The sequence below is a fragment of the Diplotaxodon limnothrissa genome, linkage group LG11 (assembly GCF_057381915.1).
Source record: "Diplotaxodon limnothrissa isolate DT_005_m linkage group LG11, D_limnothrissa_male_GT1.1, whole genome shotgun sequence".
NCBI classification, from domain to species: domain Eukaryota; kingdom Metazoa; phylum Chordata; class Actinopteri; order Cichliformes; family Cichlidae; genus Diplotaxodon; species Diplotaxodon limnothrissa.
Genome location: NC_140606.1, coordinates 39070757 through 39142845, shown reverse-complemented (window position 1 = coordinate 39142845; position 72089 = coordinate 39070757). Strand labels below are relative to the sequence as shown.

General features: G+C 46.3%; 1 protein-coding gene across 1 annotated transcript; it reads left to right on the top strand.

Moving 5' to 3' along the window:
• The first annotated feature begins 16046 nt into the window (after positions 1-16046).
• On the top strand, positions 16047-67263 carry nek11 (NIMA-related kinase 11). The gene is given in 12 exon segments (XM_085364956.1): positions 16047-16204; positions 31664-31829; positions 33766-33884; positions 34140-34204; positions 35367-35493; positions 39048-39167; positions 40721-40814; positions 40937-41057; positions 48061-48179; positions 58008-58068; positions 66298-66351; positions 67127-67263. Coding segments are annotated over 12 exon segments (1341 nt in total).
• The last annotated feature ends 4826 nt before the right edge of the window (positions 67264-72089 follow it).

The following is a 72089-nucleotide window of genomic DNA, read 5'->3' as shown; positions in this document are numbered from 1 at the left end:
TGTGCGATGCTTCTGACTGTGCACTGAATGTGTCTGAAATTTCCTCTGAAGTAGCTCAGAGCACCAAATGAAGGCCTGACCTCTAATTGGATTCAAACTGAATGTTAAACTGTGGAAGGTTTACACAGTACTTTGTAGTACATTTAAATACCCGTTAGTGTCTGATCCTGGAGCCTCTACACACTGTGTGACATCGTAACGGGTTCCTGCTCGACTGGTCTGTGGGAACCGTCAGGATGTTCTAGTTGGTGTAGGAACTTGATGAAAGCATGTGAGCTTTTTGTACGAATGCTTTCAGCTTCAGACAACTTCATAAACTAACTTTAAAAAGCATAATTAGGTTGTGGTGGCTTAGCGGTGCAGCGGTTGGAGCTTCATGTTCTCCCTGTCTGGGTTTCCTCTCACAGTCCAAAGACGTAGGTGGGGTGACCTGTCCAGGGTACAAGCCCCGCCCACAGGGTTTCAGTAGTAAAACGTGCCACTGACTGAGACACTGAATAAGAGCGGTCACTCAGCTCTTCGTTATCTGAAGCTGGTCATGAAGTCATGTGACCCTGCAGGTAGAGACTGCGAGTTCCTCATACAGTCACGGTCCTGTTTGATAGGCTGCAGGGACTGACTTCACAACAGTGACATCACATCCTGCCTGCTCCCAGTGAGTCCGGTACGTCAGGGCCTGAACCCCTGAGGGTCGCACAGTGTGGAGGGGTTCCCGTCCCATTAACGTCACGTGTCTCATAAGCTTTATTTCACGCTGTGATGCTGTTCGTAATGGTGCACCATGCTCACTTGCTGTGCTCGCTGCCTCTTTGGTTTCCTGTCTGCACCAGCTTCATTTGTAAGAGTTTGGTTTCTTATGCACTGATAAGCTTACTGCAGCAGGCCGTTACATCATCGTGTTAAATCACAACACGTGAAAAGATTTACATTTGAGTTTTGTATGTATTTACTATTTCTATGGTTGAACTTTTACTATGCTGTTTTTCCAGTTTGGGATAAAATTCAAACTTTTCTTGTTTCTGTTTCCTTGGACTTATTTTTTTTACCCTAAAGCTGGGCTTTAATTTTCCGTCTGGATGTTTTGCGTGAATCCAAAACGAAGGTGTTTGTCAGTCAGAGTGGGACAGCGATGTGGTTTTCCTGAAGGCTATTTGAAGGCGTTGCTGTGAGCGTTTACAGTTATTTCCATGCCTCGAGTACTCTGATGGATCCGGGCTCCACCATAGACAAACCACACTGTTTACATTATTTATTTTGGCTCCAGCTTGATGATGATATTCTCACTGATGCAAAGTGACCTGATGTATGGCTGCGTGTCCACTGGGGGACAGAAACATTCATTAGACTGGCTATGAATCTGGACCGCTGATAATACATTACTGCTCATTACATTTTTCACTGTCGGAGGGAAACGACTCGGTCTCCAGGTGAGATTTGTTTGTACAAATGTTCCAGTTTAGTGGAAAGCAGCCAAAGCTCGTATGCAATTGGGCAAGACTTGGAAGTCTTCTAGTTGTACAAGTCTTGACCCTGTTTTCTACACATGCCACAGATTCATTTACAGCAGCACCAGGCTCAGGGAGGGGCGGGGCCAATCACTGTGATTGGTTGGTGAGAGAAGGAAGACAGGATGAAGACATGCTGTGGAGGAGAGACAGAGATTAATAACAGATATGATTCGATGCAGAGAGTCTGTGAACACATAGTGAGTGAGAAACGTGACTTTCTTTAATCTCGAGTCTGTTTGTTTCATTTGAGACCAACAAAGCTTCACACATGGAAACATTTTACTCAACAGCAACTTTTAGTCTCAGGTCTATTCTTTCATTTTTAATGCCACTGATTGTGTTTCTACTACAGACTAAAGTCCTGCATACATTTGGTCGATTATTCAGCTCATATTAAATCTTTTTGTTTGAGCTGAATCCCGTCACTGCTGTTTCCTGTGATGACACACGGGGCGGCGCCAGGAAAAGCTGTAACAGCAGGTCGTGGAGCAGCCGTCCTAACAGCTGTTTCAAAGGTTTTCTTTCTCCAACGTTAAATTCTGATTGGACGTTTGCTTCTTAAAGTTCCCGAATCTGTGAATCGAATGTTTGAGATCGAGACTAGGATAAATGTATACACATGAGAGCGAGGAGCCCAGTGGACACGGTCACCTGGTAGTTCATTTAGTGTTTTCTCCAAAGTGCCTTAATGTTCTGTGGGTGTGGATTGGTCACTTGACTTCTGTGAGGAGCCACGATCAGGCTGGACTTGTGATTTTATTATATTACAATAAAAGATGTGTACAGTGTTTGAGTGACATCACAAACACGAGTTGTTTTTCTACATTTTTAAAATGTGTTCAAACTACAAGTTGTGATTTATTGCATGTTGTGAATTAAAGGCTCATTGCACCAGTTCTGTCTCTGCTAGTTTCATAGAACACGAGGAACAAACACATGAAAAATGGAAACAAAGTATTATTAAAGTTAACAAAATGATGCATTTATCTGTTTAGTAACGTCTTTGTGTAAAACAGTCATCAGTGTGTGTAGAGGTTTAGCATTTTGCTGTGGGTGGAAAAATCTGTGTGTAAAATAAATGCTTTCAGTTTTCGCTAATCTGATGTTTGAGGCACATTTTGAAAACACATGAAAGCGTTAGCGGCATGTAGAGAACCGTGTGGATTATTAGCAAACATTAGAAAGATAAAGAGTCCTAAAAGTTGTCCCTGTGGAAAACCCACAGCACTGTATCCATCCATCCATTCGCTTCCGTTTATCCTTTTCAGGGTCGCGGGGGGCGCTGGAGCCTATCCCAGCTGTCATAGGGCGAGAGGCGGGGTCCACCCTGGACAGGTCGCCAGTCTGTCGCAGGGCCAACACACAGGGACAGACAACCATTCGTGCTCACTTTCATTCACACATTCACACCTAGTGACAATTTGGATTATCCAATCAACCTGTCCCCACAAGCTGCATGTCTTTGGACACTTTATCCAATCCAACTTTATTTATAAAGTACTTTAACACAGCCAGCACAGGACCAAAGTGCTGTACAGCAGATATGTTAAGAAAAAAAATAAAATTTCAAACAGCCCTGTATTAAAAAACAACATAGAACCAACTAAAAACAGTTTGGGAGCTGCTACAGCAAAAGCACGATCTCCTCTAAGTTTACGCCCTGTCCGGGGTACATGCAGGAGCAGCTGATCAGCTGGCCTGAGAGAGCAGGTGGGTGTATGAGGCTGTAGCAGCTCAGAGAGATGAGATGGGGCGAGGCCGTGGAGAGCTTTAAAAGCAAATAAAAGAATTCTAAAATGAATCCTAAAAGTATTGGCAGCCAGTGAAGTGAAGCTGAAACGGGAAATGTGCTCAAACTGTCGAGTGCCAGTTAAAAGACGAGCTGCGGCATTTTGCCTCCTCTGTAGACGAGTAATATATGATGCGCTGACCCCAGTATAGAGTGCATTACAGTAATGCAGCCGAGTGCTAACAAAGGCGTGGATAGCTGTGAAAAACCTGCTTTAGCCAGCTGCCTCAATCTGACTGCCAAACGTCAGATCACAGTCACTTTGACCCCCAGGTTTGTGACAGCTGGTTTAACATGCTGGGCAAAGGAATCTAAATATTGGGGGTCTCAGTGGGGCTACCAAAAACCATCACCTCGGTCTTTTTGTCATTGAATTTTAAAAAGTTAAGAGACATGCAAGCCTTAATTTCAAGACACTGAAGTAGTGGCTGTGTGGAGTATGTGTTCAGTCATCAGCATAAAAGGGGAATACAATGCAACTGAGTTAACTCAGTACAGAACCAAGAGGGGGCCGAGAACTGAGCCCTGTGGGACACCACACCACAGAGGACAGCACGGCAGAAAAAGTTCACCCTGCCAAGCAGGACCTGAACCACTCCAGGGCCCCTCGTGCCCACCCAGTGCTCCAAACCAGAGAGTAATATGGCGTGATGCACTGTATCAAGCCAGCTGTCAAATCTAAAAGCACCAGAACAACACAGTCCCGAGCGTCAGGAGCTAAAAATATGTCCTTAAAACTTTGAACAGGGCTGATTCAGTGAAAGGGTTTAAAATCTGACTGGAAAACATCTAAAACATTTTGCTTTCCCAGGAAGGCCATTCATTGGCTGTGAGCTCTTTTCAAGACATTTGGAAAGAAAAGGTAGTTTGGAGATAGACCTGTAATTTACAAGAGTCATAGGATCAAGAGCAGGTTTTTTAATCAGGGGTTTGACTACAGCATGTTTAACATCTTTAGGGACAACACCTGACATCAAACTGTGGTTTGCTCAAAAAGCAAAGGTCCAACTGCAGTTAACACGTGTTTTAAGAGTCGAGGAGGGGCAGCATCGTTTGGAGACCCTGCAGGCTTAAAATGACCAACAGTCTCCTTTAAAGCGGACAGAGTCACCGGCTCAAAGACAGCAGAGCAGGAAGCAGAGACTGAGAGGTCATGAGCAGAAAGATCTGAGCCCTGGTGGAGGAGACCTTCTCAATAAAACAGCGTACAAACCGTTCACAGGCTGCAGACGAGGCCTCGATACAGTCGGAGCAGAGTTAATGGTCCTAAATAAAACACGTGTTGTGACAGTTTGACGGAATAATGTCAGATACGTGTTTTTTACAGTTGTGTTTAAAGCAGATGTGTAGACTGATGCTCAGTTTGATGGTACAAACGTATCAGGAGTGACATCATTGATATTTACTAGATACAGAACACAGTGAGCCTACACTGTTCACTGCATCACTCCATGCTTGCACTGAGCACCACCTGCTATCATGTATATATCTACTGAGCACTTTTCAGTTTTGCTTTCTTTCAGCGTTGTCTGACAGTATGTTTTGCACTAAGCAGCAATTTGCTAATGTTGTAAAGCTGCTCAACATTTGGAAATAAAACCCATTCTGATTCTGCACAAAGAAAGCTCAGTGGTGGAATCAAATATGACATTTCAGTCAAAATTCAAGGTATTTATTTCTATTTCATATCATTTATGAGCCCTGTGTGAAAGCTTTAGTTACATTTAAGGGCAATATCCCAAAAATAAAGTCAGAGATTTGATCCGTGTGTGTTTCAGATGAAATGAAGACAAACTGCTGCAGTAAATCTTCTCTTATTGATGACAAAACTGTGCAGCATAATTTACTTCAGATGTTGCAGATGTGAGAGCATAAGCAGGCTGATGTTTGGAGGCTCTAACAGCAGAGAGATGATACAGAAACATCTTTAGAAAATACTGACACACTTTACAAATTTCCCACGTGTGGGACTAATAAAGGTTATCTTATCTTATCTTATGAAGGGACAACTTTGTGTCTAAATGAGCTGCACACTTTCCCCACTGAAACCAGCACAATCCCACTGATGAAAACAACATTTGAACTACATATATTCTGGATAAATCAAAGCATTATCAAAGTTGTCTGTGGTTCCCTTATTTTTCCTTGGTTCCCTCTCAGATCCTGCAGGACGAACAGCAGTGAGTGGTTCCTGTATGCAGCTGTTACAGGTTGTGTTGGAGATGCTTCTGCAGATACAGGAAGCAAATATAAAAGTGTTTTCAGTGTTTTTAGCAGTCCCTCAACTACAGAGAGCTGTCTGCTCTCCTCTGCATCTCTCAGCTGCTGCTGGCTCCTCTTCCTCCTCCTCACACTGTCCTGGATCTGTCCTGGTGTCTCATCAGGGGTGGAGAGCCTCCGTCTCCTCTCACCTTCTCAGGCTCTTCTGACTCTGGACACTTGCAGAAGGAAATCAACCACAGCAGTCAGCAACAAAAGCAGCAGAAGTTTATCAAATCTGTGTGAACTTGCAGGATGAAAACACCGTTTCCTCTTATCGTCACAAAGACACACTTTATGTGTTTGAATCAGAGAGAAACAGGATCCTGCAGAGTGTTGGTCTTTATAACAAAGGTGACAGACTCGGGTTGTTTGATATAAGCCTGACAACAACAGCAGGAAACAGCAGGAGGACTTCTCCATCTACTGTCTGTCTCATTGTTAGCGCTTTAAACAGGATGAGAGCTCTTTAAGGACAAACTGCAGCACAGCATGCTTGAGTCTGCGTCCTCACCGCAGTTCGCGGGCCACATATTTGCTCAACCGTCTGCTCGGTGTTTCCTGAACCGTTTAAGTACGTTTGGCTTCACGGCGACAAACAGACGGAGCTTCGGCAGAAACCTGAACGAACTAACGGAGAAAGAGCGCGTTAAACGCGACCTCACTAACGTCACGTAACTTAGCCGAAGGGTCGCTAAATGCGACTTTAAGACTTTTCATTATGCTAACATTTGTTCCGCGGTATATTTGCAGTGGGACAAAAGCGCCGCGCTCACTTTGAAGACGGTATTTCTGCGCTTCACTTCGGCCGTCCGCCATTTTTCTTCAACCGCTGACTCGCAGTGAATCCTGGGATATGGTGAGGGCGCGGCTTCTATCCGTGCGCTCGTGCGTTCTGTGTGGCGTCACTGGCAGATCAAAGGAATCAGCTTCTGCTTTGATCGTCACAGCCACGTCACAGGCAGGGAAAGCTTTAAATAGGAGCGCTCACACAGAAACATCACTGCTCACCTGTTTGCAAATGTTCAACAGTCGGCGTTCTCCCAACAAGGAAATTATCCAGCTGTTCTCTCAAACCCAGAAAATCTAATGTGCGATACAACCATGTCAACACGCAGCGAAAACGAAAATACAGTCGTGGTCACACCAGACCAGATTATGCCACCTTTCAACAGGTGCTTCCAAAGGCTCTCTGCAGCTGAGTGGAGCATGATAGAAAGTGGCACATGCGACTCAGGCGTCCGAGCGGTGCTCGCTGATATGATTTGTGAAATCATTCAGACCGCCTCTAGCAGAATCCTCAAAAATGCCCTTCCTGTTATTCAGGATCGCATGATGAAGGAAGATCCGGAGCCTTTAGGTGCGGGGAAAATAAGCCCGTCCCTCGGAGACTCCATCTCAGCTGCCATCGCCGGCGCTCTTAACGTCCTGGAACAGCGACCTGAGAGCACTGACGAGCTGACACGGATGGTTGAGGAAGAGATCTCCGAAAAGGTCAGCTCAACGGTCAAACTCGTTAGAGAAAGCCCCGATCTCCCGCAAGACCCCGCCGTTTATGTCAGCGGCAAATGTAGTGATATTAAAAAGCTGCACCGCATGGTTTGCCACGCTGCCTCGTGCCTTAAAAGGCACGCGCGTGAGCTGTCGAGCGGCTCTGATTCCGGTACAGAAAGTACGGATTCAAAGATGTCCGTGCAATCAGCAATCAAAGAGATTTCTGTGATTCTGTCATCAAGGAGCTCAGATGGAGAGATGACAGATGAAGATGAGGAAGAAACTCTAACAGAAAAGGACGAAACAAAACGAGCCGCAGGAAGCCAAAGTTTCCGGGCTGCAACCCCAGTAGAAGTGGTTGCAGCTGACATCGTAAATGAGATCATTGGCGACATGGATGTAAGCAGCGAAGAGCCCTGTGAGAGGAGTCCTGCCTTTAATGCAGGATTAATTACCAACAAGCTGAGAGACTTCTTCTCCAGATGTTTGCAATCCACCTCTCACTCCCGGCTCAAAGCACGCAAACAGCGCTTTTCCATGTTTGCCAGAAAACAATTTGAAACAACGAAAAAAGACCTGAGAAAAGTAATAAAGGCAAACAGAAAATTTCTTGTTTGTCTGAAAAACATTTGCAAGGACCCCAAAGGTGACACGGTGCCCTCTGATAACAGTACGGTTTCCAGCCGAAACACACTGCTCCGTTACATACGCTCCTCTCCCGTCGACTTCGACGCGATTAGATCAGACGTTAATCAGTTGTATGAGAAATTAACAAAGGAAGAAAAACTCTTCAGCATCCACAAAACAGTGGAAAACTTTAGAACTGGTGGAGCAACCAGAGATTTCACTGTGGAGTTAACGGCAAAAATGTTTGATCTACTTATGACGGATCGACTGTATCAAGTCCCCGAACCTGTAATGGGTAGATCCCTGTCTGACACCGTCATCTGCAGGACTCCACAACCAGCACATGGATCCAAGCCTCCCTTTTCTGCTGAAGTCCTCTATGTGCTCGTAGAAGACGCAGTAGAAAAGTTTGTACAAAAACTTTTACTCTGGGTGGAGAACGAAGACGAAGATCACCTGATTGAGGACAAAATTTCTGTGGCTGTGGAAGAAATCCAGAACATTATTAAAAGAACGAAGATCCCAACAAAGGAAACCAGCACAGATTCAGATGGAAGTGGAAGAGAATCTGTTCCGACACCTGTAACACCAAAGTCTGGGAGCAGTACCCCAGAAAAATGCTCTCTGGTACCTTTTCAGTCACCTGATCAGTCACCTGATCAGTCACCAAAGTCTGGGAGCAGTACCCCAGAAACATGCTTTGTGGTACCTTATCAGTCACCTGATCAGACACCAAAGTCTGGGAGCAGTACCCCAGAAACATGCTTTGTGGTACCTTTTCAGTCACCTGATCAGTCACCTGATCAGACACCTGATCAGTCACCAAAGTCTGGGAGCAGTACCCCAGAAAAATGCTTTGTGGTACCTTTTCAGTCACCTGATCAGTCACCTGATCAGGTGACTGATCAGACACCAAAGTCTGGGAGCATTTCCCCACAAAAACGCTCTGCCAGTGTTTCAGGCTCACCCAAGGATTCCTCTGACATGTCAGAGATGAGGTCTGTATCAGCGTCATCTTCTGATGCTGAGAAAATTTCCAGTGACCTCGCCGTTCTCCTCATGATGAGAGTCATCAGAAAATCCAAACCTGAAACTCAGCACTTTTTTGCCAGTGCAGCATGTACTACAAAAGAACCTGACGCGATCCTCAAGCGTCTGAGAGATCTGATGCAGCCTGAACTCAGCAGCACAGAGTCCGTCACAAGTCTGATGAAGGACAAGAAAAAGTTCATCAAGAAAATGACCAAATGCCTCATCAAGGAGTTTGGCTCCCCAGACACTGTGTTAAAGGCTGCGATGGCAAAGGATGCGTCTTTTGATGAGGTTCTGACAAAGCATCTAAAAATGCGCCTCGGAGTCATCCCCGGTCCTCCCAAAAAGTCCAAAATTTCCAGGTTTTTTTCAGCGTTGGGAAAAACTCTGCGAAAACCCTTCAGGTGGTTCACTAAAGCCAGAGATGATTGAAATGACCATCCTGGCTTTTCCCCGCCGCCCTGCTTCTTTTAACATCTTGAAGCAGAATTTTAGCACCAAATCCAAATTCTAACAACTGTAGTTCACGCCATCTCGTCTCCTTTTTGATTTCCATCCCCCCCAACCGGTCGCAGCGGATGGCCGTCCCTTCTGAGCCCGGTTCCGTTGGAAGTTTCTTCCTGTTAAAAGGGAGTTTTTCTTCCCCACAGTCGCCTCGTGCTTGCTCAGAGGGGGATCGTTTGATTGTTGGGGTTCTCTGTAGTACTGTAGGGTTTTGACCTTACAGTACAAACAGGGAGGAGACTTTGTGATTTGGTGCTTGATTATGCAAAATATCTAATTTGGCATAAAATAAAAATTTAAAATAATTAAAAATACATTCCAACTTTGTTTGTGTTCTTCTTCTGTTGTCAAATATGTAGAAAGTGTTGCACGTGTGATTTTAGTCATTTAGCATCAACATGTAGCCAACATGTGTCTGTTTGTGATCCTGCTGCATCTGTTTTTGTCTGATTTGTGTCTTACTTTAGTCAATTTACATCTATTTTGTGGCCCAAATGTGTGGATCCTGTGTGACATTGCTCTGTTTTGTCTTAATGCTTCACTTTGGTTGTTGATGTTTGTGCTCATTTTGATTCTAGATGTAGACCTGCCATCTGAAAATTAGCACCTCGCCCACTTGGAGCATCTGTTCTTTAGTCCAGGGGTTACACATTTTTTCTTTCAAAAAGGGGAAATACCTCGGTTACTTTACTACTGACCACAGAAACGATGACATATACAGACAAAGATGTAAGCTCTATGTGCAGGCAAATACTGTTTGACACAAATTCAGCTTTTGTTTAAGTGATTTTGTTGATTTATGTTTGTTGCATACCGTTATATACTGCCCCCTTGTGGTCAGGAGACCTAGAGGAGGTAGTGCCAGCCAGATGTTTGTAGCTGTGGGTGTTTGGACTTTTAAAGCACTTTGAAGAAAGTTAATGTTCACTTTTAGAGAACGACTGGATGGCTCTAGTAACAGAGTCATTTTAGCGCTCACAGATCCGACAGTGAGTGGTTCCTGTTACTCATGCAGTCTGAGGAAGCAGCGGTTGAAGTGTTTGTGTATTTATTGATTTCTTTTAAGTCACTGTGTATTTGATGTACATTATGGTTTATAAGTCCTGTGCTGAGAGGGCTGTGCTCATCCATCCGTCCTGTTCTAATAAAGCCAAATTTCAGGAACACCTTCTTTAGATCTGTTCAGTTTCATTTAGAGATGGACCGATCCGACATGACGTATGGGAATCGGTCCGATACTGACCTAAATTACTGGATCGGACATCGGAGAGAAATAAAAAAATGTAATCCGATCCATTAAATATAATGAAAGTACCTCACAAAACTTGCGACGTGGCGTAACTCGGAGCACGTCGGAGCAGTATGTGTCACGTGATAGAGCGGCTGTAGCGTGCGAGACCTGACGGCGGTCTGGTTGAGCATTTGGAGTTAGGGCGATTTTAGCCCATTTTTGGGGGTGCTGAAGCATTAATGATATATTTTTATGTGGTTCAGCCACAGCTCTGCTAAAACCTCAGCCAGTAACAGGTCGGCCAACGTTTGGACCGTCCAGTTGTCTGCATGACTGCTGCAGTACGTGCATCACATGTGTTCACTATCAGAAAGAGCCAAACAGCCCTGGTGGAGAGCTGTAAAGAGAAGCAGATGCTCTGTTTCTAAAAGTGTTTTAAGCTTGTTTCAAAGATTCTGTACAGCAGCTTTAAATGTTTTCCAAAAGCACACAGACACTTATCAGTGTTTCTCACACTTGTTACAGTGTGGACCACCTGATAAAAGGTCAAGCTCTCCTAAGTACCACCATGAAAGCATGAAAGTCATAATTCTTACAACACAAAATTAGTTTTACTAAATGAGTAAAATTAGCATCTGCAGTAAAGATGTTTTCATACATTTTATTCATTCTACCACAGCAAAGTTGCCTCTATTTTTATAGTTTTTATTAATATTTTGAAATAATTTATTTGTAAAAATTTATTCTGTTTTTTTATGTATCTGTATTATACTGTTTACTTCTTACTCACTATGAGCATCGTTCATTATTCTCCCAGTAACTAAGGTTAGCACATGTATGTTTTCTATTCCAATCCATTCTTCTTTAGCAGCATTTAAATAACCTTTATCAGATTTGATGGTTTTGTTACAGACTTTTCAAAAAAGTGTTTTTCTTTTCTTTCACAAATGTGGATTAAATTGTGTTCAAATGTGCAAAACAGTGATGTCATGTTTTGTGACGAGGACCCAGGCACAGAGAGACTTGATGAATTTAAGAATCTTATGATTTAATAAAGAAATTTGCAGACTTGCACAGAGATGGTAAAATTATGATGACTGATAATGGAGACGAAGACAACAGACGATGAGGACAGGGAGGAGCAGGGGTTTAAATGCACCAAGGAGACATTCAGAGACAACTCTGGACAACTGGAGACATTTAAGGATGCAGGGACTGACAGAGACGGGGAAGACGTCTCATCGTGACAAGTAAAGTTGATCTTGCCTGGCTGGGCAGCTGTCTGGGTGCTCAGCACCCCCAAAGCTCTGATCCTAGAATCGCCCCTGATTTGGAGCCTCACTACCAACCCGGCATTTCATCTCCGACAAAGTTATCGCAGAGAGAAGTAAAGCAAGTGTGTAAGTTCATCTCTGAATGTTTGTAAAGCATTCCCACGTTAAGCTTAACTGATATACGGAGCGACTGCCTCCCCCTCCCTCTCCTGTTGCTGCTTCAATCATGATCAATGATCAGCTGATCGTCTCTCTTGTTTGTTTTTGGCCCACTTTGCACCAGAAAGAGGAAACCAGCGGCTGAACAACAGCAGCACGTTTAAGCTTGATAAGCTGCTGTTAGAATTTATTTAATATTACTTTCTACACCAGGATCCTTTTCTACGCAGCTGACGTAACTGTGCAGGGGCGGGTCTAGCATGGTTTAGCCAGGGGGGCCGATAGGGCAGTAACAGGGAAAAGGGGGCACAAAGACATACTTTTCTTTCTTATTCTCATTTAAAATGTCGAGCTTTTAATAAATAATTATCTGAATCTGACACCCAAAGTAAAATGTATAGTATATATATATAATGTATAGTGGGGATCGGTGTTCTTACGCCCATTTGCTGGGAGTAAGGGCGCCCTCCGTTTGCAAGGTGCGCCTGCTGCTTGCGGCACAGGGAGGAGAGGGCGGGGCGACAGGGGATTCTCTGGTGGCTGGAGCAGCATCTAATAACCAACTCACAAAATAAAACAAAATAAAAACAAAACAACAAACATGAAAACACCAGACATCATGATGCAGACTTATAATTTGCACCGATGTTTTTTCAAAATTCTTTGAAGTGAGCGCGAGAGCCCTCGGTGCGCGTGCTCGCTGCTGAAGTCAAAGTAAACTTTATTGTCATCTCCGCTACAGACAGTCCAGCATATAGAGACAAGATGACGAGGCTCCAACTACAGTAGTGCAAGGAAACAAACAATAAACATAAGAACAGTAAGAAAATAAATATACACTTTAGGACTCGGGGTAAAGGATCAATGACAATTTATAATTTATAGTTTGATGATTTAAAGTCTCACACACAACCTGTCAAAAGGGGAGGGGCCAGCTGCTTCCAAGTAGAGCACATTTCATTCATAATGATGTAAATCCAAATCCATTATGTATTCATGATTTGAATCCTGGGTTGTGTGAAATCCCAGAAATGCGTCTTAGACAAAGTGAATCTGTGAACTAAGGTGTAGGTGTGTTAGATCATGTTGTGGTGATCCTCGGGTTGAGGGATGGGTGTTCATACTGGAGTGCAAAATTAAAACCAATGGAAGATGGACAAGAAAAGTTCAAAGCCATCAGGTGCTCAGTTTAGAAAAAGAGAAAAGAAGAGGAGGAGAAACGAGCAAAAGATGCAGGTAAGCAGATGTGTGATTGGATGATGGCAGCTCATCCTGAAACAATCAGAATCAGAATACTTTATTAATCCCTGAGGAAATGATGTGCGTTACAGTTGCTCCAAGAAGAAATGGTAAAAATAGTAACAGTAACAAACTAAACTCCAAACAACACATTATGTTACAGATTTTAATATTAATTAGTGATTGTCAGTTGTTGATTTGTCCTGTTCTCATACAATGCATACTCTCTCTCTCTTCATGTGTGTGTGTGTTTGTGTTTCTCTGGTGAATTTCGACAACAGTTTTATGTTAATGTACAATCCTTAATATGTTTTATGTGTCTGTGTGTGTGTGTGTGTGTGTGTGTGTGGGGGGGGGGGGTTCGCCCGGGGCGCCAAACAGGCTAGGACCGCCACTGGAGAGAACAAGCAGGTGTCACAATAAGATGCCGCACGAATCATTGGTGTCAGTGAAGAAAATGAGTTTGTGGCCACGAGACAGAGAACAGCACAGGGACAAAGCTGCAGGCCTGACAGCAGGACGCGCATCACTGCTCCTGTTTCCACCTGGAGACAGTGTTTGCCCTGCAGCCTTTGTCACATTCATTAGTGCCCTCACTGACACACAACACACACACAACACACTCCCAACACACTAAACATCACAAATCCCGCCCTCTCTCTCTCTTCCTAAACAACCACGTGTTGTCGGGGTTTTTTTTTCAATTGGTCGACATGGTACATTTTTCAACCAATAGGAAAGAGGCAGCATTTTTCTTTCTTTACTGTTTTTCATGCTGTCCTTAGAAAATGCTTCATTTTTTAACAATTTCTTGCAGCACAAACGTATCGATAGAATTCAGAGAAAAGCATCGCTTATATATTTTTTTATTCTAATAAAATAAAATGTGAAAACTGACGTATAGTTTGAAGGTCTTTCAACACAGCTTGTTGCTTTGTCAGCTTAAATGCTACTGACAGCAAGAAGTAACAGTATGCAATATATTCAGTTTGTGTCGCCTCAGCTTCATGTGACCACAGAGGAAGCAGCAGATTGGTCGCAGGAAGTAAACAAGGTGAGAACACCTGGTGAGAGCTCCTGACGTAAGCTCCTCCCCTGCATTTGTCAGTGCGCCTGCGCGTTCGTTGTTTTTAGTTTCCATGGAAACACGGAAGTCCGCCATCCAGAGTTGCTGCAGGTAAACAACACAACAAATCAAATCAAATCAAATCAAATCAAATCACTTTTATTGTCACATCACATGTGCAGGCACACTGGCACAGCACATGCGAGTGAAATTCTTGTGTGCGAGCCCCACAAGCAACAGAGATGTGCAAACACAACAACACAAACGAGCAACAAATCATCGCTCCAGTTTATTTACCTGGTTAAATGGTTCATTTAAAAACCCAAATATCGCGAGATGACGCGGCAGCTTTTCCGCTACTCGAGATCCTCAGAACTTCACTATCGGACACTTTTAGCTCTTTTTCTCCTTTTTTCGTCTCCGCCGTCGGTTTTACGGGAACAAACGAGCTGATTAAAGCAGCGGATACAAACAGCTGATAAGCTTCCGGTTGTCGTATCCTCCACCCGCGCATGCTCTAAGCTCGAGAAAACAGTTGTTTAAAAAGACATGATACTGGTACCCGAGTTCCATTAACGGACAAAGCGATTGAGTGTGTGCATTTATGGGTCCGGTCACATTTTCAAAATAAAACCAATTTCCTGAAATGTTTTCAAAATAAAATAACTCCTCTGATGAAAGCCTTAACAGTTTTCTGCTTCACTTCTCTCACTCTGGGATGGATTTGATTGTTTCTTAGACTTTTTTGGTTTCTTCTTCTTTTCAGAATGAAAGAAATACCACATCTGTGATTTTATTTTACTCTGTCTTTAGAAATTAATCTATGATCCCCTCTGTGAATCGCTACCTTATCATGGTGGAGGGTTTTGTGTATCCCAGGAATCCCAGGGGCTATGTTGTCAAATGACAAATTGGTCCTGGGTGAAGGACCAGACAAAGAGCTATTCAGAAACCCTCATGAGTGAAAAGCCTAGGAAACAGTTCAACGTGTCTGAGATAGGGTTGCCGGGGTCCCGCCCTGGAGCCAGGCAGGAAAGGACTTGGGCTCACAATCCTGTAGGCCCACCACCCTCAGAAGGTGGCTTAGGGGTTGCATGCAGTGTGCTGGGTGGCGACCAAGGGTGGAGATCCTGGTAGACCAATGCCCGGCTATCGAGACATGAAACGTCACCTGTCTGGTGTGGAAGGAGCGTGAGCTTATGCGTGAGGTTGAGAGGTTTCAACCAGATGCAGTGGGTTGGATCAGGTGGCCAAGGAGGATGTTGGATAGACCCAATGTGCCTAAATGTATACTGAGGGTACACTGGAAATGCCTAGCAGAGCCCACAGTCCGGGAGACTCCCATCCCTGGCAGAGAGTTGACAGCATTCCAAGGGAAACACTGAGTTTGAATGCACCATGTTCAGCCCCGCCATTGCTGAAGCTGCTGCACTGAGCTGGGGCTGCAAGGTGGTTGGTGCCTGTCATGGTGCTAACCACAGAAGATGGTGGACATCAGAGGTAAAAGGAACCATCGTGCTAAAGAAGGAGTCTTATCAGGCTTGGTTAGGCTGTGGGACTTTGGATGCAGCTGATAACCATCAGGCGACTCGGGAGGGGAAAGCGGTGCTCTACCTGTACTGTGTATATTGCGGCTGTAGCGTTACTGATTACGACTGAGGATATTGTCGGGCGGTGGAAGGAACATGACACGTATTTCGTCCTGGTCGTGGAACACTGGACCAGTGAATTACTGTGGAGGGCCAGTGTGAACACACAGACGTAATACATGGATATCATTTTCCCATTCGGGGAAGTCGAACTGCGCTTTTAGTGACTCTGAGCTCTCCGTCGCCTCTTCTTATTCCACAGGTGAGCTGACAGGATGCCTCGGTTCCAGGAGGTGGCAGCCGGCCAACCTTTGACCCCCGGAGGCGGTGGTCTGGTCGCTAAGCGATACAGCATCCTGCAGAATCTGGGCTGAGGAAGTTTTGGTTCGGTTTTTCTGGTTCAGGATGCCAAAGCTGCAGATGGAGAGAAGCTGTGAGTAGCTTTGAATCATCTTGTTGGCATCTGGATGTTTTTGCTGCTTTTTAATCCCAATTAGATTTGATTGTTGGATAAAAAAAATTACATTTATTTAACACGTTTCAATAAATACATACATATATATGCTTTAGTGTAGAAAATAGGTTACATAGAGAACATATTTAGAGTAATAAGTAAAATTAGTGATAAAGGCACATTAAGACAAACAAAATGAATTTAAAAATGAGTAAAAACATAAAAACTGTGAAAGTGTTTACGATCTATTTATAAACGTTTGCTTCCTCTTGAGTGGATTTGTAAATGTTTGATGGTAATATTTGGAACGTTTGGACTTTTGCTGATGGAGGCCTCGCACTCGAGCTCAGAGGACACAGAGCAGTGCTGAAGCTGCAGGACAGAAACAGTTCTGCAGACGGACACTAGATGGCGATATTGGCTTGTACATGCTTGCACTGTAGCTCCTTCAGCAGATGTGCTACAGTCTTTGAGCAGTAAAATCAATCAGGCTGATTAGTGATCAGAGATCACCCACCTGTTCAGCTCCTGCCACCGAGCAGCTTTAACTGAACTTCGTCTAAGCTCACTCAGACTGTTGTCTTCAGACGCTGTGCTGTGGCTCGAGTGGCAGTGCAAGGTGGAGGATTTGGAGGTCTGTTTCCAGGCTCGTGGGACGTAGAGCATCCGCTCTGTGGGGAAGGAGGCTCAGAGGTCAGACTGGTCTGAGGCAGAAAAAGGAAGAGCATTTTTTTACTTCATCAATTTGCAACAAATATTTAAAACATGAAACTTTGATGCTGATAAACTGAAAATATTTCCATAAAACTGAATAACAGAAGAATTACAACAATAGGAAACACGAGTCATTTTTACATTATTACTCTGTCAAATTTCAGCTTTTACTGAAAATCACCTTTAGTTACTGACAGTGTTGGCTTCACGTAATGAAGCCGTTTGTGTGATTACAGACAGAGTCAAACAAAAGGTAGGTGTTTTATTTTTGGAGAATTATGAACTGGATCTTTGGACCTTGTTTGTGCTGTTTGAGCCTTTTGGAGCATTTTTAATTTGATTATATCGTACTGGCAGAACTCAGAGGCCCTGACTCTCTGAGGGTTCAGTGCCTACGCTGGATTCCTGGTTTGAGACTGGGAGAAGATGCAAACCCACCCTCGGTATTTGACAAGCTGATGTACAGCTAGTGCTGGTTCCAAACTGGGATAATTGCATCAGAAACAGCATCTGGGGGAAAATCTATGCCAAATCAAACACGTGGATCAATCTGCTGTGGCGACCGCGGGGAAATAAGGGCGCTGATGAAAGTTCTTCCATGAGGGACCATGAAACTGCTCAGGTGTATGCTCTGTATCACCAAAGCTTAGTTTTATGTACTGGCTATTAAAAAAGAGCAAAAAAGAATTGTGCACATCATGAGTTTTGCGCTGTCGTCCTCACCCTTGGGATTTTATCTCTTCTTCGCTGCTTTCAGCTCTTCTTCCTGCTCTCATGCTTTGTTTCCTCCTGTTTGTGCGAGGAACCTGTCTGTGGATGTTAGCAGAGACGGTGAGTCAGCTGACGGTACACTCATTCACGTCTGTGTGGAGCGAGCTCGGCGAACAGAGCCGCCTCCTTCCCGTCACACAGAGCTCAGTGGGATTGCACTGCGGCTCGTTGCTTTGAGGCTGCGAAATAGTTCCAGCAGAAGAAGATGTGAGAACATGAACTGGTCTCACTGGTTTCCTTCAGCTGCTTGTCGTCATCACAAAGATTTTCTTTGTGTGCGAGTTCAACAGCGGTGAGCTGTCAGTCGTAAATGTGACTTTGAACAAACGCATAATTAAATACATCACAGATAAGAAGAGACACCAAACCTGTGCTCGGGATGCATTCAGCAGCTGGTGACTGCGAGCCTTTCATGAGCTGAACGTAGCATCTCTGTCCTTTCTGTCCGAGCTGAAGCGGCTCTGATTCACAGAGTCAATCTGACGTCTTCTTCTTTCATGTGCACTTAACGTGGCCGGACTCTTTAATAAAAAACACACTTATGCGTGTCAGACATTCATTTATGAAATGATCAAAATCGAGTAACATCTGTTATTAAAGCGTACCTTATCCATGGACCAGCTTTGGATGATTGAGCGTTTAAAACAGTTCCTATCCTTGTTATAGTGCACGATTCATCTCGAAACAAGTCATTTTAGCTCCTGTTGTTCGCTCCCCTCCCTAAAAATATGCTTTACTGTGACTGGTCAATTACTGGAAGCCTGCTGAGGGGCAGCACCCAGTTCTTCTGAGCTCTAACAAAGAAAAAACTTCCATTCCAAAGACTTCCTGCTTCATGATGTTGATAATGAGTGGAGCCCAAAAATGTCATTTTCACGTGACAAACATTGTTAACATTTGGCTCCCTCGTTTTATTATTAGAAAGAACTGATCAAATAAGGATGAGAGCACGGAGTAACGAACTTGCTAATACTAGCAGACTTTGTTAGTGACTTCTAGCCGTCAGCCTTGTGCATGTGTGCGTGCAGATACTTGCAAACTTGTGCTAACTCAATAAAATGGGAGAATTTCTATCAGAAAGCTGGAGCATGGACGTCTTTGGTAGCGTGTTTGTACAGTTAACCACACAGCAGGGATTTCATTGGACAATTATATTAAATACTTTCAATTGCAGAACAAGGAGAAGCCCAGCAGGCAGGTAGGAGCTGCCTGCCCTCCATCCATCTGTCAGTCAAAGAGACCTCGCCCTTTTTGAGATGGCCACGCCTCCCCGAGTCTGGTTCTGCTGGAGCTTTCTTCCTGTTGAAAGGGAGTTTATCCTTTCCATTGTCACCAAGTGTTTGCTCAGAAGGGGGTGTCTGAATTTTGGGGTTTTCTCTATATTATTGTAGGCTGCTTATCTTACAATATAAATCAGCCTGAGGTGATTACTGTTGTGATTTGGTGCTATGGAAATAAAACTGGGTCGACTGTTGGCCTGAAGTGTCCCAGGACAGGAGGACCAGGGGGGATGAATGCTGTGTTAGCCTGCATGGATCGCTTGCAGCTGCAGTATTAGAGGAAGTTTAGGATTCAGAGATGTAATCAAGAGTAAAGTTTTTCTGACTATGCTGAAATACTTCTAATCACACCTTATTATTTGTGCTGTGCTGATGTAGAGATCTGAGGTCCTTATTAATCAGCTCAGATGGAGACACTCACAGGAAATACCTGACACAAGTACTGATAACATATCTCTTCTATCTCTGTCCTATCTGCGTCTACCTCCATCTCATCACTCCTCTCGTTTTCCATCGGTCACGCTCTGTCGCTTCCTCGCCAACCCTGACACACACACACACACACACACACACACACACAGTCACGCCTTCATCATCAAGTTGATGTTACAGTCGTGTACATTCATCATCAGGAGGATAACCTTAAACCCAGTCTTCATCCCAAGATGCACCTGCACTTATACAGATTCGCTCTTTGTCCCCAAAACGAGACGTGCTCCCACAATGTGTCCAACAGATTTAAGTCCCCACAGACTCTGTGATACAAGTACAAACAAACACGCGCACTCTTCAGTCCAGCCAGGGAGGATGACAGCATGCTCAGGCAGTTTTACAGCAGGACGAGGACCTGAGAAATCCTCACCGCCTTCATGTTTATCACGTCTCTGACTCCTCACCTCAGTGACTGAACACATGAATGGTCGAGTGGGCGACACACACAGGGATGCAGCATGTTGTCCTTCCAGCACATCTTTCTGTCATCTCCAAACCAGAATCCAACGGCCAAAACTCAGCAGCAGAGTGCGTTTTGTGTCTGTGGTCAAATGTCCATGTTTGTGAGGACGGGTCATCGTGTTAGACCTTCTAAGGACTTTATCTCTGGTCACTTTGGGACTCAAAGGACTGTTTGTGGGTTTGGATCAGATCAGGTTAGAATCAGATTTACATTAAAGTGACAGGAAAGACTTTTTTAGAAAATTGTTTCTTTTCAGGAAGAGAAACTTCCTGTGAGAAAGTGGACAAACGCTGAGACTGGTCACATGTTTACATCCACTCGTAATGGGCATGAATGTCATGGTAAATTTACGCTTTTAATGATTTCTTTGAACATTTATTTTCCTTTGCTGGAATCTTTACAAGAATTGATTTTTAAAAAATAAATGTTTCATTATTTTGGATTTTCTCTGAAGCAAACGGGGTCAGAGTGAACGTACAGCCAATATTTGTTTAAACGTTCATTAGGAAGCTGCACCTTGACCAGACTTCTGTCGGGGTTTTGTCCACCTTCTCAGCAGAATTATCACGGTCTGTGTGCGGCAGGCAGGACCCAAGTGCAGGACTCAAGACGGCCAACGTAAACTCAGCTTTATTTGCCGGACGGCAAACAAACAGAAAACTAACTAGACTGGAATCATAACAAGGCGTCTCCAGCAGCCAGAACACAGACAGATATGAGGGTACAACATGACAGAGGGCGAGCAAAACACAGGGTTAAATAGACACCAGAGTAATCAGGGAACGGGAGACAGGAGGGGCACACAGCTGGGAGAACTTAGACCGAACGAGACAAGGGAAGCAAAAGCAGACACACTGCAAACAGGACAGGAAGTATCAAAATAAAACAGGAAACACAACAGGAAGAGGCATGGACTTGACACCGATCAAAGGGAACACAGAAACAAAACGTAAGAACTAAAATCCCAGAACAAAGAACTACTAGAGCTAGAAACACAGAACCATAAACCAAAAGACTAAACACTGTCACTGACCAGGACCGTGACACGAATTGGTCAGGTTCATTTAAAGATGATTGTTCCCTGGTACAGATTCGGCTTTTAAGTGTAGTTGTAACAGCGTGGAGGTCGGGGAGGACCATGTATTGTTAGCCTGATTCCAAAACCTCTTCTGATGTGTGTTTGAATACGGCTGAATTAAGATTTGTGGCCTACACTCAAAACTCAGGTCTGTGCCGAGAAACCAGCTCAGTGTGCTTTTGTATGCAGACACAATTATGCTTGTTGTTGTTGTTAGTGGGGCTGTATGTACATGTTGATGCTGTGTGGAGAAGAGAAATCTAAACGAATTTCATATTTGTGTACCAAATTCCTGCTTTTTAAAATCGTGTAAGCTGTACAGTCATTCCAGTCCAGGAAAAGAACAGATTAAAGAAAATGATTAAAAAGCCAAAATGACCACGACATTCGTGCCCATGAAGATGATTCGTTCCTGTTAGAAGGGAGTTTTTCCTTCCCGCCGTCACCACCAACACTGGGTTCTCTCTGTGTTATTAAAGGGTCCGTACCTTCCACCATAAAGAGCTTTGAGGCGAGTGTTGTTGTGATTTGGTGCTATATGAATAAAATTGAATTATTGCTGTGATGAGTGTGGAGCTGTTAATATTTGTGCCCTCAGATGTCCATAGACCTTTGGTGCTGTTGCATGTTTACTCTCACACATTTGAGCTCATAGCTCTCAGCTGTTTTTGGATCAATCTGGAGTGTGCTGCTCAATCTCAGGTGCCGCCCCCCACGCCGCCTCCTGCTTATGCTCCTCTTTGTCCTTGTTATCTCCTGAAAGTCCTTCTAATAAAGGCTAGCTGCAGCCCCCAATCCATCTTCTGCCCTCAGCTGTTGTCAGCGGTTCACGGTGTTTAGCTGGAGGTGTTGTCCAGGGACATGCTCACAATGAAGGGCTCTGTGGTTTACTCGGACAGGGCGAGCACCGAGGAGGGATTTTGAGGATTCGTAAAGAAGATAAATTAATCCTCTGTTTGTTTAACGGGAAGATTGAGTCTACGGAGCCCCGCAGGGGACATGGAAGAAAAAAAAAATTAAGACGGACTTTTGCGAGATCTCGCAAAACAAACGTATTCTTCGGCCTTCGACCTCCCGTTAGCTCGAAGCTAACGGGAGGTCGAGACCTACTACAGCCGGGAGGAACACCGCTTTCCCGGCACATCGTGCCTCGACCTCCCGGTCGGCTTCGAGCCGGCGCCCGAAGAATGCGGCTAAAACTGTTGCGAGATCTCGCAAAACTCGCAAAAGTCCGTCTTAATTTTTTTTTCTCCCATGTCCCCTGCGGGGCTCCGTATGAGTCTCATAACTAAGTGATAAATAAATAAAGCTTCAGAGCTCAGGAGGCAGGAAAGGTTTTTCTTTGGAACGCCAACAAACTTGAGTGTGGTGCAGATCAAAGTGTCCATGAAGCCAGGCTTGTGCGACTCGCCATCATCCCTCCGTCTGTTACGTCTGTGTTTTATGTCAGCGTACAGCCGACACGGGCGAGGTGAAGTATTCTAGTGGCTACCAGTGTTTTGAATCCAGAAGGGCCAGATGGATGCTGGTAACATTTGACTCTAAGGGGACCATAATAAATAGTATCATAGAGCCACAGATCAAGCGAGCAGCAGCGTTATCTCTTCTTTTTGGGAGGAGTCTCCCCCTGGTGGCAGTGAATATAACAGCTCTTATTTTATGAAATCGTGTTTGTTTTGTAAATTATGGTCCAGTTGGAGCCAAAGGGACGATTAAAAAAGAAGATTTTTGTTTCTCAGTCATATCTGTCGTGGTTGTGCTGTGTGGCAGGCAGGGCGAGGACCCATGTGCACGACGCAAGACGAAGGAAAAAACTCAAAACGGCAGCTTGCTGGAAAACTCACATCGAATACAAAGCTAAACTAGAAAACAAACTGAGAACTAGTAACACAGAGGGACAAACACAGCATCGTGAGGGTACGACACGATGACAGACAGAGGAAAACACGAGCAGGATGGGGAACAGGTGGGAACACAGCGGGGACTAATCAGACCCAACGAGACAGGGGAGGCAAAACTAGATACGCTGATGTAGGACAAGGACTATCAAAATAAAACAGGAAACACACAGACCGAACTCAGACTCAAGACACGCAACATGAGACAACATGACATGAAACGTGGGACACGGGAGCAGAGATTAAACACAGGCTGAATCCCTAACCAAAACCAAAACCATGAACAAAAATATTTCTCATCATGTTTGGTCTCAAAACACTGTCGAGGATTCAAGAAGGTTCCATGAGTGGGCGACGTCACAGCCAGTGTCAGGTTAAGATTACGGCTGAAAATAATTTTAAAAGCCTTCGTTTGCTCCTTTTCTAAGCTGGCTTCACCCTTCGTTGTAGTAAACAGTTCAGTAAAAAGAATCTAGTCTCTGCGCTGAACTTCCTGCGCTGTCTGACTGAAAACAAACTTTTCTAATGGCGGTGCATGTGGCACGTCGAGTGCTGCGTGGCTGCGAGGCGTTGGCTCAGGAAGCGGCGCTGCTGAAGGACGGTTTTCTGACTCTTTCTGCAGGGCGTCATTCAGAAAGAAGCCGACCGTGAGAAGTCTTTGTGTTGTCAGAAAGCAGATGGCGAGCCGTTGTTTAGAGTTGTCATCTCTGCCCTTTTCACCATCTGACAGGTCTCACCCCCCTCTCCTCACCTCCTCCCCCCTCTCGCCTCTCCCTCTCTGATAAATTTGGACTGGGTGGCCTGATCGACGTGTCAGCGTTTGCTCATAAATCTCTGACATCTCCGTGTGCCAGAGACGGACTCGGCCTCACGCCTTCGTGGTTTTCACCGTGTGTCGCACGTCGGGAGTGAGGAAGAGCGCTCCGCTCGATTACGGTGGAAAAAATGAGACTTTAGAGGACAAAATGAAAACGCTAAGCGTTTGGATGCGGTTTCCATGGCAACAGAAGTGCAGCACGTGTCACGGCTGAGCGTTGTTATCAAGATGGAGGAAACTCTGAAAAGAAGCTGTCAGTACACTGAAAACAAAGCAGAGAGCAGGATTCATCAGAGAAACCGATGATGGTTTACAGTCCGTGTAGAAGTTTATTAGTTTATTGTGAGCTAACAGAGTGAATTTCAGTTCAATATTTAGTCTGAATAGTTGACAAGTTAAATCAAAGTCCTTGTAGAAGTAAAATTGCTACATGTTTAAATTAACGAGGGATGCACATCTCTAATTTTTACCATGAGTTAAAAGCTGGACATAAAGCCTCACCAGTGAAATCTGAGTACAGATCCTTGTGGAAAGCAGGTCGTACAAAGTGTGACCAAAAAATTGTGAGAACACGTCCATAAAAATCGAAACTACTTCTGTAACGCTGGATCTACTGAAAAGTGATCTTTTACATTTATTTTCATCTTCAGGAAGCAGACAAAGTCACTCTGAGGACGGAGCAAAGATCCAGAAACTCTCTCCCCAAACCTAATGTGCAACCATCAGATGTTACATTTAAACTTTGCCTAAAAATGTATATTTTGACAGGATAATGTCCACAGAAGATAATGTCCACCGAAGAAGGCCTCATGGACAAAGATGCAAATCATGCACAGGAAGCTTCTGGTAGCAGAGATGAACTATTGGACATGTTTTTGTTGAATAAAACTGTATGTAGGTTTAAAGGGAATGAAATACATAAAAAATGAATAGTCCCATGGGATAAGATTATTTTCTGCTTACTGAAAGTTAAAGATTGATTAAAGATGCTTCGTTCTGCGTTTTTTATTTTTATCTTTAGCGTTTTCTCCAGAGACAAAGAACAGAAGAAGAAACACCTCCAAACAACCAGAAAACCTAAAAGTGGGACACAAATTCTCCAAACTCTCTTACAAAATGCTTGCTTTTAAAATTCATGTGTCTCAGATGCTGGTTTTTACATTTTCATCTGCAGACACTCACAGGATGCAGTGGTTCATTGTTGGATGGCATTCCCGGGAATCTCACAGTGATATCTGCACTGTGGATTTACTGCATGAGGTGAAGTTTGGGTAAAATCCAAAAGTCCCATCTGTTTGTCAGCTGAAACACCGAACACCACATGCGGTGAAACATTTCTGTTCAGTGCAGCAGGTGCTGGAGATTTTAATCACCCTAAATGAGACATTACAGACCGGTCTCACATATGTCGGCAGATGTTTTCCTTTGGTACTTAGTCTGGAAATGTCTGCAGTAACCTAGAAAATTAGAAAGTGGAGCTTTTGCAGATGTGGTTAATGTTGCTGAGAAAGTAAACATTAGAATACGTGTAAAATATGGAGAACATAACAGTTAAAAACGCACACATTTTACTGGTACTAAAATAATTGGATAAGCAGAAGAAGATGGATGGATGGACGGTTGGATGGATCGATGATGGATGGATGGACGGTTGGATGGTCAGATGGTCGGATGGACTGACGGATGGATGGACGGTTGGATGGATCGATGATGGATGGATGGACGGTTGGATGGTTGGATGGTCAGATGGACGGATGGACGGATGGACTGACGGATGGATGGACGGTTGGATGGATCGATGATGGATGGATGGACGGTTGGATGGTCAGATGGTCGGATGGACGGATGGACTGACGGATGGATGGACGGTTGGATGGATCGATGATGGATGGATGGACGGTTGGATGGTCAGATGGACGGATGGACTGACGGATGGATGGACGGTTGGATGGATCGATGATGGATGGATGGACGGTTGGATGGTCAGATGGTCGGATGGATGGACGGTTGGATGGATCGATGATGGATGGATGGACGGTTGGATGGTTGGATGGTCAGATGGTCGGATGGACGGATGGATGGACGGTTGGATGGATCGATGATGGATGGATGGACGGTTGGATGGTTGGATGGTCAGATGGACGGATGGACGGATGGACTGACGGATGGATGGACGGTTGGATGGTCAGATGGATGAATGAGTGGATGGATGCACACCTGCTGTATAACAGACACCTTTGTGAAAAGCGTACCAGGCTCTGGGGCGTGGACCCTTTTGGTGTTTGATGCGTAGAGTTGTATATGTCATGCTGTTGTGCGTGTTTAATATCAGGAAGCTGTTTTGTAAATGATTTTCTCAAGCAGCTTGCTGCTGACCCATTTAAGCTACAGGCCGGCTCTATTTAAAGCATCGAAAAAGAATCTCATTTGTCTTCTGCTCCTGAAAGCCGGGAAGAACTTTTCAAATGCAGCCAACAGGAGCATGGATGTCATGTGTGAATGCTGTTTACCCAGAATACAATCGTGTCCACATACTTCTGGCTGTACAGTGACGCTCTCACACAGACAACATGATGCAAGCAGTGACTCACCTGAGCTCGTCTCCTCTGAGGTTTTAGGAGCAGCTGTGTGACCTCCATCGTCTCTGCCACACCTGGAGTTTCTGTTTTCAGTCTCTGACAGAACACGCTCAGGTTCGTTCAGCACAAACTTCCTGAATTCACCTGAGATCTGCTCCAAAGGTTCGTACACACCTGCTTCGGGTCCTCGGAGTCTTATTCTTGATCTCCCCCAGTCGCGGTTTCTTTGCAGCAGCTCCTCAAAGCCGAAGGCTCTGCCTCCTGTTCTACTTTTAGAAACTCTCGAAACCACAAATAAATCAGCAGTCTGAGAAAGAAGTCCTTTATTAGGTTGATGAGGAACTGTGAGGTCTTTAATGTTATGATCCTGATTATTCAGGACTACATGTGGAAAAAATCTGCAGTTAACAGGAAGCCAATGAGAAGAAAAACGCCTGCTGTGGCATTTTGGTTCAACTGAAGACGTTTCAGGGAGCTTTTAGAGCAGCCCGATAATACTCCCATCATTTCTCTCGTGTCCTGTGAACTCATAATCTGTCTGAGTGATTGATCAGTGTGCTCAAATGTCTCAAACTGCTGCCTGTGCTCGTCCAGCCTGCTGAGGCTCTAAAATCTTACTTCCTGTTGTGCTGATTTATCCACTTCCTGTTAAGCTTTCCCTTCAGCAGGAAGTTGTAGGAGCCAGCTGGGCGGCCTCTCGGAGAGGCTCAGACGCTGGAGGATGCATTGAGATAAAACGATCACCTGAGGGACAGGTGGAACGTCGCAGCAGGCCAGAGGAAGCTTCACCTGGCGACGTGTTTGAATCATTTATGTCTGAAAAGTCAATCAAAACGATTTGTTCTCTTATACCAACAATTTATTATGCTCAACAGCAACTGTGCAGGAGTGAAATAGACATATTAGACGACAGGAATAAATAAAAAAGCAGGAGAAAGGAGCAGGAGTGTTTGAAATCAGTACAAAGAGTTAATAGAGTCTGTGTGAGCGTCCTGAGTGATGAGGGTCACTCAGATTGGTGGGCAGGGGTCGGGGGAGAAGCTGTTAGTGAGTCTGGAGGTGTGGCAGCTGACTGACCTGAGGCGCAGACCAGAGAGCAGTGGGTCAAACAGGTGGGGGGCGGGGTCACCTGTGATGGCCCTGGTTTACTTGAGACAGGAGGATCTGGCGATGGCCTCCAGGTGTGTCAGAGGGCAGCCAGTGATTTTTTGGGGGGTGCTAATGACCCTCAGTGCAGCCTTCCTGCTCTCAGTCGTGGCCCCTGAGTACAAACACAGGAGGATCACGCTCTCCACTGAGGAGGGTAGAGCAGCAGCTCTGGGGTTGAACCCTGAGCTGTAAGCTTGTGTATCTCACCTGGCTCCGCCCTCGGCCTCTGTAACCTCTGCTCACCTTGCTCACATCATGTTTCTGTTCTTAATGTTGCCTCACAGAAAGAAGGTCCTGAGTTCAAATGCAGCGGGAGCCTTTTGGTGTAGTTTTTGTTCCTCTGGTGCTTTTATTACAAACATCATGTTTGATGTCACCAGATGGAAATCGTGGAGTCCGAATAAAAGGAACTACTTCATCTTCATGTTACTGTAGCTCGCTGGTGGGTGTGTCTCCTGCTGACTGTCAGGGTCAGAGTTCATTTGAGTGACTGCGAATCTCTCTATGACTTCTGATTGAAATCCTTCCTTCCTTCCTTCCTTCCTTCCTTCCTTTCTTCCTTCTCTGGTCTCGTTCTGGTTTACAGTTCAGGGTCGGAGCTTGTGTTTCTCTGCTCTCAGCCAAACAAAAACACACGATCTCAGGAGCATCTGAGCGTCGCACTTCAAACATCCTTTCTCCGTAGTTGCATAGCAACGGACGGTCGGCGCTCCTGGCTTGGTGAGCAGCTGAAGAAAAGCCCCTTTCAGTGCACATCACAGTGAGGGCTCAAAGAACTGAATGAAATAGATTTTTTTGCCCATAAATTATAAATTCAGGCTGTGAATTTGATTTCCCAGCAGCCTTTTGGCTTTAACGTGAAATCAAAGGCAGTAACGGCGCCGCTGAGCCGGTAGTTCTTTGAACGGGAAGCTTCTCCCCTGTGTTGGCTCACATTTGTGACCCTCTAAAATGAAGCTGAAGACAGCGGCTTTAACAGAAATCAGTGGGAGTGTCCTGTGGGTCTGCGTAAACTGAATGGATTCAAATATCCATCCATCTTCATCATTTATCCGAGGCCGGGTCGCGGGGGCAGCAGCCTAAGCAAAGAGGCCCAGACCTCCCTCTCCCCAGCCACCTCCTCCAGCTTATCCGGGGGAATACCAAGGCGTTCCCAGGCCAGCCGAGAGATGTAATCTCTCCAGCGTGTCCTGGGTCTGCCCCGGGGCCTCCTCCCGGTGGGACATGCCTGGAACACCTCACCCAGGAGGCATCCTTGTCAGATGCCCGAACCACCTCAGCTGGCTCCTTTCGATGTGGAGCAGCAGCTGCTCTACTCTGAGCCCCTCCCGGATGGCCGAACTTCTCACCCTATCTCTAAGGGAGAGGCCAGCCACCCTTCAGAGGAAGCTCATTTCTGCCGCTTGTATCCGCGATCTCGTTCAAATATCCTGAAATAGGAAACAGAAAAAACAAAAGCGGAAATAGGAAAAAATAGGTTTCCAAATGCACAAGGGAAGTGTTTCTGGGGAGACAATAAGCCGACGGACCAGTGTGCTTTTGCAGCGTTTTTCTTATTGCTGGTGTTTTCTTAAGTTGCAGTCCGTTTGGCCTCTCAGGGCCACCGTAAATCCCCTAGATCGTTTTAGGGCACGGTGGTGAGCACTGTTGCCGCACAGCAAGAAGGTCCTGCCCATATGGAAAAGAAATAGTAAAAACGTATATGATTTACTCATGAAAGTGGCCACTTTCACATTACTTTCATATATTGTTTTAGTAAGTATCCAAAACATACAAGTTTCATTATATAATTTTTCAAGGGATCTTATATCTATTTTTACTCTTGTATGCTTTTCATACAAGTTTCACACAAGACAGATACAAACTTTATAAGATTTATATATATCTTTTCCATGTGGGTGAGTTCAATTCCACCATCAGGCCGGGTTTGCATGTTCTGTTCGGCTTCCTCCCACCATCTAAAGTCATGCAGTTAGTGCGGATAGGTTAATCGATTAATCTAAATTGTCCGTAGGTGTGAATGTGAGTGCGAATGGTTGTCTGTGTGTTGGCCCTGCGACATGGCGACCTGTCCAGGGTGTACCCCGCCTCTCGCCCTATGACAGCTGGGATAGGCTCCAGCGGCCCCGCGACCCTGAAAAGGATAAACGGATGCATGGATGGATTTAACTTCCGCGTCTGACAGCTGTGATCACATTCAAATAAGTTCGTAGTAAAGACCCACTTGTTGCATTTCTGTTACAGGAAACTAACAAGCTGCACGTTCGAATCAGTCGTGAACTTTTTGAAAAATTTTCTGGTGGGACAGAGAAGATGATCCCAACATGTACGCGCCCTGACTTTGTTTCAGATCAAATCGGTGGACGTCATGTGTTATCCAGTGTGATGTGATGCAAATCAGCACAGTGTTAGTGAGGTCACAGAGGACCGTGCACCTCTACAGGACAAGAAGCCTTTTGGTAGCAGTCGCCCCCTGCTGGGCATTAAAAATATTTCAGGTTAAAGGTGTGTTGGGTTCATTTCTCACCTTTGTTAAAGACGAGCACCAGAGTGCAGACGGAAGTTTACTTTGCTGTTTTAGTTTCTGTGGAATAATCCTGAGTAAACGTTAAGTACTGAAGTGAAGTGTATCACAGCACGGGAGGGTTTCTAAGCTCATCCAAGTTGACGCACACGACATTCAGAAAAACCAAAGCAGCAACAAAAAACCCACAAAAAGCACAAAAAGGCAAAAAACTACAAAAGACTGAAAAGCAGCACAAAGCCTTTTCGCCTCAGTCGTGTGCAGGATGAAATCAGAGCTCACGTCTCTTTGATCCTTCTGTTCTGCTTTATGAATCAAAGCTCTGAGATTACAGATTCATGGAAGTGTGTGTCTCTGAGTGTGAGTGTGTGTGTCAGTTGGATGATGACTGACACTCTGCTCATCCACATCACTGATGTGCCGTCAGCATCGACAGCATCCAGCTGTTTTCCTTCACCGCGGAAAGTCTGCAGCTGCGGCGCAGAGACAACGACGCCCCCGTTCCCTGAACTAAAAGGTTCAGGTGGGTTCAGGATGACATTTCACAAACAGCTCGCTCTTGTTTTATTTAAATTTTTGCCTTTTCTCAGGAGAAAAGATTCAAAAAGGAAGAAAGGAAAAAATAATGTGACAGGTAAATGGAAATGTGACCTGATTCCTGCATTAATTAAAATGACAAAAACAAAACATGAAAACAAGAAATGATAGAACAAGAGTGGAGCTTTACTAAAGTACACCGCCACTGCTCTGCTACAGCCCCACAGACTGTACAGAAAGGATGGACACAGTCACCGCTGTGCCATGTTGCAACATGATGCTGTAACTCCTCATTTTAATGACGTTTAAACTGATGAGTTACAACATGAAGCTGCCATACAGCTGCTCTGAAGCCGAAAACTCGCCGTACAGGCCAAAACTGTTTTATTTCTGACATCACAGGAGGATGTTGGTGCTTCTAAGCTGCCTTCAGTTTTCAGGCCAGGACTTTTTGCTTTGACAGCAAACCCACAGCTGCCTGTGATGACATCATCAGTCACCCAGACGTTTAACGAGGGGCTCGTATGCGATAAATAAGATGGGATAAAAGAATTTTGAACGGTGCCTCGAGTGGAAAATAAACCGTCTTACTGGTATTTTAAGATACCAAAGTTACTACAGCACGTGTCCGGGCCAGTAAAATCACATAATCACAGTAAGCAGGTCGTATTTTAACTGAGGAATTTCCACTTTGACCCCGTGCTGCGTTTCTGCTGTCTTCACAGCAGAAAGTGAAGCCGAGGGGGTGAGAGCAGGGAGCTAATAAACCAGAGCCTCCATTTCGCCTGCTGACCTGCTCACCAATTTAACAAGAGCTGGAGAGACGGCCTGCTCGGTGAGCAGCAGCTGATTACCTCCCTGAGGGGGAGTGGTTTGAGACCACGCTGCTCCAGTTTTTAGCTTCGTGCTGACATTAGCAGTCTCTCCCTCTGGATGTGACCACCAGTTTTTATTGCAGAAATATCATCGCTCCACAAAGTTCTTACCCAGTACGCTGTGTGCATCCTTCAACTTTAAGGCACTGGTTCACATTGAAACGTTTCTAAAAGCTCCCTGCCGTGAACATCATGAACGCCATCAGTAAACAGGTGCTTCACACCTGCAGAACGTCCCTCTGACCTGTGTCTCTCATCTAGGAAGGTGCTGAAGCAGATTCCTCTGGGTGACCTTCGACCCGACGAGACGGTTAGAGCCACTCAGGAGGCCCAGCTGCTGTCTCAGCTGCACCACCCGGCGATACTGACCTTCTACCACAGCTTCCTGGAGAGAGCCGCCTTCTGCATAATCACAGAGTACTGCCTGGTAACAGGAACCAGGAGCACTCACAGGGAGAGACTGAATCCCTTTGATCCAAAACCTCACTTAACAAAAATAATCTCAGTAAATTCAGTTGGACCTTCAGTGTTCAGCAGTTACAGTCGGCCGCCAGTTAAAGAGGCCACGCCCCCAATAATGCAACCATCAAGTGTTAAAAAACGAACGTGTGAAGGATTTAAAACAGTTGCAGTGACCAGAGGAAACTAGTCTTTGTTTGCTCCTGTTTGAACCTCACTGTTGGAGCCTCAAGTGGACGTTAGAGGAACTGCAGGCTTTGCTTTTCTGCTTCTTATTTATAGCTGAATGTAGATCACTCACAGTAGCTAACGTAGCTAACTACACCAGCTTGTTTGAATGAGCGTTTTAAGTCCCAGAGAGACATGTGGTGGTAAAGTCTTTTCTTTTGGTAGCATTTCAGCATGCTTGGGTTGACTGTTCTCCCCCACTGCCGGCATGGTTCCCATTTTCAGCCTTGGAGCTTGAGGCTTGATTGAAACACTGCCTGTTTTTGGGAGACACGCCTGATGTGGGTTCAAACTCTCGGTCATCTACCACGGGAACATGGGTTTGCGCTAACTCGCTGTCCTTCTGTAATGCGCAGAGTTCAAGCTGCCTTAAGCCAACCTGCCCGACGCAGCTGTTAGAGTTCGTTCCTGATCGGGTTTAAAATGCCTCCCTGTCTTACGTTTCTTACACCTGCATGTCTGGTTTGTTTGACGTTGCAGTGAAACCGAGTGCTCTCTTTGTCCGGGGCCGCCGTGCTCTTCAAAAACATCCTCACCTCAGTCACAACACATGAGGAAGTAAGAATGAAGCAACCGTGACAAAAGCTGCAGATCTGCAGGTTTGCATCAGCGAACGTTGGGCCTGTGGAGAGCCCCTCTGTCTGATAAAGACACAATGAAGCAACAGCCTGAAACCGAACCCCCCGCCCCTCCCTCCACGCCATCTTTCACGCCTGCTGTCTCGATGACACCAGGTGCCGTCTTCACACTCAGCCTCTCCACTAATGACTCTCACGCTGCCTTCATCTCCACTCGTGTTTTTCTCTGCCTCCCACACTCGGAGTATCCCCCTCGCCCGCTCGTTTACGTCACCTGACGGCGATCCTCCCCCCTCATTACCCAGCTCTCTCCCTCCTCCCCCGCCTCCTTCAGCATCTCCTGAAGATTTGAATCACTGCTGCAGAACAGTTCACGAAGCTTCCCGTGCTTCTGTGCTGCCAACCGGCTGGTTTTCTGTTCTACAAACACACAGACTGAACAATATTTAGGCCTTTTGTGAGGATTTAGTGTAATTCAACACACTTAAGCATGAACAGGCTGCGCCTTTGGAGATCTTAAGAGCTACTGTTTCTGTTCACCCCATTACCCACAATCCCCTGCAGAGCTGTGGACGACTCTGAGGCATTGCTTCAGCCTGATAGAGTGAGCAGAAAAATCTGATTTGACGAAGAAAAAACCGGAAATCACATCGTCTTATAAAATCCAGAACTGAGCAAACAAAGCTGGAATCACAGCAACGTAAATGTCACGTTTGAACTTTCCTTTAATATCTCAGTAATCTGATTATAATCGTCGGCACATCAGCGGACGGGCTGCAGTTAGCTGCTGCTGCTGGCAGTTGGTGCGGCTCCTTTTAATTGCATCAGTCTGACAGAACGTGAACACGCCAGGCTGAGAGCGAACAGCAGTACCGACCTGTAGCTGGAGTTCAGCCACACGTTAATGAGCTGCTGGAGTGAAGCTCTCTGGCTGCAGGCGTCCCCAAACTGGTCTGCTGTCAAAGCTTCCTTCATTTCACACAGAAGCTGAGACGAAAGCCTGAGCCACTCAGGAGCTGCTACTGTGGAGTGAAGTGTAATGACACATGCACTTCAGTCAATGAGTGACGCATCACTTCCTCCTCGCTGTGCCCTCAGGATCGGGATCTGGACTGTAAGATAGGAGAGGTGAGACGAGCTGGGCGGAGCCTTCCTGAAAGCCAGGTCGTTGATTGGCTCATCCAGCTCCTGCTCGGCCTTCGCTACATACACGACAGGTGCAGAGTTTTCTATTATTTCCTCTAAAGTCGTCTTTGGCTTTATATGAAGCGAATCTGCTCCACATGTTTTATCTGCTGACACTCGGTAGTTAAGTAGAAACACGTTTTTGTGGTTTAATGAGATTCTAGGTGACAACAAAAAGTCACAAAAACAGTAACATTTGTAGCTGGTTAATATTAGAACAAATGATTGCAGATTGAAGTGGCTTCAGTCTGCAACCTGCATTTTATCCGCTGTGCTGCTCTCTGCAGGCGGATCCTCCACCGAGATCTGAAGGCCAAGAACATCTTCCTGAAACGAAACCTCGTTAAAATCGGTGCGCGTCCTCTTTGTGCTGCTGCTGCCGCGAAGGCTTGCGGTACTTTCCTCACGTTTGTGCGTGTATTACAAAACTGTCTGCTGCCTAAAAGGGCTTCTTCCTCTCACTAACAGCAACAACAACAAACAGGGCCGCAAATAGAAGCGTGCTTCCAGCTAACGAGTGGGTAGTAACGCGGGAGGAAGTGGGTTTACGCTGAGTGTGTGGAGTGTAAACTCAGCAGATTGTTGCTGCTGCTGCCGTCTGCAGTTTTGAACCAGAACTCTGTGAGAGTTTAGTTTACCAGCTGCACACACGGAGCACCGACGCCACAGAGACGCTGCAGATCTACTGTGCAGTCATGTGAGCGGCGTTACGTTCGGCACAGTTAGTGGTTTCCAGTAGCTGTCAGCAAAGGTGTCGTCTCACTGTGTCACGATCAGCCTTATGTTAATCAGATATTCAAATACATCAGCGTAGAATTAGAAGTTCCAGATCTGTATCCACAGATCTGCTCATTCACTCATTGGCTGTTGCTTTGGAGCTGTCGGGGTCAGTAGCGGACACTCTGGTCCATTTCCATTGGATTAGTGCGTTCTCCAACTTTAAATGTTCATTGTGTGTTTCACAGCTGAGCGACCGAGTGTCTCTGACTCTCCGCGGCTCCGTTGCTGCTACAGAAGTTATTTAAACCTCTGACGTCTCGGCTCAGGTGCTCTTCGTGGTCTCAGAGCGTGATGTTCCCACGTCGAGCTCTGAAGAGCTTTTTGTCGCTGTTTGAGGGCTGCTGGAGGTGAATAATGCAGCTTTGCTCTTTATAGACAGAACAAAAAAGCAGAAGACTTGGAAGGAAGCGGGAAAATCGTTCAGGCCGAACCTGAAGCTTAGGAAAGGGTGAAACCGGGTCTGAAGCGTGGTGCCGGAAACCTTCACTGCCTGTGGGACAGCTCATTGATTCTTTATGATTTCTGCAAAGCGTGGTGAGGATCACGCAGGTCTGTGGATCGTTCAGTATCTGTGGGATGTATGTACCCGTGACGTTATCGGCCCACCGTGACACAGAGCATGTGTTTGGCGTGTGCAGGTCCAGGTGTTCACGGACCTTCTGCAGGTTCTTTAGATGTTCAGATTCAGTTTAACAGCAGATCAGTCATCAGGATGATGCTTCTCATGTTTCCAGGTGACTTTGGTGTTTCCTGCCTGCTGATGGGATCATGTGACCTGGCCACCACCTTCACAGGGACTCCGTACTACATGAGCCCAGAGGTGCTGAGCCACCAGGGCTACGACTGCAAATCTGACATCTGGTAACCTTTTAAAGGCCCCGTGTGCAGTGTTGGTATTAATATTCCTTTTTGACTGGTGCTCAATTTTGTATTTTCAAAATAGAATTAAAATAGTTGTTATTGGTTATTATAGTTATTTTTATCAGGCGGATGATGTGTGTCTCATGTTCTGCCTTTGGACCTTGTCTCCTTTTCTTCTGACCACACATTTGCAAAGCTCAGCTTAGTTTTTGGTCGTTCGTGACGTTTCGGGTATTTAGTGTCGGATCAAACCGCTTCGGGCGTGATCCGAATCTTTGGCCGGTTTGAAGTTTTTAAGGATTTGAGACCGACTCTGAGATGAGGAGTGTGGCTGCAGGCTGCTGTCTGTGTGGAAGCTCTGAGCCTCCTTCAGACAAAACATGTTCTTTGTCATTGTGAAACAAGATGAAAGGGATTCAGATAAAAAGCCCAGACCTCGGTTAAAGGGAATTTCACACCAGCTTTGTGCAGCTTCATTTCCCTCTGCTGTGATTGGTTCTGAGCTGGAGGCTGTACAGGTGCATCGTGGGAAGGGCTGATGGAGGAACACCTGCAGGTGGAGAGCAGGAATTCATTTAACTGCTGCTGCTGCAGGAAGGAAAGCGAACGGGCTGCAGTCAGAGACTTTCCTGCAGATTTTACCCACAGATCCAGTTTTCACGTTCTGTACCTGAGGAGGAGTGGAGAGGCGCGGTGCAGGCTGCAGTATAACGAGGAAATGATGCTGAACAGGACACACTGGTGTAAATCACACCACAAATTGTAAATCCTGATATTTTTGTCATCCAGGTTGCTCAGCACAGTTGGTGTACATTTAAGTTTTAGGAGGATAAAGGCGTGCGTTTGTTGTCCCTGCGGTCTGAAGCGGTCCCTGAAGAAGGCGTTTGTTCCACAGATGTTTGTGCAACTTTCAAATTGAATCTGTGACGCAGCTGACTGAGTTTAACATGCAGAGAGGCCTCTGCCAAGATCCAGCGAGGACGAGATGAGCCTGATCTCGCTTGCATCCTTGACGGCAGAGAAATAATCAAAAAGAGCTGACAGCAGCAGGCGGGACAGCGACTCAGACACGCGTTCAGTCGACGTGTGGAGCGCAGAGGTGGCCTGACAGGGTGAAAGATGAGACGGAGAGAGCTGCTCCGGGAAGTCAGCGTGGGACTGACGTTTCCAGTTAGAGTTCAGGACCGAAAGATGCTTTTATTGTGATGTGTGATGTAATCACATGTAATCACGTGTGTTCGGTGAGTGATCGGTGCAGACTGTGCACAACAGGAAATGAGGGAGAATAACAGACAGTGCTCTAAATGAATCACATGAACGTTTTCAGTAACATTACTGCAGTAAATTCAGTAATCACATTACAGTCACAGTTATATAATTACTCATGTTACAAAGGCTCTTCAGGTATCTGCACGCTGGGTGGACAGGAATGCTTTCTTCCTGCAGCTGATTTCAGGTCTGTGCTGGTGGAGGAGAGCGGCGGAGCCGTCACATTACTGTTACAGTTACTGTGCAAAAGCACCGACGCACAGAGTGCTGTCAAAGCTGCAGCAGGTAACAAAGCAGCGACGAGCAGTCAGCACCTGTTCGTGTGTCCACGGCTGAATCACCGCGGCGCTCTGATGCGTCTGGGTCGGTTTTCGTCTTTGCTTTGTGTTCGTACATAAATACTAAGAGAAAGATCGCGTGTGTCCTCGTTAGGATAGGGATTCGTGTTGGTGTGTGGAATTTGTTCCTCTAACTGTTAATCATGTGGTAATGCATGTGTGGTCCTTTTAAGGAGTAACGTGAAAATGATGTAACAACTGGTCTAACGAATCTCCGGCGAGGAGCTGAGTAAACAGCCGTCTGAACCACAGCGATCTCTCTCACCAACACCAGTTTGTGTTTATACCAAAGTCAGTGTAACTTTTAACTCGAATAACTAAACATAAAAATATTTACAAGAATATTCTTATGCAAATTTTAATGATGTGACTTTGATTCAGTGTTTCTCAAATCATCAATATTATTCTCTGTCTCGTGCTTTCAGTTGAATTTTATTTAAATCACAGGAACAGTCACTTCAAGATGCTTTATATCGTAAGATAAAGATCCTGCACCCCAACAATCAAACTTTGGCGACAGTGGGAAGGAAAAACTCCCTTTTAACAGGAAGAAACCTCCAGCAGAACCAGGCTCAGGGAGGGGCGGGGCCATCTGCTGCGACCGGTTGGGGTGAGAGAAGGAAGACAGGATGAAGACATGCTGTGGAAGACAGACAGAGGTTAATAAGAAGGATGATTAAATTACATTTTCCTCCTCAAACACAGGAGATCCAATCTCACAGACACACACACACACACACACACACACACACACACACACGCACACACACACACACACACACAGACACACACGCACACACACACACGCACACACACACACACACACACACGCACGCACACACACGCACACACACACACACACACACACAGACACACACGCACACACACACACGCACACACACACACACGCACACACACACACACACACAGACACACACACACACACGCACACACAGACACACACACACACACACAGACACAGACACACACACACACACGCGCACACACACACACACACACACACAGACACAGTGTTTAGCCTCCCCTCAGAGTGTTGCTGCTATAATTAGAGCAGCAGCGAGCGCGGCTCCTGCTCTGTGTGCTGACAGACGAGACGCTGCTCGCTGACAGATAATCCATCCCCGCGACGCGCACACACCCACACGTTTGCGCTGCTCTTTGTGAGGCCTCTCGTTGACTTAATGCATTCGTTTCCTCTTTAACCTCACGTTACGAACGACTCTGCCGAACACCGAGCGGTCTAACCTGAACCTTCAAACAGACTGACACGTCCTCAGGCTCAGGGTCCTCGCAGTGGTAGTCACACAGGCGGGATTTAACTGTGAGGGCGGGGGCTCCGCACGTTTCTCAGCATTTCAGTTTTCTTTAAGTTAAGTTTTCAGTTAGCGTAGCGACGTTTAAATGATGAGGTAGCGGCAGGTCGTCCTTACAAAGCTGCACAGAGCAGATGAGGACGGCGGGACGTCCAGAAATAAAACACACAATAACCTGGCACACTAAACGGCTCCTGGGATTTAAAGCCGTGTGAATAAAACTGAGTCTGACCTGAACAGTCAACGCTCCCGGTGACGGTTGCATCTCCTGCCACTGTTTGGTGTTCGTCCTCTTCAGCCTCAGAAACCTTTGATTTGCTCCTGACTCGTGTAGACTTTAACAGCATGACTGACGGCAGCTTCACATTTCCTCTTTGCTCTGATTGCTTCAAAAGTGATCAAGTGAGACTTTAAACTAAAGAACTCGAACCTGTCTAACGTTTGTCTGCAGATGAAATCACTCTGAGATAATTATCATCATCACTGAGTTCACGTAACTCCATATTTGAGGCAGTAGGTAGAACCAGCACCTTTAGTCGGTGATTGCACAGCCCTGGGTGTGTGTGTGTGTGTGTGTGTGTGTGTGTGTGTGTGTGTGTGTGTGTGTGTGCAGGCAGACGAAGGTTCACCTGCAGACGCTCAGGGACAGGTCAGAGGTGGAGAAGATGACCCCCAGAGAAAGGATGAGACTCCGCAAACTGCAGGCTGCTGATGAGGAGGCCGGGAGACTCAGGTGAAGCTTATTTATCTCTGCAGCGCCGCCTTCCACGCCATTATAGTCCCGCTGGTATGCATAGACCTGACACGTAGGGTATATAGAGAAGGTTGGGTGGAGCTTCACTTCCAGCCGACGGTGGTCTGAATGTGAGGCTGATGAGTTATTTTCATAAGAAGATATGAGCAGGACAAAAACACAAAAAGACTCTTTTACAAACAGAGTGAGCGTTCAGATAAACTCATATATGCACCTAACATATTAAAAATGCAACAAAATAATGTGTAATCTTCAAACACACATAAAAAGGAACAGCACAGCTTGGATCGTGAGATTGCTTCTGTCTGCCGACGGTCCGGGACACAGAACGATTACAAAGAAATGAAATTGCAGCCGTGTGTTTGTTGCTGGCGTTGATGGTCGTGTGCAGCGATGAACATTAAGGCTTAATCAGCGTTGATGAATCTACATCTGGAGGAAGGACGACTCCGATCCAGACTCCTGTTTCCTGTTTCACGAGGGGCAGCAGCAGGCGGCTCCATCAGGACTCAAAGCCGTGACCTCGATCAGGCGGCGTGAGAGCAGAGTGACATTATCCAAATTGGATCTGACACATTCTGGTTTCCGTCCCCCCGAGCCGGCGTGCTAATCGACTTTCGTCACGGCGAGGGGGCCGTTAAACGCTTGTTATCGTCACTGCGTGCGTAATAAAGTGTGAATGTGCTCAGAAGCCTGTGAACGACGCCAGCGCGCCGCCAACACGGATCCTCGTCAGATGGCGTGCAGACGGAGATCACATGGGAGGGCAGGGACGACAGCAGGCCGGCGCGGCTGTTTGGCAGCAGGCGGGCGGTTCCTGCAGGACTTTATGTCGGAACCAGAACCTGAACATGTGTTTCATCAAGTCCGGCTCACATGAACTTAGAGATTTATCCACAAATACGCTGCCGATCCTCCCTGTTCGCTCTTAATGAAGCAGCTGCTGACTCCACACCTGTTTACACACTTACAAGCCCATTAAACAGCTGTGGTTATCTGTGGTTATCTGTGGTTATCTGTCCCGTGGACACATCCAGCAGGCTGTTATCACCTCCTTTATTGGTGGCGGGCGCCCCAGAAGCCACCTTTCATTACCAGGAAACTTGTGCACTACCCTGAAATAAGGTTATGGTTCCCTGTTTGCTCTCACAGAGAGATGCTGAGGCTGTCAGGAGACGGGTGGAGGGTTGTAGCTGCAGAGCTACAACCCTCCACCCGTCCAACATGAGGATTTATGCATATTTATTCTACAGGTTATATACTGTTATATATTCTGCAGGTTATTTCATGACCAAAGTGTAAAACAAGGCAGAATAAGGGCACCATGAACAGCAGCTGGGCAGAGCGGCATAAACCACGTGTCCACGTCCCTGAAGCATCTTTATTGTGGCAGAGTGCAGATGGTTGTCAGGGAGACAGAACGGAGGCAGGAAGTGGTCTAAAGGTGCACGAGGAGGCGAGCTGGAGGGGGATCAGAGAAAAACCTTCTGAAGGAACTGTTACCCTCACAGCGTGTCTTCTGTCCTCTACAGGAAACTGGCTGAGGAGAAGTACGAGGAGGTCCACACCCGCAGGAGGGAACTGAGGAGCCGCCATTTCCAAAAAGTCAGTGTGGATGTTCTGAATGTAAGAAACACTTTGTTGTTCCTCTGATACTCGACCCGGGCTTCGTGGGTTTCTCTGTTGTTCTCCGAGTCTAACTGGGTTCCAGTAAAACACTCATTTAATGCTTTTCCACCAACCGTTAGGAGAGCAGAGAGGGCGGAGCCTGCCAGAGTCAGGCTCAGCCAATCAGCAGCCAGAATCGCCAGAACGCTGGAGGGTCGGCGCCAAAACCGAAGCAGGACGAGTCAGAACCAGAACTGCACGGTGAGAAAACAACAGACATGGCGGCTCGTTCATCGCCACGCGTACACGCAGAGAGCACACAGGCGCAGACTCAGAGGGCCGGAGCTTCCCAAGGGGTGGAGCTTCCCAGAGGGGTGGAGCGTCACAAAAACCACCTTAAAGAGCACAAACACAAAACGAGCGAGAAGACCAAAAACAAGTGCAAAGAGATTAAAAACAATAAAGCTGTGGTCACATTCGCTGCTTAACAAATGTATTAGTCATTGAAACAAGAACACAAATGTTTTAGAATCTGTCAAAAAATTTGTTTGAAACTAAAAATGATGTTTTTTATTCTGCAAACAACAAACAAAAGCAGCTGGAAATGAATCAAGATGAACTTTCAAACTCCAAAACTCATTTTTCTGTTCAGGGATGAAAGAAATACGTGTAATTCAGCATCTAATAATAATAATAATAATAATAATAATAATAATAATAATAATAATGTGCTTTATTATTTCTATCTGCCCTTTTGTATTACAGGACATTTGAATTCAAGGATTACAACAATAATTATGTTATAGTGATAAAAATATCATCAGGCTTGCACATGCTGGTGGATTAACCATGAACATAAACAGTGATTATTGTTTATTTCGGGCAGCTGTGGCACTAACCTTGAATCGAGCGGTCGTCCGATGAATCTGTGAAGTTTTTTAAAAAGCTCTTAAAGAGTGAGAACGTCTGAACTTGGACGTGTTGAGTTCTAACATGTGAAATATCATTAAAATGTTATGTAACTAAATGTAACTAAATTACAACACTCGACACTTTTTCCGGAGCTCGTTTTCTCGGTTGCCACGGTGATGCATCTCCTCTGAAGAGTCTGGACGACGAACGCGCTGCAGACGTGAAACGTGCTTCCTGTGGAGTTGCAGCAGCTTCAGATTTGTTTCTGTAACAAACATCAGAAACTTTCGGTTCTTTTCATGGTTCTGCAGGTTTTTCTGAGAGGTCCCGAAGTACGGACCAGATTCAGACTGTGAATTATTGAGTTTGGGGATGTCTGTTCTACCATTAAATAATATATATTTATGTTGATAAGGTCAGAAAATGTCTTTTCTTGGAGGCTTCTTCAGTAGGAACCTCAGGCTGAGACTTAAAGCAGGTTCTCTTTTCTCCACATCAAACTCAGAACTCGGAGCTTGTGTGAAACTTCAGCTTCACGCTGGACGGCTAAATTACGCAGGCTGTGTCTGTTCAAGTGTTTCTAACAGGCTTGGAGAACATTTCCTCAGCTTGCAGTTATGATCTGTCTTCAGGTTCATATTGCTCCCGTGTTCTGTCACTGACGTTTCCTAAATAAACCCAGCAGCCAGCGAGCTCGAACTAATAAAATTTGCAGCTAATGTGAAGCAAAAGCTCTCCAGAGGGGTCTGCGTTTCAGCAGCTTAATCATACGTTTATCTAAAAATCCTTCGGAGGTAATAAGGAAGGCCAACAGCCAGAAAATTTCATTAAAGTTAATGTCATTTGTAAAAAATCAGCTCAGGCGAGACAAAGAAAGTCTGAAATTTCTTTGTTATCGTGCTTTCATCATCGGTCCCTCCTGGATTTTTCACTTTTTATGAGCACAGTTCAGAGCTGAGGGCAGCTGTGGGAGAATGCTGAGGTTATATCTGAGTTATTCAGGTTTTTGCACAAGAGAAGGAAGCAGAAACGTGGATGACAGTGAAAGTCTCAGCGCCTTAAAATGACTCAACATCAGTATCATCCAGTAACCTGCCGACATCTTTGGAAGCAGTTCAAACCAGTTTACATGGAGAAGATAAAAGAGAATAAACAGCTTCAGCTCGACAGCGTCCTTCCTACGGCTGTGTTGGAAAACACTTTGACTGAACATCAGCAAACAGCTGAGGAGCACTTCCTGTTTCTCTGGGAAACACCTGAAACCTCCGTGAAGTCCCCGAGCGCGAGCGCGATCCAGCAGGACCGATTATGAGAGGAAGCCGTTGGAGTTTGATCAGTTTGGTGAGAAACTCGCAGCTGGAGACGTGAGCCTGCAGGGAGCTCACAAATAAAGAAACAGAGCTCTTTATGTACAAAGCAGAAATCTGTTATATGAGCGGAAGCAGCTGCGTTGGTTTTTCATGCTTCCTGGGAGCAGATGGAATTTCGATTCTCCACACGGAGAGTTTTCAGGGATGAAGTGGCCCCGCGGCGTTTCACAGACACTTAGATTCACATCAAGAAAACAGACTTCATTTAATGTTTTCATAGTTCTGAACAGAAACTAGGTGGCTCTGCTCTCCTCCAGCTCTCAGCTTTTCAGTTTGTATTCGATTGGACGGTGAACGCGTGACGTTCGGGATCAGATCCACATCTTACACTTCAGGCGTCCTTCAGCAGCACAGACGCTGAGTGATGAGGAACCGCCGACAGGACGTTTGGCTCGATGCTGAGTTCATAAAGGTTCGACTGCATCAAACTGCTCGGGAAGTCGTAATGAAACCTGAGATTTTCTCTCCTCCGGATGCTCAGAGACAAAAACAGAAAGTTAGTTTGTGGAGCGAGCTGCATTTGAATAAAGCACCAAATCCACACTGTTTTACTTTTAAGCTTAAATTTCAAAACTTACCTTTTTTTTTCCATTTTAAATCCTGATTTTTATTTGTTTTTGTTTTTAATGTCTCTGTAAATACTTTGAATCACCTTGCTGTTGAATTGTGCTGTATAAATAAACTTGCCTTGCCTGGGAATGATCTCGCTGGAGGAGCTGGAGCTGCTGTGAAACAGGGTGTTAGTCGGCTTTAAAAGAAGACCAGTGTTTGCGTTTCACAGCCGCCATCGCAGAACTTGGTCACTGCTCTGAAACAGCGAGGAGGAAGTGGAAAGACTCCCGCTGGTCACGTCCTTAAAGTGACTCATCATTAGTTTTTGATTTATTTGCAGGCTCTGGTTCAACACGTTAAACTGCGAGTGTCTCCACAGAGAGCCATTTCTAAGTAATGAACTTTGAAAGCTTCATTTTGCTGCCAGCCTTTCATCATAACACACGTCACCTTTTCCAAACCGGCATCGTCTTATTTTAGTTTTCCAGCTTCACGCTCCTCAAACCGTTTTCTCATTAAAGGGTCCGAGAGCTCCGACACGACCCACGACAGGCGGCAGCTCCTCGGAGAGTCACAGCCGCTGTGGTCTCAGCAGCAGAGCCGACACCTGAGCCTCGCGTCACATGGTGCTGGAGCTCAGCCAATCAGTTTCTAGACAGCTTGATATCACAGAGGAGCCGCTGGTAAAATATCTCCTGAGTCAAGAATGAGTGAACAATTTGATCCATCAGTTTAATGTTAACTGAGTAAAAGACTCGGAGCTGATCTCATGTTATGGTTTATTCGAATGAAATCCAGTCTCGTTTGTCCGTCACTGGGATGCTGGTTCTGTTTACATGTGTCAAGTTCCGAGCTCCATGTTTCTGACAGAAGCATCTGCATTCAGCTCAGTTTTAGCTCACTGGGATTACAGAGAGAACGTGAGCCTCACAGGACCACTGAGACCTCCAGCACAACCAGGATCAGGGAGGAGCAGCCTCCTACCCGACTGCTCGGTGGTTCAGGGGAGAGAAAAGAGAAAAGAAGGAGCATCGAGAGACCGGGACGAAATATAAACCACAGGAGAGAAAATGGGAGTTGATAAAGTGAAGTAGATGCATTTAAACGCATGAGGAGGAGAGTGGTGGAGAGGAAGTGCTCAGTGGATCGTTAGAGGTGTCCTTCAGCCTGAGACACAGGACAGACACCCGCTAGTTGACGCCGCTGCCTCCCATGTCTTCATCAGGAACACGAGGAGCTCTGACTCCAGCATGTCCCACGTCTACCTCAGGACGTCCTCTCAGTAGGACACACCTGAAACAGGATCCGGATCAGATGCCTGAACCACCTGAGCTGGACTCATGTGATGACGAGGAGTTGTGTTTGAGCGACTGAGGTTGGAGGACAGTGACTGAAAGCTCGTTCTGTCATTCACTCTCAGAATCATGTAACACTGTCCAGAGCTCGTGGTGAGGAAGGTCAGGAAGGTACACTGACCGGTTAATCCAATCAGGCAGCACTAATCACAGGCCAGTGCGTCATGTTACGGCTGCAGCAGGCAGGATCAGGACCAAAACCAAAGGCTGAACTGAAAAAGGCTTCATGTGCTGTGACAGAACCCGGGAACATTACAATGAAGAAAAACAAAACCGAAACAGAGTTTTCAGGAAACGCAGAGGAAAGCCAGAGCAATCAGGGTGTGTGATTATTAACGACGCAACAACAAACAGGGCTCAAATACACAAGAGAGCAACGAGGGAACAGGAAACACGGCGGGCACACAACGAGACGGGGAGGAAGCAAAACCAAAGACACTCACATGGAACTATCAAAATAAAACAGGAAACCAGAGGCCGACACTGAAACGCAGGCTGACAGAACACGAGGAGCAGAGACAAGAGTAACAACTGTGACACGGAGCCACGACTGAGTGTGGGACATGAAACAAACATGAAGACAAAGAAATCACTGAAGAACTTAGAGAGCCAGAAAATACACGAGACTACATGATGAGAAAAGCACTAAATCCCCAAATATCAAAGAATCCAAACTTCCACACTGGGTCACCTGACTCAGCACCATGTCATCCTCCATCCACATGAGGTGGCGTCATGCTGTGGGGATGTTTTTGAGCAGCAGGAACTGGAAGCGTCGTCAGGGTCGAGGAAAAGATGAACGTGTTTGTGGTCTGACGTTTGGCTCCGTCTTCATCTCAACAGACCAGTGCAGCATCCTCATCCTCGCTGTAGACAGCGATCCGTTGTACAGCCTCTCGCTCACCCTCCCCTCACCTGAGATACTTACTCTAAACTTCCTCCCTGACAAGGGAGCAACAACCAAAAGTTAATTACGACCATCCAGTTTAGGAACGCCTTTTCCATTCCAGCTCACGTGTTGTGACGCTGTCCACAAGTTAATCGACCTCCGTGGGAGGAAAGTTTAGGAAGCCGCTCCGCACTGTGCTGCAGGCACTGCAGGAAATGATCGTAAAATCACTGCCTTAACCCTTTGAAGCCGGTCGGAGCAGCACGCTCTGTTTTGCGTAACTATTTTTAAATCCCGGTAGCTCTGCAACCACGTGAGCTAGCGCAATAAATTTTTTTGCATATGAAACCGGAGGAGTTGTACTTACATCTTATGCCATCAGCTTGTCCTCGGTCACAGTTTCCTTCCACATATAGCTTTGCAAAAACTGCATAAAAGCACTTGCAGCAACAAAAACATAATATTCCAGAAACACGCTTTGCCGATCCGATCAGCTGTTTGTAACACTTCCTACGTCCATCAGCGAACTATCGCATGTCCGCCATGACCTGCCCGAAACCGGAAGTGATGTCATTTTGCGGAAATGTAGTTTTTTACCACCAGGATCTCATGAGCCTATACTGGTGTTTTTAAAAGTTATGTTTGACTTTATGACTTTCTGTGTCGTTTCTGGGATGCTGAGGACTCATATTGCACTGCTGGAAATAGTTTATTTTGATGCACATGCTGCTTTTTTGCAAATTTGCAGTATAATATTTATTTTCGTTTTTCCTGCAGTGTATAAAAATTGGTGTATTTCAAAAATAAAACTATGAAGACACTCAAAATAAATTTCCTGTGGAAACTATTTTGTGCAACTTTTTTGTATTTACAGTTTTGAGGGACAAGCCTCTTAAATTTCTCTAACTAGAAATATATGTTAAAAAACAAAAACTATTTTCAATTTTTTTGTAGTTTATTGCACTTTTTTTGCAATTTATGTAATTACTATGCACTTAATGCATACATATTATTAACATTTAGGCTGTAATGGTTGTATTGATGTATAGCAACTTGAAATGCTCCCAAAAATGGCTCCACAGCAGGTAAAAATATAATATAAGCTCTGGTGGACTTGGTTCTGGCAGGTCTTAAAGGGTTAAATCTGATCAAGGAACTTGCAGATACGCTGTAACAGGGTTTTTCCAGGTGCTGAACACTCCAGTTTTGTAAATAACTTGTTAATCTGAACAGTCGGGTGATTTGGGAGCTCAGAACATTTTATTTTTATTGAAATCGCAGTAGAGGCGGCGGCCTGTCTTTGACCTCTCCCTGACTTTTCTCTGCATCTTTTAGTTCAACCTTTTATTTCATGGTAGATTCCCCTCACGTATGCTCCCAGAGCTCCGCCCTCTCCTTAATCCCTGTCGTGTGATTGGCTGATAGTGGCGGAAGAGGCTCTGTCAGACCTCAGAGACACCATGAATTAAACATCCTCCATCTTTACAATTCTCCGAGCTCGTTAGCAGGAATAATTACCCAGACGCAGCGCCTGGTAAAGCAGACAAATGAAATCCATCAAGACTAAAGAGGTTAGGAAGCATTCTGTCCATCAACTCCTCCCTCTCGCTTCACTTTATGAGCACATTTAGTCCTCGGCTGTGTGCGTTTTAAATAGAAGTGCGCACACGGGCCGGCATGGTGTCACTGCAGATAAAGAATGCGATTACATGTGAAGCTTAAAGTAAAACACTGAACATTTCTACCCAATAATAGGGAGGAGTTTCCACATCCTGGTTTCTGTGATCTGCAAGCAGCTTTACAACCCCCTTCAGCCCCAGCTCCTCTGCTTCATGCTGTTTCTGGCTCAATGAGTCACGATGGCGGCTCTGTGAACATTATAAGCGCCACAGCCAGACTGGGCGTGGTCATGGATCTTTAACCCTTTGATCACCAGGATGCTGCAAACAAAAGTCTCTTTATGGTCATCTTGCATGTCTTTGTTTTGTCTTATTGAATTCATTTTGAGTGTCTTTGGTCATATTCTGTCTGCTTATTCTCATTTTCCGCTGTCTGTCAGCTGTCTTGTTGTCTTTGCTCTCATCTGTTTGCAGTCGTGCCGCACGTCTTTGTGGTTGCTTGACTTTCGTCTTCTCCTGTGTTGGTTGTTGAAGTTGCTTTGAAGTTGTTGCTGTACGTGTGTGCAGATATCCCTGAGGATCCCCGGGCTGCAGAAGTTTATTACAACCAGGACAGGTTCGACTCGTGCTCAGAGGACGACGAGCCAGCGGCACCTGCAGAGACTCTGTACCTGTCTGACCCACAGGTGAGCTGCTTTTAACGTGCTTTCATGGCTGAACATAAAATCTGCACGAAGAGACGAATGTCATGGTCCTGGGCCATGTGGGCCCAGTATTCTTAGTTCCTTGTATTTTTGTATTTCGTTCCTTATTTAGGCCATGTTTTCTGAGTTGCCCTGTTGTGTTGTTCCCTAAGTGTTTTCCCTTCATGGCTTTTACCCCCTGTGTGCCCCTCTGTGTATCTGTGAGCCCTCGTCTCTCCTTATGTTTTATTCCATGTTTCCCCTGCCCATTATGTCTAAGTTCTCCCCGTGCTCTCTCTCCCCCCTGTGTGCCCTCTATGTATTTATGAGCCCTCGTCTCCCTTTGTGGTTGTTTCATGTTTCCCCAGCCCGTTATGTCTGTGTTTCCCCGTGCTCTCTCTCCTCCTGTCTGAACCTCTGTGCCTGTACGTGTCATGTTCAGTTCACCCCGCCCTGTCTCGTTATGATTATCAGTGTCAGCTGTGTTCCCCGTGTGTGCCCACTTTCCTCGTTTACCCTCTGTGTATTTCTGTCTGAGTCTCCCTCTGTTCGGCGTCGCGTTCTCCCTCATGTTGTGTGTTATCCTCCCCGTGGTTCGGTTCCTTGTACATCTCATGCTTTAGTTTTCCCAGTTTAGTTTATTTTGTATTGTTTCTCGTGGCCAGCAATAAAGCTGTGTTTTTTGAGTTTATCCCCGTGTCTGTGAATCTGCATCCTGGGTCCTTCTCCTGCCTGCCACACAACGTATCATGACAGAAGAACGCGACCACGATATGGACCCAGCAGTTCACAACCCCTCCGCGGACCTCCAGGACGACGCGACCATGTCGGACTCAGCGGACATTTCAGAGGAGGTAGGGGAGGAGCTGAACCGGCTCTGCCGCATTATGGATTGCATCATCGGATGCGCGGATCCAAGTGTGGTTTCCACAGGATTGGCGGCCGTGGACGCCGTTTTGTTGCGGGAGCCACGGTTGCGACAGCTCCCCCACCTCGTCGAGGCGTTTGACTCCCTGGGCCCCCTTAAGGAGGAGCTTCGTGCCCGTGCGCTGGCCCAGAGGGTCCTGAATGCCGCCTCAGCACCCACACCTCCGTCCCGTGAACGGGTGTCATCGCCGCTGTCTCATGAGCCAGTAGCGGTCAGAGTTGGAACGGTGAGGCTCGCCACTGACACACCTTCCGCCCGCACCCCGCCGGCTTCCGCGTCTTCACCGCGGTCTGGCCGCACGGCGTGGCGCACGGAGACAACGGAAGCCATAGACTTTGGCGAGGAAGAGCGGCAGCAGGTGTTACGGGCTTATCGGGAGGACGAGCTCCGGTGGAAACCCTGGCTCATCCCGGAGGAGGACCTCTCACCTGCTGCACAGCCTACCAGCCGCTCGCCGTCTCCGATCCGCTTAGGCTATTTTTCGCCTGTCTCATTTCTGGCAAGGATGGGGGCGGACGACGGGGAACTCACCACTACGTCACCCTCTGTGTTGGCGCCATCAGCGCCCATCGCGCCAGCTTCCTCTGCTCGAAGGAGGCGGCGCGCCCGCCGCCATAAACCGGACAATGCTAAAACTACAAAACATGAAGTGGACGGCGGGTTCATTTTTGATAGAGCTATTTTTGTCGACCCTGAGCCTGCCATTTCTCGGACAGTTTTTTCTGAGCCTGCTCCTTTTCCTGCTCGTGTTTCTCCTCCCAGGCCAGTTCAGTTAGCTCCCTCGCAGCCACCCTCAGTTCAGTTAGCTCCCTCGCAGTCACCCTCAGTTCAGTTAGCTCCCTCGCAGCCACCCTCAGTTCAGTCTCCAGTGTCACCCCCAGTTCAGTCTCCAGTAGCTCCAGTGCCGCCTGTAGCGCAGGCCCCAGTAGCTCCAGTGCCGCCTGTAGCGCAGGCCCCAGTAGCTCCAGTGCCGCCTGTAGCGCAGGCTCCAGTAGCTCCTGTAGCCCAGTCCCCGATAGCAGTACGGTCCGCTGGTCAGCTTAACATTCAGCCAGGGGTCTCAAATCTCTCTGGCTCTGCATCAGCTCCTGCTGGGAGCTCGGATGAGCTCATCCAGGACTCCGCGGCTCCCACGCCGCCATCTACCTCGTCAGCTGGAGGGTCCGAGGGGCCCGTTCAGCCTCCTGTCTCCGCTGGAGGGTCCGAGGGGCCCGTTCAGCCTCCTGTCTCCGCTGGAGGGTCCGAGGGGCCCGTTCAGCAACCTTCCTCGTCAGCTGGGGGTTCAGGAGAACCGCACCAGCCTCATGCCACGTCAGCTGGAGGGTCCGAGGGGCCCGTTCAGCCTCCTGTCTCAGCTGGAGGGCCCGAGGAGCCCGTCCGGCCTCACGCCTCATCTGCTGGAGGGCCCGAGGAGCCCGTCCAGCACCATGCCACATCAGCTGGAGGGCCCGAGGAGCCCATCCAGCCACCTTCTGCTACGCCTGGTCCAGCCTCTGCTTCTGCTACGCCTGGTCCAGCTTTGGCTTCTGCTCCTCCCGGTCCAGCTCCGGCCTGTGCTTCGTCTGCTGCAGCTCCGGCCTGTGCTTCGTCTGCTGCAGCTCCGGCCTGTGCCTCGTCTGCTGCAGCTCCGGCCTGTGCCTCGTCTGCTGCAGCTCCGGCCTGTGCCTCGTCAGCTGCAGCTCCAGCCTGTGCTTCGTCAGCTGCAGCCTCAGAGCCTTCATCCTCGCCCGGTCCGGCCTCTGCATCAGCTGCTCCTACTCCGCCTGGTCCGGCTCCGGCTTCAGCCTCAGAGTCTTCGTCCTCGTCTGGCCCAGCCTCAGGGTCTTCGTCCTCGTCTGGCCCAGCCTCAGAGTCTTCGTCCTCGTCTGGCCCAGCCTCAGAGTCTTCAGCCTGTGCTTCGTCTGGTCCAGCCTCTGAGTCTTCAGCCTGTGCTTCGTCTGGTCCAGCCTCAGCCTGTGCTTCGTCTGGTCCTGTGCCCACCGGGCCATGGCCAGCACGCCTGACACTGGAGAGCCGCCGCTGCCTTCCGCGCGGCTGGCCTCCTGAACTGCTCCGTCGTCTCCCTCGCCGCCGCCGCTGCCTTCCGCGCGGCCGGCCTCCTGAACTGCTCCGTCGTCTCCTTCGTCGCCGCCGCCATTGCCTTCCGCACGGCCGGCCTACGGACCAGCTCTGTCACCTGTGCCACCCGCCTGGTCGGCCCCCCCGACCGTGTGACCCGTGAACTCTTGTGCCTGTGGGCTCTGGGTCGGCCCCCTGAACTTTATTTGGACTATGGTCATGTGCTCCTGTGTTTTCTGTTGTTTGTTTTGTTTCCCGTTCTGGTCCCTCCGTCCTGGTCCCCCGCCTCCCGCCCTGGGTGGGTTGTTTTCTGTTTTTGTTTTGTTTTTCGGGTTTGGGCTGTCGGGAGCCAGCCCTTTAGGGGGGGGGTGATGTCATGGTCCTGGGCCATGTGGGCCCAGTATTCTTAGTTCCTTGTATTTTTGTATTTCGTTCCTTATTTAGGCCATGTTTTCTGAGTTGCCCTGTTGTGTTGTTCCCTAAGTGTTTTCCCTTCATGGCTTTTACCCCCTGTGTGCCCTCTATGTATTTATGAGCCCTCGTCTCCCTTTGTGGTTGTTTCATGTTTCCCCAGCCCGTTATGTCTGTGTTTTCCCCGTGCTCTCTCTCCTCCTGTCTGAACCTCTGTGCCTGTACATGTCATGTTCAGTTCACCCCGCACTGTCTCGTTATGATTATCAGTGTCAGCTGTGTTCCCCGTGTGTGCCCACTTTCCTCGTTTACCCTCTGTGTATTTCTGTCTGAGTCTCCCTCTGTTCGGCGTCGCGTTCTCCCTCATGTTGTGTGTTATCCTCCCCGTGGTTCGGTTCCTTGTACAGCTCATGCTTTAGTTTTCCCAGTTTAGTTTATTTTGTATTGTTTCTCGTGGCCAGCAATAAAGCTGTGCTTTTTGAGTTTATCCCCGTATCTGTGAATCTGCATCCTGGGTCCTTCTCCTGCCTGCCACACAACGTATCATGACAACGAACACAGAGGAACGTGTGAGAGTCTCGCTCTGTTTCCACTCTGCTTCTTTATCCAGTGTTCAGGAAGCATGATGGGATTTTGTTTAGCTCCTTAATCAGTGTTAGCATTAGCCTGGATTAGCATGACACACAGAGAGGATGGTGTAGGTGGAGGAGCTTTGACTGCAGCTCTCAGGCGTCTCTGCTGGCTGGCTTTCATTGTGACGAGAGTTTTCGTGCGGCTCAAATGATCATAATACAATTGTCACGCGTCCAGAGAAGCCGCCTAAAACCTCTAATTAGAGACACACTCGCAGCCAAGGAGTCCTGACCCGCCGCTAACGAAGATGCACATTGTTAGCAGCTCAGTTACTCTGAGAGAAAAAGTGCATTTTTAACGCCAGAGCTGGAAGTTCTCAGCACAATCAGAAATGTGAGAGAATAACCTGAAAATTAAAGACGCTGAAGGTGATTTAGGGAGGAGTCTGAGGGATTAAGACTCAAAGAGAATATGATGGAAACAGAAACAGCTCATGTGCTCGGTTTGTTCCTGTCAAAGGAGAAATGTCCACTCACCGATGGATCATTACAACCGCCGTGTACCAGGGCTCGGTGCGGCCTCTGAAACAGGCGTTTGGCGTCTGCTGGTGGAGTCGTTCCTGCTTCTTGTTATGTCTCTTAAGCCTTTGTGGATCTTTTTGTTTCTCTTTGTGTAGTTTCATAGTTTTGCAGCATTTTGTTGTTTCGGTGCCTCTGCAGCTCCTCTGTACTATATTTTTATTCTTATTTTTTAAGTGTGATCTTTGTTAAATCTAAATCTTTGGATAAAGGATTTTTAGCCTTTGGATGGATTTTTAAGGTTTGATTATGATACAAATATGATTTACTGTAATTCAGTTCGATTCAGTTTTATTTATATAGCATCAAATCCCAACATCAGACGCAAACAGCGACAGTGGGAAGGAAAAACTCCCTTTTAGCAGGAAGAAAGCTTGGACAGATGGGGGAGGGGCGGCTGTCTGGGAGTGAGGAATGTTTTCAGAGTTTAAAAAATGACCTCTGTCATCTTGAGGCTGGACCTTCTCCCTGTTTATGTGCTCATTATTCCCACCGTCCAGCAGTGGTGGGAATAACGTTCCCACAAAGAGATAAAGGTTTGTTTTTTAAGGGAGAATGAACGAATGAACGAATGAACGAATGAATGCAAAACGCTGACACTGTACATGAAGTTAATAGTTCAGTAATAGCTTATTGCAGGACTGTATGCAGTAATAATTTAGGGAGGACCTGAAATCACAACCTGAGCCGCTGCACTAACAATGTCAGTTCAGCTTCAGGTGTATAAAAGCAGATGTGCTATTTTCTGTCACTGTAGTCTGTAAGCTGCATGCAGGTTTGGTCTGATTGAGCCTGCAGAGATCGGTCGCAGCATGTAGGACATGCAGGGGAAGAGGAAACGTCCCACAAATGTTCCCTCTACAGGGATCCCTTTCACTGACACGAGCCCACAGCTACAGGGTGAGTCAGATCCCATTTTTCGGTAGACAGCAGCTCTGCATCCCGGGACGATTACCACCAATTTATAACCAAACGGCCGAGTCCAATTCACTTCCATTAGAGGCAGAGAGAGCCAGCGGTGAAGGCCAGCAGCCAATTTGTGGTTGAGCTTCAGAGAAAGTGGAAGGCTGGGAGAGATTAAACCTATTTGTCACTGCTGATAGTGATGACAGAAAACAGAGAGGAGAAGAAGAGGAGAAATGGAGCGAAGCTGCGGATTGTGGAGCCGGATAATTAGCGGAGCCGAGACACAGAGAGGCCACGAGACGAAGCTCTGAGACTCTGATCGCTGCGTTTCTGTGGAGAGGACGCGATGCTGGGTCACGTCTCTGGAGATCTCGTCTGATAGCTGATAGATTTACCGTGGCGCCCAAATCAGAACTGCACTATTACAAATACCAGAGCGCTGTTGAATGAATCAGGCTTTAAACCGCTCTGTCAATGAGTGAAAGACCCGCCGAATAAAAAAGTTTAAATACTTACAGGATATTACAGGTACCAGTCCAGATTCTTCCGTTTTCCTAACAACAGCTTAACTGATTTAAGACTAATGCTCATACATTCATCCTCTGACCGGATGTGTTCAGCTGCAGCTTGTCTGTCGTGCTCCTGTGTAGATGGGAACACAGTAGTTTCTTCATTTTCTAACAGATTTTATCTGTTTTGATTTTATATACTGTTTGTCTTTCCCTGAGAAAGAAGCTAGCGTATGCTGCTGCTGTAGAGATCACTGCAGAGGCTTCACAGATGTGGAGCTATCCCATAATTATGTCAGTGTTAAGTTACATCTGTGAGTCTGAAGCTACAGCTTCATTCTGCTTTAATGAGCCTTTCTAACTTCAATTCAACTTTATTTACACAGCGCCAAATCACAACGACAGTCACCTCAAGCTGCTTTATACTGTGAGTCAGACCCTACAATCATACATACAGAGAAAAACCCAACAATCATATGAGCCCCTATGAGCAGCACTTTGGCGACAGTGGGAAGGAAAAACTCCCTTTTAACAGGAAGAAACCTCCGGCAGAACCAGGCTCAGGGAGGGGCGGGGCCATCTGCTGTGATTGGTTGGGGTGAGAGAAGGAAGACAGGATAAAGACATGCTGTGGAAGAGAGACAGAGGTTAATAACAGATGTGATTCAGTGCAGAGAGGTCTGTGAACACACAGTGAGTGAAGAAGAAACACTCCACGTCACAGAGTCGTCTCTTGCAGGAACCCAGAACGTTAAAGTGCTCCATATTTTTATTTTCTTCCATAAAGATCGGCCCACCGGTCATTTCTGTGAGCAGGTGATTGTGTCATCGCACTTGGACGGGGCGAGACTCGTCACCCTGATGAAACCTAGTAAGTAGTCAATAAGTTTCTTTGCGTGAGTCATCGTTTAAACGAATCCGTCTTTATCTCATACCGAGGCTGTCGTAGCTTAAAATTTTTAAGTGAGCGGCTGCATCAAGATAAATATTAAAAAAGCTGTAGTGCAGGTTTGCGTCTCCATCAGGCTCAGACTATTTCATGGAAATTCATTCCTCAGTGGTCGATCCTGTCGTGCAGCCGAACAGAAATGAAGCCCATAAATGTTCCTGAATGATGAAGAGTAACAGCTCCATCGCTTCTCAGTTATTACTGCCTGGAGAGCCGATAACACTGAAGAAGAGGACAGGGCTGAGTTATTGCCACAGATAATGGAAAATAATATTCATTATTAGTGGAGCAGCAGTTGACTGATGCAGAGAAATGCTGTCAGTGCAAGTGGGTGCAAAGTGAAACGCCTTCCTCCTGAGCGGTCGGGGAGGGGCCACGCCACAAAGTGAACCCGATTCAAACAACCAATCAGATCCTGAACTGAAACTACATCCATCCACCTGTTTTCTCTCTTTACAGAGTGAAGATGATCCAGTAACATGTTATTATTAGTTTGTACATGATCCTGATACACTGACTGAACCTCGTGCAGCAGCACTAACTCGAAGTTTCCTGTGGGACTTTCTCACATCACTGTGGAGAGTTCTGACCCACTCTTCTTTACAGCGTTGCTTCAGCTCATTGAGGTTTGCAGGATTATTCATTCACAGCTCTGTGAAGGTCCCACCACAGCATCCCACACTCTGACTGCACCACTGCACCATTCTTTCCTTTTCCAGCCGTTCTGCTGCAGATCTGCTGCTGTGCTCGGGTCATCGTGGTGACCCAGTTCAGTCCAAGCTTCAGCAGACAGACGGCCTCTTGTCTGACACTAGAATACAGAGGAGTTCATGGTGCCCAAATCCTCGCCCCTCCACCACCGTGCTGTTGGTTTGAAGTGTTTGTGCACCATGGCCGAACAGCTCCGCTTTGCTCTCGTATGTTCAGATGCAACGTTGAAACCTAAACTGTCATGTTCAGTTTACAGAGCAGAGGTTTTCTCCTTGTACCTCCCAAACAAGCTGCAGTCATTCAGTAATTTTCTACACGATGACTCGTCTCTCAGCTGTAGATACCAAAGTGCAGAGAGGTTTGTCACAGATGCAGCAGACGAGTCTTTTCAGCCTTTTCTGAAGCAGAGCATCTTTCATCAGCCGCACACTCAGCCTCTCTCCTCGTTGTGCTGCTTTGACGATCAGCCTGACGTGGTCTCAGTTTTCCTTTGTTCTCCTCCCTCACGGTTCTTTTTTTGACTGTTGCTGTACTTCCTGTTTCCGATGACTCCACGCTGCCAGTTTATTCCCGTCTCTCAAGTCTCTCACTGCACTTTGGTCCTTATTTTATGTCCATGTGACTCTGCCTGTGTGAGGTGATTTTATCTGCACTGAAGCACAAAGCAAATCAAAGTTGCTGAGACCAAAAGCAGGTCCAGCCAAGGCAGCAGAGCTATAACAGTTAGCTTAATAGAAAATGGAACTGGTTGAAAAACCTTCTAATTGTCCTTTAAATGCGCAGCAATGCGACACTGCGTGAAGTCTGTTTTAAATTCCAGCTGCACGATTAACTCTGGAGCAGCAATCTGAACGAGGGTGTGTCTGCAGTTTAAATGTCTGAGTCCGTTTTTATTGGCTCGTGAATGAAAGTGGATAAGCCTCCCGCAGACGCCCCCTCTCTGCTCCCTCGCTCTGTTTGTTTTGCAGGAATAACGAGTGAAATAAGTCGGAATCATTCACATGATGCATCGGCTGTGTAACAACACGCAGATGATTATTAAGCTTTGTGCAGAACAAGTATTTAATTATAGTTTTTAAGTATTTATCTTTTGTGATGTTGCACTGACCAGAGACATCTTTCAATTTCATTGTACCTGTGACAATGACAATAAAGAATATTCATTCATTCATTATTCATTCATTCATCTCGGTTTCCCGATTCGGCAGCTGAGCACAGGGACGGGGGACGTGGATGTCTCCGAGCTTTTCTGTCAATAGCACACTTCAGCCTGCTGTTTAAGGTTTATGTGTCTATTGTGACCAAAGCTATTAAAGCTAAATCGCCTTTTGGAAAGCTGCGGGGGACCACGCGACACAAAACCAGCTTTTTCTTTTAGCTTTTGTTCCCACGACAGAGAGTGCAACGATAACCCCGAAACACCACAGACATACAGCAGAAGAGTCCATTTAAATGTGCATTATGGTCTTTTTTATGTATTACAAACAGACTTTTTCAGTGTGTCAGCAGAACTTTACAAAAGTTCTTCCTCAACTTTTGGTCGGAAAGCCTGTGGTCTGATGTGTCACGGCCGAGCGGGCCTGTGTTTGTGGAGCCCGAATGCAGACACGGGAGAGAATAATTGTGGCTCAAGAGTTGGACGTTCGCCTTGTAATCTGAAGGTTGCCGGTTCGAGCCTCGGCTCGGACAGTCTCGGTCGTTGTGTCCTTGGGCAAGACACTTCACCCGTTGCCTACTGGTGGTGGTCAGAGGGCCCGGTGGCGCCAGTGTCCAGCAGCCTCGCCTCTGTCAGTGCGCCCCAGGGCGGCTGTGGTTACATGTAGCTGCCATCACCTGTGTGTGAATGGGTGGATGACTGGATGTGTAAAGCGCTTTGGGGTCCTCAGGGACGAGTAAAGCGATATACAAATACAGGCCATTTACCATTTAAACAAAAAGTTTAATTATGGCTGATGGAAAAACAAAGCAACAGTAACGTGGTTTCACAGCGGCAGCACCATCACCTCACCTTAATCCAGGACTCCCTTTGTGTGGACATGTTCACACATGCAGGTCAGCTTCTCTGGTGATTGTAAACTGGCCACAGGTACGAATGTGACTGTGACTGGTTGTCTGTCTCTGTAATAATAATAATTATGTGATTTTGTTTGTAATTATAGAAAGAATTGATCATTCTGATCAGACTAAAAGATCCATCATCTTCCTCAGGTCAGTGAGCTTGAGGCCATGATGAAGCACATGCAGGAGGTTCTGGATGAGGAGCTGAGTGGTGAGTCCGAGCACCAAAAACACTCCATGCACAGACACAGAGCTGGGCGGGTGGTCCGTCCGACACGTGACACGGCTGTGCAGTAACGGGACAGCAGACACGAACGGCTGCAGGCATCATGATCATCGGCAGGTCATCAGGAGTCTTCAACACAGCTGATCTACTTCAGGCTTGTCTGAAGAAATGAAGAGTTTCAGCTCATTCGTATAAACGCTTCTCGTCTCTGGCACATGCTCAGTTTGTGCGTTTGCTGTGCTGTGAAACCGAGTTTCTATTGCACACATAAGATAGCCGTGCACACGTGCACACAGTCTGCGTGCGCTTTCCATCACGAGTCCTCCTCCCCCCTCGTTCCTGTTGGCCTGGTTCAGTCACCGTCTCGCCTCGGCTGTGAAACCTGTTCGTCTCGCTCCGCTGACCTCAGAAAAAATCAAAGCCTCCACAGTTCGCCTGCAGATGAAACCTCGCTCCGTCTTTTCTGCTGCCTGATGAAACGCTGTCACGAAACAGGGACACAGCCTGCAGCTTCCCCACGCTTGCTGTACAAAACCAGCACAAATCCACCCAAACTGTCAGACATAATGAGTACGGCTGAATGTGCTGTGAAATGCACCAGGTAACCGTTTTCTGCTGTATCTCATTAAGCAAGAAAAACCTATTTAAAAAATCAAGACAAATTCTGAGTGGATCCAACATCAGCTGTGGATGATCTGCTTTTTATTTCCAGCTAATAAATGAATGATTATTTTTGCTCGAACCATAGACACAGAAAGCCTAGTCAGGACAGAAACAGCCAGTCTGAGCATGTTTACGTGTAGTCTATATCTTTTCTTATTCAGAGACAGCAAAGAGGAACCAGAGTGATGCTTTGAACAGTGTGAGAGGCAGCCAGCGCCTCCGGACGCTTAATTAGGCAATTATTTTAAACCATGTGTCAAAAGCAAAGAGGAGGCGGCCAACGGACTAAAATTTGAACACCATTCATCATTATCTGTAAATAGGAAAACTTAAGTCGCTGCTTCATTGCGGCTTCATCAGAGGCTCGTCTTCGTTTCCTCTCCAGGTTCTGTCTGTTTCAGTGCTGCTGGGTCTCTGAGAGTCTAAATGAGTCTCACAGGTCTGGAGACTCATTTATAATAATTATAATTTATCATTCTTAGCTTGTTTGATCTGCTGCTCACCACACACACGCACACATTTTGGACTTTTAACTGCAGTTTCAGAAGTTTTACAGCTTTTCCTACTGAACAGTCATACGACACAAAGTAATGAAGCAGTAACCCAGAGGGAGGGAGAACATCTGGTTCATCTGTAAATACAGACACGTGTGGAATCCACAGAAACACCAGAATCCTGCATGAAAGCGTGGATCGTTCACCCGACAGAGAGCGCAGTGTCACTGGTCCGGCTGGTCCACAGTCTCATTCTTTCACACACCACCCACAGCATGCAGCTATAGGTGGGGGTGGACTGTACAGCAAAAACTTCACTCCTCCCCTTTGCAGTAACTCCTCCCTCGCCCGGAGCGGGCCCTTCACCCGGTCTCAGACTCTGGGCGCCGTCCCGTCACAGTGAGCTGGAGGGCATCACTCAAAGCCAGCAGAGACGCATCATCAGCATAAAACAAACAGATGAACAGACCGCTGCTTTCCTCTTCACACGTTCACATTCATGCACCTTCCTCTATGCCTGCGTGCATTCACACACTCACTCCGATGGATGTGTTATTCCAACTCGGGGTCCGGTATCTTACAGTCAGGCATCAAAGCACTGACCTTACAGTTAGTAGATCTGTGGCTCTGCGTCCTGAGCTGAAGGTTGCTCTTCCATGGATTCAGGAGGTGTGATGTGAACCTGATCTCAGTGACGCTGGGCTGTTTGATGGGGTCTGCAGTGCCGTCGACATGTGCTCTGTGGGACAGGGCGTTCAGCCGCGCCCCTCAGGGCGTCATGCAGATGTGTGCAGCTGTGTTTATCCTGCACCACATGGCTGCTCACAGCACAAACAAGTTCTGACAGACTTCAGTGGGTTACAGGACATCATCCAGCAGGCTGCGGACACTTCCTGATGTCAGTCATTGCAGCAGCAGGAAACAAATGTTGGTATCAAGCAGCAGCAGATGGACTCAAACAAACGTGAAAGCAGAAGAAAATATTCAGTTTTCTGCAGGTGAGTCTGAAGTGAGTTTATCAACGTTCACAAAGTGAATAAAGTCAAGAAAAATGAAATTCTGACGCTTTTTAAACAGGAGTCTGTCACTTAGATGCAAATGAAACTCGGTTTAAATGTTGTGACGTCTGAATTCGACGCACTGATATTTAAACTGCTGTTGTGTTCGTTTTATTATCAAATGCAGACACGAAGCACAAAGGTACAGACAGAAATGATCGTCTCTTCTTTCTTTATAACATCCAGTAAACATGAATAACATAGATGGCATGAATACCCCCCAATAATTTGAAGGTGACTATGTTACAGAAAGATGGATTAACTGTCACGGTGAATTGGGTTAAAGGACTCAGGTGCGAGACTCCTTGCAGAGTGACAGTGAATTTATTCACAGTGAAAAAATAAGGCAACAGTTTGAGTCTGTAATCCAAAAAGGGCAGTGCAGTGACACGGTGGCTTCTCCCCGTGGTGACAGTGCAGTGACACGGTGGCTTCTCCCCGTGGTGACAGTGCAGTGACTTGTGCCCGCTCCTCCTCCGATCCCTGGATCCTGGAGGCAGATGAGAAAAACACGCGTATGGTGACGAAAACGTTCTCTCTCCTTCACAAACAGGTATGCTAATCACGACTACGCTACCCGGTTTAGCTCGACGTTCCAGCGTTGGTTGTGACTCGACTGCACCGTTAAATAGGTCTGCTTCGGATTAGTAGCAGCCGGCGAAGCGATTACGCACAGGTGCGACGATTCCAGCTCAGGATCCTCCCCCCGGGTCAGCTGCCATTCCGTGCCACGGCTTCCAGAAGTACATGTTCCAGCATACAAACACACATGCACAGGATGGAGAGGAGAACACCACAAAGTACACACTAACACAACAAAAATTGGCAAGGCTGCCGGTGAGGACCGTCTAGCCGTGACATTAACCCATACATCAAAACAAATAATGAAGACCAACAATAAAGGGCTCATTCCTGTGAATTCATATTGACATTAATCAACATTAATTAACTCTAATTAATATCGATATTAATGACATTTGCTCCTCAGTCAAAGTAAATCGATAATGCTGGAGTATCCTAAATGAAGTAATCTTACGAGGTGGAACAGCCACTGCTGGAAGCAGCTGGAGCGTTTGTGCACGGGCGTATGATGGACTACAAAGAGATTTCTTGTGCTGGAAGCTACGGTAAGTATTTAAGTAATGGTTTCCAGTGAGTAACAAATCTATCAGATGAGCCTCTGAGGGAGAATTTATCTTCTCCAGTTTTAGGAGTCCTAGGATGTCGTGTAACCAGACTTTAATGCTGGCTGACATGATTTCCACGACAACAAAATTCTTTTTCGGGCAATATTATTTTGGATACGAAGCAGAAGTAATCCAGAGGGAAATACACAGAAACAGGAAACAGGAGGGGAACGCAGCCGAAACTAATCGGACATGACGAGACGGGAGGGAGAGCAACACTGTAAAGACTAACACAGGACACGGCAAAGTAGAACAGGAAATACACCAACATGGAGACAAGGACGACTAGACGTAACACAAGGGAGGCACAGGAACAGTAAAGGAGCAGAAATACAAACTAAACCATGAAAAACCATAAAATAACAGAATGATCAGAATCAAAGAACAAAAACACTCCAGACCCAGTGAGCTTAAACTCTACACGGACAAACGTTTTGGGCCACAGCTCATTATCTTTGAATTCAGGTGTTTTCAGCCCCGTGGCCACACCTCCTGAAGCCACACCTCCCGAGGCCACACCTCTCGAGGCCACACCTCTGAGGCCACACATCTGAGGTCACACCTCTGAGACCACACCCCCTATGGGGCCACACCACCTGAAGCCAAACCTCTGAGGCCACACCTCCTGAGGCCACACCTCCTGAGGCCACACCTCCTGTGTCCATGCAGTCTGCCCTTAAATAAAGAAAAAAAGGTCATTGTGAAGACTCTATGTTCCTGCAGCAGGTTGCTGTAAGCACTCGTATTCCAAAGTGAAGCGTTTAGAACCAGAACTAAGGGTCAGAACACACAGACTTTTTTAATAACTGAGCAAATGTCAAATTAATATATTCTAATGACTCTGATTTGTCTGTGAAGCAGGAGACAACAAACACAGGCAAACACCGAGTGCTTCATCACTGTTTGCTGTTCCTTTGGTGTTTCCATTAAAACTGTGGCTTCAGCATTAGTTGTACAAAGAGTTCAGCGTGTTTCCCCGTCCCCGTCCAGAGATAAACAGCCATTAAATCCCCGGATATTTAGCATCCAGTGAACGGACGAAAGGCCCGGAGCAGCCCAGAGCCCATTATCCTGATTTACTGTCCAGTCATTAGCTGTTGAACAGCAGCTCAGAGTCTATCTGTGCTGGCTGGAAAACAAAAGCAGCAGCAGGTTTGCTTTTGTTTAACACGTCCGATTCAGCGTGAAGGGAAAGGAGGAGACTGCCAACATCGATAACAGATACAGAAAGGAAGGTGAAGCTGAAAGTCAGACATTAAAAGGATCTGATGGATACTCTGCAAAGTGCTTAAATAAAAATAATAGCTGAAAGCAGTGCACGTGATATTTGTTAAACGGAGCCCCTGAAGGCAAATCGTTTCTGATTATGAAATGTGAAGGAGACGCGAAAGCAGGAAGGAAGTGAAAGAAATCCAGAGATGTGAACAATAAAAGTGTTCAAATATCAGCTGGTGTAGCGCGGACCGGTCCGGACATGACGCACGGCCGCTTTCGGTTTAATGATCTCTGTGAGGGCGTCAGCTCGTCAGCATTCAGAGCTCGTTACAGCTCAGACTTCCTGGCAATCAAGAGCCTCGTTAAGACGCTGAGCTCGTTAACCTTCAAAGAGACTTGAAACGACTACCTGTGACTGAGGCGTCGCACCTTTGCTTTTATGAAAGTTTTCAGCCTGGTCATTTTCTGTGTGTGAGGCAGTATAGACACGTGTGTCTAGATTCTGGCAGCAGCAGATATCCTGCCATTATAATCCCATTAGATCACCTCCACACTCTGCTGTGCTTCTGTTGATGGAGCCTGAGCTGCTCCTGCAGACAGAGAGGCAGGAAGTGAGGAAGGACGCCAGGATCCCATCACAGTAATCGGCTGTCAGTCACTGGATCCAGCAGGAGCAGCATGAAAGGGTCACTGCGCTGCTTTTAATAGCACCAGGTGGAGGTAATAGAAATGCTTCAGACTGGATTAAAAGCACCGACCAGGGTTCATTAAAAATGCTCACGTATAGAAACGTTTCAAATTAAAGGAAAAACCCACCATGAAGAAACTTAGTAGGTGTTTGGCTTCCAGGTGACATGCAGGGCGGGGTCTGCAGGTACCTGTCGTCAGGACTTGTCGTTCAAATATTTCATGTGAGGGAAAAAATGACACATGCAGTTATGAAATCTCTTATTAAAGACTGACAGCAGAGCTTCTACAATCCTCCACACGCCTCACCGTCACAAAGTGCTGCAGACTCTGAGCCGCAGTGAGGGATTGGTCAGGTTATTGTCATGACTACCACAGGTGAACACCCCTCACAGCCACTGGTGAAGCGTACTAGGGGGTGGAGTTATGGAGTTACATCAGGTAACCAGGACACGTTTAAATTTGTGATACTGATATTGTGAAGTACGGGATGAAGAACAGGTAACTGTAGTGTTCAGTGTTAATGTTGATTTAGTCTCTTCGTCGTCTGTAAGCTGCAACATTATTCTAATAAAATCATAAGATTACCGTTCAGTGACTAGTTGATCCACGTGGTTTACTAACGGTTTTGGTTTATTGACGTAAACAAAGAAAATTGCTGAAACATTTCATCACAGCTTTTGTCCTGTTCCAATCGTGTTTAGTGATTGTCTTGTTTTCTTCAGTTGGAACTATGATGGAAACGTTGGAGGCGAGTCTTCAGTCAAAACAGAAGCTCCAGATCCTGAAACCGTACGAGTCGAGGTCCAGATTGACTGAAAGTCTTTAGGTGTGTCTTACTTTCCTCTTTTGTGTTGTTTGTCTTTAGCGGAGACAGCGAGTCCTCCACCTCCTGTTAGTTTGAGGATCTGATCCAGAACCTTTTGTACTGGAGGACAATAATGAATCACAGATGTTACCAACTTCCTTTGAGCAAGGCAGCAGACTTGTTCCTGTTTTAGCTGAACTGATTTAGGAATATTTAGGATTTCTTAGTTTTTTTCTGGTTTGTCTCCATGAAAATAGTTTTTCACATTTTTACATGAAGCAGTCGATGTGCACGTCAGACGCTGGGATAAAGTAAAGATGCAAAGTTTAGACTCGGGCACTGCAGGTCCAAGGTTCAAGTCCTGCGGGTGTGGATTTATTCTGCAACAGAGGTGGGGGACTGCAGGCCTCGAGGGTCTCCTGCAGGTTTGAGATCTCACCCTGGTCAACACACCTGGATCACATGATTAGTTCATTAGCAGGAGAACTTCAACACATGTTGAGGAGGTCATTTAGCCTTTAAATCAGCTGTGCTGGATCAAGGACACATCTCTGCTCTAAAACGTAGTCTTTCCTTCTGATTGTCCGATCAGGAAAGAGACGCCATTGACCCTCGAGTCAGCCGCTCGACTCGACCTTTGAGTCGGTGCGGACTGTTGTTCTGTTGTAAACCAGAGCAAGGAGCTCTTTTATACCAGCTGAGATTATGGTTGATATATATTTTGGGGGAAAACAGATATTAGTTGTCATGGATGCGGGTGGTGGTGTTTCCTTTAAAACATATTCGCTGCTGCAGATTCATGAAATAATAAATGTGACTCGTGAGGAAGATTCTGCTGCTTGATGAAAGCGTAACAATAATCACTAGAAAAATAAATGACGGTGTGTCATCTTCACCAATGTAAAGTGAATTTAATGTCCCGTCTTTAATCTGTCTTACTGTCTGCGTGTTTCCAGCGTTACTGAGGGGGGGGGCATCGAGATAATTGGTTCTGCATTTCATTACTTCCTCATTAAAGGCTCATAAAAACACAAAAGCAGAAACGATCTGCTCCCTCAGGCAGCTCAGCTCTTAACCTGCAGATCTTCTTTGGGCAGGAAACTGGCTTCAGTAAAATAATGTATATTGATGGTTTTATTATAGCATTAGAATTAAAATGAACTCATCAGAGGCTCGTTCAGCTAAATCAACCTGCTGCCTTTCAGCATCGGCTTAGTTCTTCTCCTCTCTTCAGTCTCCTACAGGCCAACGTAACTTTGGCTCCAGCTGTCTGCACACTTTTCCTCTGCTGAGTTTCTTTTTTCAAATTTTATCTATTAAAAAACTGTTTTGGGTTATCAGCTGAGATTTAAGCTCCATCTCTCCACAAGCGCCTGTGAAAGTTTAATTTAGAATAATCCAATTATCGCAGACGAAACATCATCCCCGAAGCTGCAAGCGTCGCCGCGTGGATCAGAGCGCGATACGAAGCAGATCTGCTTTTGTTCGTGCAGATTGTAAGAAACGCCCAGTTAAACAAAAACAACCGAACATTTAAGATGGCAAGAAACATTTGAAAAAGGTAAAAGAAAGAGCGAGGGCGTGTTCACAGTGGAAACTTAGTGTGAGGATGAGGTGGATTCCTTCCTTTCAAACAGTTAAAAGCAGAGTTTAACGTGCAGGCTGTGCAGCTGCTGTGCAGAGAGCACAAACACCTCCCTGCAGCATGACGAGCTCTGGTACGGACTTCATCCCGTGTTTTCTCTCATTTGTTGCACAGCAGGAAAAGTTCAGCACAGAGAAAACAAGCTGAAGTGAACTCTTGCTCATCAGCTCACTGCTTTGTCTGCTCTCTGCTGTAATCCTGGAGGAGGGCGCTGCTCCCTGCAGCTTGTTATCACCATACTTCACACGTTAAGCCTCATTCTTGCAGGATTTGTAGATCTGTGAAGGGGTCGATTTTTATCTAATCCACAGTGCATGTGAGTCATTTTTCAGCCCCTCCCCAGCAGCAGCGATAAACTGCTGCTTTTCCCTGAACTCGCTGCTCCTCCTCCTCTAAATTCAAATCCTGTCTGGAGACTCCACGTCGTATTTGAAATTGTTTTTTCCGTCTCCTGTAGTTTATCAGCTCAAAGTGAACTTTGGCTTGGGAGTAACATACCTGTCAGGAGCAGGTGAGACCAAACACGGAGCTAGCGGAGCAGCTGCAGGCCTGCAGCTCAAAATACGAACAGCTGGATATGAAATGACAGATGTTGGGTTTAAAAAAAGGAAAGACAGCAAACAAAAATAATAAATATCATTATTCTGTTTGCTTCCATTCAACTTATCTGACTAAACACGATCATGGCTCCACCCCTCTGCATGAAACCCCGCCTCTCTACTCTGATTGGATCCAGCTGGTAGGTGGATGGTTGATGGTCACATAGGTGGGGTTAATGAAATGAAAAATCCCACTTGGATTGAGTTGTCTTGTCACCATGGCAACAACGTCTTTCTCCACAAACACACAACAGCTGCTCTGCGTGGGAATTAAAGGCTGTCGGCTTCCTCGGAGCTCCTCGTAAAACAAGGAGGAAGAGGAGGTGTTTAGAAGAAGAACAGAGCTCTGTGATTACTCCTTCTGCCCTCGAGGTCCCTCGAGCCAGAGCTCAGGGTCTGAAACATTTCTCTGCAGAGGACATCAAGTTACATTACTCCGAAAAATTTGTAGGTACTGATGGATCAGCTCTAATTCCTGTTCCCTCGATATTAAATTGATTATTTTTAATGAATTATTATTTTACCAGAAGCTCCAGCGGCCTTTTCCAGTCATTCCTCCCTTTGTAACAACTCTAATTCAGTCAAGGTGCTCGAGAACATTCATTTAAGTTCTGGATGTGACCACTGACAGGCAGCTACAGCTGCTATCTTTCTGTTTAGCTTCAGCTAAGCTTATTAACCTGGCAGCGGACCTGTCGCAGGGTAACACAGAGGAACAGACAGACACGGTCAATCTGTGGTTACAGCCAAAAACGACGAGGCTTCAAAATGTGAAGCCCAACACCAGCATCACGGTGGGTTTGTCCCAGTATGATTCAGACTGACACAGTATGAAGAGTTGCTTCTTCTCATCAGCCCTGACTTCACAACCACCTTCAGGTGCAGTGACTAAAACCGACAGCTTGGATATGTTTGAAAGTGCATCAGTGTGATAGCGTCATGATTGTGTCACTGCAAACAGCAGGTGTGTGCGGTGCTCCTGGTGTGCCAGCTTCAGCACGAGTGGTCCAAACAAGTCTTTTCTCCATCACTCTGTGTATAGTCAGGTATGTGATGCCTCCTCGGCTCTGTTAGAGGAAGGCAGGTCAGGGTAGGCAGCGTGATGCTCTGGATGAAAAGACTGGACACTCCATGGCAGAGGTATTCCCTGGTTCAGCAGGACAACGCTCCCTCCCCCCCAGCGTTCAGGAATACTGTGAGAAACATGACAAAGACCTCAGGGTGGTGCCTCCAGATTTCCTAGATCTCAATTCACTGAGCATTGCTGGAATTTTCTGGAGGCTCCACCTCACAGACTCCAGGACGCAGACACAATATTAGGCACACAGGTTTGTGTTTTGGTCTATCAAATCATTCCTGCTTTAGGATTTGGAGCCTCTGTCAGCTGGAGACACGGTTTTTGGAAGCGCTACTGGATGCTGCAGGAAAACAGTCTCTGTGATGGAACGCATATGTCAACATATAATTAAGATTTGAATCCACCTTTACATGTTTCCACATTAAGAGGGAACAGAAAGTGTTGGTTTGGCTGAAAATGTCCCCCATCACCCTGGAGCCATGACGATAAGTTCATATCTGATGGGTTCCTGTTCAGCAGCTCTCTGATTTCTGGAGCTTTGGTGTGGACGTGCATCAGAGATAATCATCTCCTCAGGAGGTGGAAGCCACACTGAATATAAATACTTAATTCCTGCCCTGATTTGACTGAGTTATGATTGAGAAATACAAAGATGTCTAACTAATTCACCTCGTGCTGCATTTCTACCCCACCTTCAGCCTGGTGCTGCCCTCCTGTGGAGACATTTATCTCGCTAAATATTCTTCTCATTTCACCCGAGGTAAAGAAGCTTGGATTGATGAGGTAAATTACAGACGAGCTGGGTGACATGTTACCTTCCGCCTCCCCCTGCAGCTTTAATCCTGTATGAACAGGACTTCCTCTTCCCGTAACGTCCAGCGTGACGTTGGCCGTCAGTTTGTGCCCTGAAGCTTCAGCTCAGACATGAATCCTCCTGCTGCTTCTTCATAAGAGCAGCCAAGGATGTGAGAGGAAATGAAGAATTTGGAGACATCAATAAATCATTGGGTTTGTATTTTGTTCTGATGCTTGAATGCAAAAGGTTTGATTCCTCTCCTGTTGGTTTTAGAAAGTTCTGTGGATGCAGGTGAACAGCATACCTGCTAATTACTGCTGAATAACAGACTTGACAGTAAAGTTAATCCACATCTGTCAGATAATCCAAGTACAAGTTAACGGTTAATTGAAGTGAAGCTGGGCAGCCATGAAATATGGCCGCTGTTGAACATTTCGACATCGGAGTGTTTGGAGAATGACTCGCTGCTGGAGCTCCTGGTGGACGTCAAAGGAACTGCAGTTTTATCCTTATTTTTTATTTATTTTTTTAAGTCTTTCTTTATTTTTGCTTTGTTTGGAAAAGTAAGTAATTGAGGTGTTTAAGAAGGAAATTGAATAAAGATGCTGAATCACAAAGAAAAACATCAGTCAGAGCAGTTGGTCTCCTGCGTCTGCAGCCGGCTCTGTGACTGTGGAGGAAAGAAACATGAGTGTTGTCAGGCAGCCTGGCAGCTGCTGTCGACGTCATCAAGAAAACAGCCGATTACCTGCTGACAGGAGCTCAAAGCAACCTGAGAGAAGCAGGAGGAGCAGCTAGTCTGCGCTGCTGCTTTCACTAACTGCAGCTTTTCTCACTTATTAAAATCAGACAGTTCTTTAATGGTCGTTACTCCGGCTGCTTCTTTGAAATGAACTTGCTGTTGCTGTAAATCACCAGGAGAGCTGCTGATGGCCTTGTGAGCGCTTGTTTCACAGCTGTCAGACTTACAAGTGTTTAATTGCAGCATCTGAGGTTTTCGATGAATAAACACTTGTTGTGTATCTTCAGTTTTACCCTGGTTACAGGTGGCTAACGAGTTGTCGTCAACACAATCTCCTCTTCTGTGCTGTCTCAGCTCATACAGCAGAGGAGAGAAAGCAGCCCAACAACACACTGCTGTGAACACTGCACTGAAATCAAAGCTGCATAAATTACCTAAAAAGCATCCCCCCCCCCGAGCATCTGGGGGGGGACTTTTGTTAAGACTGCAGGCAAACGGGGAGTGTCGCTGGCCAACATTACTGAGGCAGCGTGTGTGAATGTGGCTTGTAGTGAAAAATGCTTTGAGGGGTCGGTAATGATTTTGTGTGGACATTTTTGCAAAGTCAAGAGTTTTTCTGGGAAAAAAGGAAATGTTGTGATATTCAGGACAGCTGTAAACATATTTTGATAAACACGCTGTCTGTGGCCGAGGTGGAGAGGAGGAATAAAAAGCCTTATCTGAACGCTGCAGCCCCAAACACGTGCATGCAAATGTATTCATCCACGGACGGATTGAAGGGTCTAGTTTGTGACCAGTTCACATCCTGTCCACCAGCAAAGGTGAACACTTCTGCATCAGAGGCACCTGTGTGCAGGCAAGAATCCTGCCAGCATGCAAGCTCTTCACACAGGAAGCCTTTAAGTTAGCACTGCGATGGTGAAGTCACTCACCTGCAGCAGGTCCCTGTATCTGGGTCTGGGTTTGGAGGTTTCTTAGCAGACAAAGGGCCGCTGACAGAAGTAAGAGGGCGAAGGTGTCACAGGGACTCAGAACACAAGAGATGATCGGGGTCTTCAGGTGGACCAGATCCCGTTTGATGAAGAAGAGCTGCAGAGACTCAGGAAGCAGGATGCTCTGGCAGCCTGCTCGTCTCTCACAGAAACTCTCTGGAGAAGTTATATCTTATCAGTATATCATCCAATGGCAACTCAATTTGTGTTTCCATCCTTTAGACCACAGGCATCAAGCCTTGAGGGCCGGTGTCCTGCAGGTTTTTAGATGTGTCCTTGATCCAACACAGCTGATTCAAATGGCTAAATGACCTCCTCAGTTCTCCAGAGGCTGGTAATGAACTAATCATTGATTCAGGTGTGCTGACCCAGAGTGAGATCTAAAGCCTGCAGGACAACCAGCCCTCGAGGCCTGGAGTTAGACACCCCTGCTTTAGACCTTCTTTAGAGTCAGGTTGTGGCAACAGTGCGCTGATTTCACCGATGAGACAGGGCTCAAAAAAGAAACAGTCGACACTGGTATGAATGACCAGATACAGTGGATACCACTGGAAATCAAAATACTGAAAACACTGGAAGAATTTCAATAGCTTGTACACAGATATCACACCCACAGACTCACAGAAACTCATGAAGTCTACTAAGGTTCAGGTGTACAGTATGACCTTTGGGGCTTGAGGCCAAACTGGGGAGGAAAGACAGTGGAGAAACACCGGATGATTTTTACAAACCATCCTTGTCCCCTGTAAATCCACACCTGAACCTTTGACCCCGTTAAAAGGTGTTTGTCTGAGGACTTTCTAAGGAACAAAAGGTTAGCTTACCGCTCATTTTCCTGCCTAAATCTTCATGAAGGTTCATTGAACATGCAACAGGATGCAGGTCAAAGTGACTGCTGAAGAGGCTGATTTTTGTACAGCTCCTGAGAAATGCACATGTGCTTGTTGTGAACTGGAGACCAAAAGAAGCCGATCGTCTGCAAAGAGAGAAGAGACTCCTCACGCTTCACCTTCACGATGACTGTTATTTTGTTATTGCTCATAAAGACATTATTGGTACCTCACAAGGAAAGTTTTTCAAAGGAAAGCTAAATGCAGTAAAATGATCTTTAAATTCACTTCAAAGTAGAATTTGTATGAAATATTTGCAACAAACAAACAAAAATCATGACTTTGAACCTTCAGCTAACATTATTTAACTTTAGTCAGAACACTGATGATTCATCATAACAACTTTTTATTATTTTGGCTCATTTACAGTGAAATTTACAGATTTTCTGGTGTCGCTCACAAATAAACTATATTAAAAATGTTTTATTGCCGCTGTTTCATTTTTGCTGGAATAAAAAATGAAACTAATTGTATTCAGTGTTCATTGACGTAGCCTGTTTCATAACATCAGTCATCTCAGACACTTCTATACAAAGAGCGAGGGAGAGGAAGCATCTGCAGTGACGGGTTTGGAAACACAAACCAGGGCACAGAAAATGAAACAGCGCAGGTCATGTCAGCAAACAGTGTCACAGACTGCTGCTGTGTCGGAGCCTGTTCGTGGCTGAAACGTACGGCTGATGTTTGCTGTCCAACTTGCGCTCCGCTGACTGAAACAGCAGCACGTCTGTGTGGCTGTGCAGGTTACCTGGTTGGCTGTTAGTGAAGAAACGCTTTGACTGTCAGATGCAGAGTAGTCAGTAAAACTGGCGTTCTTGTGAAAGTACAAATTGATCCAGTGGGTCTTTACCCCGCCCGGCCCCAGACCTCTGCAGGGTGGAGCGAGCGTACAATAAGCTCGCTCCACGTCCTCACGAGGCTGAAGATTGCAGAGAATCCACACTGAATCCAGCACCCTGCTATTAGCGCTCCCTGTGAGGCTGAGCAGTGCAATCTCCCGATAATTAGAGCCCACCCCCAGGGCTCATTTATTAAAAATAGAAAGCAGCACCTCAGCCTAGCAGGCCACAACTTTCCCATGTATTAAAATTACTTCACAGTGCTGGTAGTTAATAGAAATACAACTGCAGAACCAACTGCGTCACACAAATG